At 43.3% G+C, this 56,650-nt stretch overlaps 2 protein-coding genes across 2 annotated transcripts; both read right to left on the reverse strand.

Moving 5' to 3' along the window:
- Nucleotides 1-24,449: 24,449 nt before the first annotated feature.
- On the reverse strand, nucleotides 24,450-26,906 carry NKX2-6 (NK2 homeobox 6). Its single transcript, XM_066589425.1, has 2 exons — nucleotides 26,708-26,906; nucleotides 24,450-24,910 (listed from the first exon to the last, which is right to left on the reverse strand). The coding sequence occupies exons 1-2, from the start codon at nucleotides 26,904-26,906 to the stop codon at nucleotides 24,450-24,452; spliced, it is 660 nt and encodes a 219-aa protein (XP_066445522.1).
- Nucleotides 26,907-41,377: 14,471 nt separating this feature from the next.
- On the reverse strand, nucleotides 41,378-48,047 carry LOC136610183 (zona pellucida sperm-binding protein 3-like). Its single transcript, XM_066589426.1, has 8 exons — nucleotides 47,415-48,047; nucleotides 44,867-44,985; nucleotides 43,323-43,426; nucleotides 43,072-43,249; nucleotides 42,884-43,004; nucleotides 42,640-42,731; nucleotides 42,417-42,541; nucleotides 41,378-41,619 (listed from the first exon to the last, which is right to left on the reverse strand). The coding sequence occupies exons 1-8, from the start codon at nucleotides 48,045-48,047 to the stop codon at nucleotides 41,378-41,380; spliced, it is 1,614 nt and encodes a 537-aa protein (XP_066445523.1).
- Nucleotides 48,048-56,650: the final 8,603 nt, after the last annotated feature.

A 56,650-nucleotide genomic window follows, 5' to 3' on the forward strand; every position in this document is an offset into this window, starting at 1 on the left:
GGACCTGTTGCACAGTATATAGACCCCTATAGCTTATCATAGAGCACCACCTTATATCACTCTAATAACTGACCACTAGTAACTGTCAGTGGGGAAAGTCATTAGCTCAGGTCCTTAATGAGGTTGTACGAAAATTGAGTTTTATCACCTATCTAAAGGGTAGGTGATAAAAGTGTAATCGGTGGGGTTTCAGCGAGACCCCCACCGATCCCGAGAACACGGGTTCCATGCTTCCTCTTCTTGTCACTGCGGTAATTCTTCTCCCACCTGCAATGACATCACATTGTATGGAGCTACAGCCGGGGATGTACAACCGCTGCTCCAATCATTTCAGTGGGGCCAACAGAAATAGCTGAGTACAAAGTATTCTGCTATCTCCGTCAGCCCCAATAAGATGAATGGAGCAGAGGCTGTACATGCACGGCCATAGCACCATTCAAGTCTCGTCCTCTCTGCAAGGGGTGCAGAGATGACGGTGGAAGTAGGACTCACTATTCTTGGAATCAGTGGTGAGACCCCACCGATTAGATTGTTGTCATCTATCCTGCAGTCTTGGTACAACCCATCTAAAGAGGACCTGTCATATGTCTATGTAAGAAGGCTGGCTGCATAGCTTTACAGGTGCGACCCACTGACTCTATTGCTGTCTTTCTTTTCTTCATAGACCCGGCTCCAGGCACTGTAAATCTGTCAAGTGGGCAGTCCCCACCACTTACTGCCAATCGGTGACGTCAGTGGATGGAGGAAACCTGGATCCAAGAAGTGTTCGTATGGATGAACGGGGGTGAGCATGTAGAAAAGAAAAGTGGAGGTAGACTCAGTGGTGCCATGGCTGCCAAGTTATGTAGCCCACCCCACTGGATTAAAGGGGTTGTCCCAGTATGACGAAAAACATTTTAACAGTTGGGCCTAGTGTAAAATAGAAAAAAGAAATCACACTCACTTCTTTTCAGCCCCCGGGACTCAGCTCAGTAGTTCTGGCTCCCGACATGTACGTCCGGGGGAATTCTGGGCGCCATGATGCCAGGAGTTCGGGGTGGTGACGCTGTGAAGAGAAGTGAGTGTAGTCTGGTTTTTATTTTAGGCCCAGCTGTTAGAATTTCTTCTTTTATACTAGGACAACCCCTCTAACAACATGACAGGACCTCTTTAAATGCAATCTAACACATAGTAGGAAGCTGTAGGCTCTCCACTTGTTGGACCAACGTGCATCTGGTATGTCCGACCTCGGAAGGGATCTGTTCAGCATAAAATGAGAAGAATCTCAGAAAACGGATACAGTTAAAACCAATACAGAGCATATGCCGATCTGTGTATAGTGCAAGACCCATGGCTGACACGGTGATAAGATGATGTCACATGACCACATGTTACAACAACCGTATTTACAGATGGCCATAGTGACCAGTAATATCGAACACAGTAAAGAGGTAACCTTACTGCTGGAAACTCTTAAGGGTAGAGACTATGGAGACTATTTGATGGGGTCATAATTGGATGGTCAAATATTTATATAGAGTTGCAAAAACAAAGTAAGTGAACCCTTTGGAATTTCCTGGATACTGAAGACCTGAAGCACCTGTGCAGGCAGGAATGGTTTCCAATTGCTCTTCAATGTTGCGCAAATGTTATGTGCAGCTAAGGACATGTTTAATTAAGGCCTTATTCACAGAACCTATTGTAGCTGCGTCCAAAATTCGCGACCATCTGAAGCATTGGATTCCAATGTATTCATGCCGATGAGCAATTTTTGGGGGCGTAAAAAAATCACGCTGGCAAAATAGAACATCAGCAACTGAAAACAGTGACCAATTTTATATGTCGCGTATAAAGATAGGTTTAGCCCTATCTTTTGACGAGATACGCTGGAAGCTCCCATAGACTCCTATGGGAGCTGAAAAGAAAGGGAGGGGGAGGAAGTTTAGCTGCGTCCAATGCTGGGAATTGAAAGACGCGGCTGAAGATCTGGACTTGATCACGGCTATTCTCCATTTATGCAATTTTTAGCCACGATATGCCCAGCATAAAAACGTGTGAAAGAGGCCTAAGGTAGCTGATGCTAATAGGGGAACTACAGGTTATTAAATCCACGGGCTTTCTAGCTTTTTCTCCCTGCATTGTGGATAAATACTCAGTGTGCTTAATAAAAGTGATGACTGGTACAACTGTTTGTGTGTTATTAGGTTGTTATCTAAGGGCCCTTTTACACGGAGCAACTACTTGTTCGTCATGCATTTACACTGAGCGGTAATAATCATTGAGATTACTGCTGGATGTGGGAATATGAATGATTTATTGGCCCATTTAAAAGGGCCCTAAGTTGCGTTTATAGACAATCAGACCACATTTTATTAGGAATAAATGCAGAACTCCAGGTAGTTTCAGAGGGTTCACTTACTTTTTCTTATCTAACTGTATTAGACCTTAATTTCATTGCAGGTTGAGGGCCTCTTACAATCCTGTATAGTCATGATACACTTGGCTCTAGATTTAAAAGGGGTTTTCAAAAATTAGAAAAAAAGTTTCTGTTTTTTCCAGAAACAGCGCCACTCATGTCCATAGGCCATATCTGGTATTGCAGCATTAAGAATCTCAGATACATTCCGTAGAGAATCGTCCTGCTGTTTTTGTTAAAAAAGCAGAAACTTTTTTGACTACGAGATAAAACTGATGTGTTGGCTTTGAGCTCCTTCTGGCCATGAGCCCCTGGGTACAGTCAGGCCACACACAAAGCCACATGGACATTGTCATCCTCTCTTTTTGGGGCATCAGCCATTGGGGTTCCACGGCCTGGAATCCTACCTCCGGGGTCGGAGCTGGTCTCCTCCACTCTGTATGGGCCAAGATCCGCAGGCAGGCTCTCAAAGAAACCATGATCACAGCAATTGTGTTTGGCCCGGGCCGAGGCAACAAGGGAGGCATGTCTGTTCCACATGGTACTTAACCGGGAACTCATTTATTAAACAGTGTCTCTCTTAATGGACAGTGCAGATAGAACAACCTCAAACAACTTGAAAACAGTCTCTTTCGTAGACATTTCTGCGTGACTGGGTGTCCAGCTTGTCTCTCTGGGCACTTGTTGCTTGATCAAGCATGGGAGCTTGCTCGAACGCAGGAGTTGGGTACCTGTGGTACAGCGGGCTTTCTCAGTCCTGAGATACTTCTCTGGTTCGTTTCGGTGGACCGATACCCCATGGCCGCTTCACAGCTCCAGAGGCATCCAGCACTGACCTCTACAGCGCAATTTTGGAGAGTGCCCACAAACACAGCTTCTAAATACATTGCAACATGATGGCACTGCTGTCACTTTTGCCTTTGGTACCCCCCTCTTAAAGCAACAATAGTCAGATGAACATAAAACACATCAGCTATGAAGAACTGCTCAGGGGCGGTACACTCTGGTACTCAGGGGTGGAGCCTGCTTCTGATTGGTACCTCATTAACCTTTAAAACTACACCACTGATGCATCACAATGAATTGTAGACTCATTAGACTGTCCAGTACAGCAGTATTAAATTATGAGATTGCTAAGAACTCTACAATATATTCAATAAACAGTTCACACCCTTTAATTGGTAATGTACGATCATTTTATACATTCATTTTTGCAACAGTCGTCATTATGAGGACTTGTTATTAGTTAAAGCGCTGCGGAATAAGTTGGCGCTATACAAATAAAGATTATTATTATCAGTTGTGTCCGTTGAAGAATCATGGAGTCTGTCTTACCAGGAGCCATCACACAATAGATTTCCTTCCTGGGACAACACTTCCATATGACATTTTATGACTCTGCAAACAACTTACTAAAAAGTGTCCATATTGGATGCATTGAGCGTGTAACGTTATACTTCCCATACTTATCACCCCGGTGAGGCAGTTTGTGCTGATTTATAGGGCAATTGAAACCATACAGTATTTAGTGAGTCGTCCCAATGTCATGCCCTCTGATCTCCTCTCCTAATTAGTGGGAGTGCTGCGCTGGCCAGAGGGCCGGCTGGGTGGGCTGCGGAGAACGTCTTCTATCTGCTCAACAGTTTAAGGGCTCCTCACCTGCAGGACATATTGTATTGTTTGTTTGGAGAACTGACAACATCTGACCTCTTAGCTCTTGGGAGCAGAAGACCCCCTCCCAAATATACATGGAGTGCTCATGTGTGAGAAGTGTGTCCCAATGCTGGATCTTCACTTCTCCTAACCAAAGCTGTCCATAGATGGGATAACTTTCCCCTGATCCCACCAGCTTCTCCAGTGGTGCAACTGCACAATTTTTGGTGAGCGTTCGCTCTTACAATGAATTAAATAAGTCGTATCATCCTCATTCTTTGGGTTAGTACGATTACATCCGTACCAAATTTATATAGTTTTTTTAAAATGTTTTTATTAACCTTTTATATGCCAATGTTCCAAAATTGGAACAGTGGATTCACACAGCTGCTGCCTTGTTTTGGATTCGAAAGGTAAAACTGTTAATACTATTTCGTGGTACATATGGCTTATTCAGTTTTTTCTTGAATACCAAGAGTGGCCAAGAAAGCGCAGTTCTGTAATTGCATTTTTTTTCTGACTGTATTGGCCTTGCAGGATTAATAATGGGATATTTTAATAACCTGGACTTTTCAAGAGGCAGCGATACCAAATTTTTATTTTATTTTTCTTATTTTTTTGATGAGTTGACTGGGAAAAACGGACACGTGCACAAATCGTTCACTGCGTGAATATGTTGCGCTGAAACATGTGTATTTGCGCATAAGCTTGTCTGAAGCCACTTAAATACGTGCGTATTTGCTGCATAGTTATGCATGGAGAAATCTATGGGACCTTCTTACACTTTTTTTTTTTTGTGCAAAAAATGCCAGAAAGTCCAAATACGCTGTGAATACGCACAGTTTCCATTCGTGAAAATGCTGTGTCTTTCACGGTGTGATACTGCATACTCCCGTGAGAATGAGCCCTAAGGGCGCCTGCAGGCGAGCGTAAGCGCAGAAACGATCACGATATCATGACTTTTGTGCTGTGAAGGTTGTGCTATTGCGCACATATTTGTGCTGTCTGCTGTACTTGCTGCACTGCCGTGGACCGTTCACATCGGCGCTGGACACATCCGCACTGTGATTTAAAAGGCTGTGCAGCCTAAGTAGTTCCCGGTGTTATCATTTGCTCACTTTAGCGGGGTCCGAGTGTTTCCCCCATAGACTCCTATGGTGTCTTTGGTGTGCAAATCCTTATAAAAATAGAGCATGTCGCGTGTTTTTTTTTTGCACGTGCAAAAGTGAGAAAGAACCATTGAAAACAATGGGTTCTATTCTCTGTGCAATGAGCGCACGCCAGTGTGAGGAGCCCTAAATGTAAGTACTCCTTAACGTGCCTATGGGGCTCTATGCTCTATGATGGGTTTTCTCCCCTTACACCTCTTTAGCGGTGTTTTTTTTTTACCTTGGAGGGTGGCTAGGATGCCCGGGTAGGAGGTCATATCTGTGCCGCGACATGTGAGTTGCTGAAGAGAGGTGCGCCAAAGCTCAGAATCCAAGCTGGCATCCGCTCGCTGTGCTGGTGCCGTCCCCTCTGCCAAGCACCAGCTGCATCCTCCATGGAAAATGGAGAGCCACATAAGATGTTTAACAACACCCCCCGGTTTCTTCCTACTCGGTGTCCCGTTCCTCCATTCCTGTCTAATGTTAAAAATACTATTCCATGAAAAACAACATCACCCTGATGGCGGCTTCACACCGCCTTATACGCAACTACATTCGCCACTACAGAGCGTAGTTGCGCGTGAATGGGGGTCTCTGTTTTTTTTCTCAGACTTTTCAAACCTTGCACTAATGTCCTGCCCGACCTTTCCCGCATGTAGTTTATACAACTTGTGGGGAAGATAGGGCAGGTCCTATCTTCTATTGTCCTATCTTTTATTGCCTAACATTATCAGTGATAACCTATACCCTTCTTTACACGGGGAACCTTTTTTCACAGTCTCCAGGTTCCATGGTCCCGCATTGTTCCCCAGGTGTGAGCACGGCAGCTTGGCACTTTTCGGAAGGCCGTGCACACTCCCATTTATCTCTATGCAGAGCCTTGGTTGGACAGATCTTTGGCTAATTGAAAGCACCACTAATAATCATAATAGTAAATGTTGACTGGCAGTGATGTGACTCAGCAGGCTGTCGTTGATGGATGACGGAGGAAGATCAGCCCTACTTTCATGCTACTTACCACCGATGTGGGTAGGGAGGACATTGATGAGGGGTTTTGCTTCTGCAGTTTGTTAGCAGGGGTGGTAGGATCATCACATGAGGGGTAATGAGGGGCTGCACATTGAGCTGATGACTGGGGCAGATACCTACTTGTATACACAGAGGAAAGCTAATTGTTTTTTAATGACCGATGTCTGGCAAGCAATTACTGCAGGTCTCTTGTTTGCTCTTCCCTCTGTGAACAAGCGGCAGATCTGTCCCCTGACAATACTGTCCTACTCAACTGTGACGGCTTCCCAGTGCAGTAAAAGCAAGATGGCTTTGGCTCACAATTCACAGTCATCATTACAAGGCTTGTTAAAAGGTCTGACATGGACTTGCAGGTATACTGCCTTCTAATAGGTGGCGCTGTAGAGATATTGTTTCCTCCTCTCATTTGCATATTTCCCAGAGGAGCATGGGTGGCCTTACAAGTCTCCTTACACCTTCTCAGTGCTCTCCCTATGGAGAAACAATACCTAAAGCAAGATGTGTATTCTACAAGACAGCAAGTACAGCCTGAGGGCTCTTTCCCATGAGCGTATATCGACCCGCCATTTTCACGGTTTCCAATGCATCAGATCACATGGCCATATTCCCGTGACGTAAAAGCGCCCAGATGGCCAATAGTCCTGGAACTATCTTTTTGGCCGGAATACATCAGCCGGTGCATGGGCTCCTGTGGGAGCCCATGACAGCGGCCGGAGAAGGGAGGTGCGAGGGAGTTTAGCAGCGTGACTGCTAAACTCCCTCCCTCTAATTTTCTGCCCTCCGGCTGACTGCAATAGAAGAGGGCAGGGCGGAGCTAAGCTCCTGCCCCTCCTTGCCCCTTGTCCGCAGCCAGCAATGAGAGGAGGTGGGACAGGGCGGCGCTTAGCTCCGCACCTGTCCCAATCCCCCCCTTCCCCCTATTGCCCCCGTCTTCTCCCTGATGGGGAGGAGAGAGGAGGTGAGCTGGTGAGGGGGAAGGAAGGGAAAGGGGCAATGGCATGGTAGCCTCGGCGTATATGCGCCAGGGTCGATGCTGTTTGAATGGGCGCACAAACGTTAGATTTGTGCGCCCGTTCACGAGTTTTTACACCACAGATGTGCGAATGTAGTTGCATAGACATATACCGGTACAATGTAGTAAAACATGAAGATTGGACGTTAGAATTCCTTTATGGAAAAACAAAGTAAAAAATAAATAAAATTAGTGAAGAAGAAACAAATAGTAATTATAAACCTGCAGACGCGATTGTTTCCAAGTATTGTTTAATAACTATAATAATAATCTTTATTTGTATAGCGCCAACTTATTCCGCAGCGCTACATCCAAAAGTAATGATAGATTCCAGAGAATATCGGCAGAGTCCGTCTCCTCATTACTACGTAATAAGGTTAGGATATTATTTAAGAGGATGGCATAAAAAATAACCTAAAACTAAACAAAAAAAAACAAAACCTGAAATAGAAAGGAAATTCTGCACAAAACAGCCTAAAAAATGAAAAAAAAGTTCTGACAGCTGGAAGGCAAAGTGTCACGCTGGAAAATATATCCAGGACCTCGAGGGGTTAAAAAGTCCTTGTATCCCCTTATGTCGTAAATTAAAAAATTTTTTTTTTTGCTAGAGAGCAACTGGAGAACATATGAGGCATGATCCAGTCATGTGACTTTTTGGCTTGATTTCATACACGTCTTTTAATGCATTTTTTGTGGTGTTTTTAGAACTCCTTCACACGGGTGTCAGTTTAACGCTGGGGAGGAGCGTAAAAACGTCTAAAAGAACCAATGATTTCCTATGGGTTCTTTTAGATGAATGATTTCTTGACACCAAAAAAAAAAGTGCAAAAAAAAAAGGCTCGTTTCTGGACACTGATATATCAATACGTCAAAAGATGGGACTTGTCCTATCTTTTAACGACAAACCGCCGGCGGCTGCAATAGACTCCTGTGTGCTTACAGCTGCTATCCGTTCAGATGATTTTGCGCTCAGATAGCTGTGGTGTTTTAGCGCGGCTATCGGAGCGTTAAGCTGACGTTTGTGTGAAGGAGGCCTTAGAGTTACAAAACCCTGCAGCCAAGGTTACTTTAAGGGCTTAACCCTTTCCAATCCAATTTATATCCTGGTTTTCCTAGGGGGCTTACTCTTTTTCTGCCGTTATACAACAGCGCTATCTGCTGGCTGAAGCCAGTACTGCATGAGGTGACACATTGGATGAGACCGTGTCAGAGAACCCCGACGAACGTCTTCCAACATCGGAGCTGTACAGCCTTAAATCATAATGTCTTCAGAGGTCAGACAGTGGATTGGAAAGGGTTAAACGCATAAACGTGTTTTTTGAAAACTACGGCCGCATAACGGGACAAAACGAAACCATTGATTTCACTGTTTAGTTTCCACTATCGGGATTCTGGCGCGTTATCACTTCGCCCAAGAAAAGACGGAAATCTAATTTTCCCGTGGCATGTAATGTAGTGGTCTCTGGCATATGGCACTACAGCTGGTGTGAAACTACAACTCCCAGCATGCCCTAACAACCACAGGTTGGACCAATGTGGATACAAGTGTCGCTGTCGTCCTGCGTTACGGTTCCCTCGGTAAGCGCACCTCTCAGCGTGCTTCCTGCATCTCCACGCCTGATCTCAGATAGTGCTGAGAACGGAATGACAGCCATTACTCGTTGGCTCCGCGCCCGGGACGATGCAGAATGCGTCCGCGCTCTTGTTAAATACATCCAGTATATGTCAGGACAAGTTTGTTTGTTTTGTCCTAGGAGAAGCCGATGTAGCAGTAATGTTATGTACAATATATAGCTATAGTGATGGACTCCGCTCGCCGCCAGCAGCGGGCGCCGTCCTGTCATCTACTCACTCTGCAGATCATCACATTTAGCCCCCTAGTATGGAGCCCTTTAATTCTTTCCTTCGCATACCGCAATGATCATGCAGCGGTTTGTATGATGAACCAGCGGTATTCTTTTTGGTTCTCCTCAAAGTAGAATAATGGGAAAGCCAAAAGTGCCAGATCCAGTGTATCCTGGGCCTAGATGGTGCCAAACGGACCCCACTGACTGCGGAGAATCCACAGCAAATACGCACGAAATCCGCAATGGTGAAACCCGCACCTACATGGTGTGACTTGGGTTGCGGATTTGATTGCGATCTCCTGCGGACTTTAATTTAACAAGCAGTTTGCATAATAATTGTGCCACAGGGCATAATTGTACATCCTGGCAGGGTGGTACTTAGCACAATAGGACGTACAGTTACGCCCTAGGGATAGCGCAAGATCATAAGAGATCCCGCACTATCCGGCAGCAGGAGCCGGCTGTCATTGATACTCGGGCTCCCCCTGCAACAGCGGGGGTGCATTGGGACTGCGACCCCCGCTGTTAACCTGTTCCTTGCCGTGATCTATGTAGATTGCAGGATGAGTAGGGTTCACAGAGGGAGCGTGCAATATAATCGCGAAAGGCCCAAGGGTTACCATGGCAACAGGATGCGAGATTCCGGCATCCTGTATTGCTAGTGCCTATGTTCGTTAATACAAGCAATAAGGCATTGCAGGAGAGAAGTCCTGCAATGCCATATAGCGATCATCTTAAAAAAAAGATAAAAATAATGGACAAAATAGAAAATAGAAAAATGTAAAGAACCCTCTTTTTTCTGCTTTTTCTCATATTAGCATAATTTTTAAATCCCACAATTAAAATCTCACATATGCGGTATCGCCGTATCCATAACGACCTGTACAATAAGTTGAACGCGTAAATTATAATTATATATAAATATAGTTTTTAGCATTTTCCCTCCTAAAAAACACAATAAAAGTGGTCAAAAAAGCTGAATGTACCCCAAAATGGTACCAATAAAAAGCTTGTCTCACAAAAAATAAGCCCTCATAGAGCCCCGTCCATGGAAAAATAAAAAAGTTACAGGACTTTGAATGCAGCGATTTAGAAAAAAAAATGACTTCCAGAAAAAGAGTTTTTATTGCGAAAAAGTGGAAAGACCTAAAAAAATATAAGAATTTTGGTATAGTTGTCACCGTACCGACCCGCAGAAAAAAATGGATCGTGTCATTTATGCTGCGTGATTAATACTGTAAAAAAAAAAAACAATCTATGGCAGAATTGATGCATTTTCTCTCCCTGCTATCATATTTTTTACAATATAGTCTATGTGCCCCAAAATGGCACCAATAAAAACTACAGTTCGCCACGCAAAAAACAAGCCCTTATACGGCCGCGTCGACGGAAAAATAAAAAGGTTATGGCTTTTGAAGAATAGAGATGAAAATCCGCCAAAAACCATTGCGCCCTTAGGGCTTATTTACACGAGCATATATCGGCTGGCATTTTCACAGCCGGCTGATATACGCTTCCATCTAGGCAGTCCTGCTTTCCCTCCCCCCTCACTGACTCTCTGAGTCTCTCCTCCACTCTGGCGTTTGCTAAGGGAGGGGGCGGAGCTAAGCTCTGCTCTGTCCTGCCCACTCCCGTTGCTGGCTATGGACAAGGGAAGGGGGCGGGAGTTTAGCTCCACCCCTGTCCCGCCCAATCTCATTGAAAACCACTCGGAGGGGAGGAGAGAGGCAGAGAGCCGGTGAGGGAGAGGGAAGGCGGGACTGCTCAGAGGGTAGCGTATATCGGACGGTCATTAAAACGGCAGCCCATATACGCTTGTGTAAATAAGCCCAAAATAGGCCATGTCCTTAAGGGGTTCCCACTTGTACTATGCGTTTTTACATTCGCCTGTACGCACTGTATTATCGCATGAATCAATAATTGCCACGATCGATTGCCGATCTTTGGCCGCGTATTTTCAGCCACTCACACTGGCGGCTGCTGCGTATAGGCAAAAAAATACGCAGTAGCGATGAAAACCATGGATCGCTGCAAAATGCTTGGAAAGACCAATAATGGTTAATTAAGGCCGGCTGTCTTATTTTCCCAGGGTTGTACGCCGGTAACTCCCTCCCCTCCCTTGTCTTCCAGCTTCCATTGAAGTCTGTCTATAAGAGCTTCCTGCGTATCCCGGATAAAGATAAGGTAAGACCTATCTGTTGACGCGGCGTATAAAATCAGAGACCCAAAACAGTCGCCGATCTGCTATTTTTCCCAGCGCTATTTTTTTACGCACCCAAAGTTCATTCATCTGAATGGATGCATTAGAACCCAATGCTTCGGATGGTTGCGATTTTTTTGCCTTTTTTTTAATGCGGCTAAATACTTGCGTAAATACGGTCGTGTGAATAAGGTCTAAGGTTGTGATCACGTCTATAACAGTTACGGTCTCCCCATTTGCTGCCTCATTTGGATGGGTTTTAATGGGGATACCAGTAAATTCCTGCTGTAGAGCTCTGTTGGCAATTAGCTCTTCCTTCAGCTCCAATAGTCCTGGAACTATCTTTTTGGCCGGAATACATCAGCCGGTGCATGGGCTCCTGTGGGAGCCAATGACAGCGGCTGGAGAAGGCAGGTGCGAGGGAGTTTAGCAGCATAACTGCTAAACTCCCTCCCTCTAATTTTCTGCCCTCCGGCTGACTGCAATAGAAGAGGGCAGGGCGGAGCTAAGCTCCCGCCCCTCCTTGCCCCTTGTCCGCAGCCAGCAATGAGAGGAGGTGGGACAGGGCGGCGCTTAGCTCCGCACCTGTCCCAATCCCCCCCTTCCCCCTATTGCCCCCGTCTCCTCCCTGATGGGGAGGAGAGAGGAGGTGAGCTGGTGAGGGGGAAGGAAGGGAAAGGGGCAATGGCATTGTAGCCTCGGCGTATATGCGCCAGGGTCGATGCTGTTTGAATGGGCGCACAAACGTTAGATTTGTGCGCCCGTTCACGAGTTTTTACACCACAAATGTGCGAATGTAGTTGCATAGAGATATACCGGTACAATGTAGTAAAACATGAAGATTGGACGTTAGAATTCCTTTATGGAAAAACAAAGTAAAAAATAAATAAAATTAGTGAAGAAGAAACAAATAGTAATTATAAACCTGCAGACGCGATTGTTTCCAAGTATTGTTTAATAACTATAATAATAATCTTTATTTGTATAGCGCCAACTTATTCCGCAGCGCTACATCCAAAAGTAATGATAGATTCCAGGGAATATCGGCAGAGTCCGTCTCCTCATTACTACGTAATAAGGTTAGGATATTATTTAAGAGGATGGCATAAAAAATAACCTAAAACTAAACAAAAAAAAACTAAACCTGAAATAGAAAGGAAATTCTGCACAAAATAGCCTAAAAAATGAAAAAAAGTTCTGACAGCTGGAAGGCAAAGTGTCACGCTGGAAAATATATCCAGGACCTCGAGGGGTTAAAAAGTCCTCGTATCCCCTTATGTCGTAAATTAAAAATTTTTTTTTTGCTAGAGAGCAACTGGAGAACATATGAGGCATGATCCAGTCATGTGACTTTTTGGCTTGATTTCATACACGTCTTTTAATGCATTTTTTGTGGTGTTTTTAGAACTCCTTCACACGGGTGTCAGTTTAACGCTGGGGAGGAGCGTAAAAACGTCTAAAAGAACCAATGATTTCCTATGGGTTCTTTTAGATGAATGATTTCTTGACACCAAAAAAAAAAGTGCAAAAAAAAAAGGCTCGTTTCTGGACACTGATATATCAATACGTCAAAAGATGGGACTTGTCCTATCTTTTAACGACAAACCGCCGGCGGCTGCAATAGACTCCTGTGTGCTTACAGCTGCTATCCGTTCAGATGATTTTGCGCTCAGATAGCTGTGGTGTTTTAGCGCGGCTATCGGAGCGTTAAGCTGACGTTTGTGTGAAGGAGGCCTTAGAGTTACAAAACCCTGCAGCCAAGGTTACTTTAAGGGCTTAACCCTTTCCAATCCAATTTATATCCTGGTTTTCCTAGGGGGCTTACTCTTTTTCTGCCGTTATACAACAGCGCTATCTGCTGGCTGAAGCCAGTACTGCATGAGGTGACACATTGGATGAGACCGTGTCAGAGAACCCCGACGAACGTCTTCCAACATCGGAGCTGTACAGCCTTAAATCATAATGTCTTCAGAGGTCAGACAGTGGATTGGAAAGGGTTAAACGCATAAACGTGTTTTTTGAAAACTACGGCCGCATAACGGGACAAAACGAAACCATTGATTTCACTGTTTAGTTTCCACTATCGGGATTCTGGCGCGTTATCACTTCGCCCAAGAAAAGACGGAAATCTAATTTTCCCGTGGCATGTAATGTAGTGGTCTCTGGCATATGGCACTACAGCTGGTGTGAAACTACAACTCCCAGCATGCCCTAACAACCACAGGTTGGACCAATGTGGATACAAGTGTCGCTGTCGTCCTGCGTTACGGTTCCCTCGGTAAGCGCACCTCTCAGCGTGCTTCCTGCATCTCCACGCCTGATCTCAGATAGTGCTGAGAACGGAATGACAGCCATTACTCGTTGGCTCCGCGCCCGGGACGATGCAGAATGCGTCCGCGCTCTTGTTAAATACATCCAGTATATGTCAGGACAAGTTTGTTTGTTTTGTCCTAGGAGAAGCCGTAATGTCCTAGGTGTAGCAGTAATGTTATGTACAATATATAGCTGTAGTGATGGACTCCGCTCGCCGCCAGCAGCGGGCGCCGTAATGTCATATACTCACTCTGCAGATCATCACATTTAGCCCCCTAGTATGGAGCTCTTTAATTCTTTCCTTCGCATACCACAATGATCATGCAGCGGTTTGTATGATGAACCAGCGGTATTCTTTTTGGTTTTCCTCAAAGTAGAATAATAGGAAAGCCAAAAGTGCCAGATCCAGTGTATCCTGGCCCTAGATGGTGCCAAACGGACCCCACTGACTGCGGAGAATCCACAGCAAATACGCACGAAATCCGCAATGGTGAAACCCGCACCTACATGGTGTGACTTGGGTTGCGGATTTAATTGCGATCTCCTGCGGACTTTAATTTAACAAGCAGTTTGCATAATAATTGTGCCACAGGGCGTAATTGTACATCCTGGCAGGGAGGTACTTAACACAATAGGACGTACAGTTACGCCCTAGGGATAGCGCAAGATCATAAGAGATCCCGCACTATCCGGCAGCGGGAGCCGGCTGTCATTGATACTCGGGCTCCCCCTGCAACAGCGGGGGTGCATTGGGACTGCGACCCCCGCTGTTAACCTGTTCCTTGCGGTGATCTATGTAGATTGCAGGATGAGTAGGGTTCACAGAGGGAGCGTGCAATATAATCGCGAAAGGCCCAAGGGTTACCATGGCAACAGGATGCCAGATTCCGGCATCCTGTATTGCCAGTGCCTATGTTCGTTAATACAAGCGATAAGGCATTGCAGGAGAGAAGTCCTGCAATGCCATATAGCGATCATCTTAAAAAAAGATAAAAATAATGGACAAAATAGAAAATAGAAAAATGTAAAGAACCCTCTTTTTTCTGCTTTTTCTCATATTAGCATAATTTTTAAATCCCACAATTAAAATCTCACATATGTGGTATCGCCGTATCCATAACGACCTGTACAATAAGTTGAACGTGTAAATTATAATTATATATAAATATAGTTTTTTAGCATTTTGCCTCCTAAAAAACACAATAAAAGTGGTCAAAAAAGCTGAATGTACCCCAAAATGGTACCAATAAAAAGCTTGTCTCGCAAAAAATAAGCCCTCATAGAGCCCCGTCCATGGAAAAATAAAAAAGTTACAGGACTTTGAATGCAGCAATTTAGAAAAAAAAATGACTTCCAGAAAAAGAGTTTTTATTGCGAAAAAGTGGAAAGACCTAAAAAAATATAAGAATTTTGGTACAGTTGTCACCGTACCGACCCGCAGAAAAAAATGGATTGTGTCATTTATGCTGCGTGATTAATACTGTAAAAAAAAAAAAAAAAATCTATGGCAGAATTGATGCATTTTCTCTCCCTGCTATCATATTTTTTACAATATAGTCTATGTGCCCCAAAATGGCACCAATAAAAACTACAGTTCGCCACGCAAAAAACAAGCCCTTATACGGCCGCGTCGACGGAAAAATAAAAAGGTTATGGCTTTTGAAGAATAGAGATGAAAATCCGCCAAAAACCATTGCGCCCTTAGGGCTTATTTACACGAGCATATATCGGCTGGCATTTTCACAGCCGGCTGATATACGCTTCCATCTAGGCAGTCCTGCTTTCCCTCCCCCCTCACTGACTCTCTGAGTCTCTCCTCCACTCTGGTGTTTGCTAAGGGAGGGGGCGGAGCTAAGCTCTGCTCTGTCCTGCCCACTCCCGTTGCTGGCTATGGACAAGGGAAGGGGGCGGGAGTTTAGCTCCACCCCTGTCCCGCCCAATCTCATTGAAAACCACTCGGAGGGGAGGAGAGAGGCAGAGAGCCGGTGAGGGAGAGGGAAGGCGGGACTGCTCAGAGGGTAGCGTATATCGGACGGTCATTAAAACGGCAGCCCATATACGCTTGTGTAAATAAGCCCAAAATAGGCCATGTCCTTAAGGGGTTCCCACTTGTACTATGCGTTTTTACATTCGCCTGTACGCACTGTATTATCGCATGAATCAATAATTGCCACGATCGATTGCCGATCTTTGGCCGCGTATTTTCAGCCACTCACACTGGCGGCTGCTGCGTATAGGCAAAAAAATACGCAGTAGCGATGAAAACCATGGATCGCTGCAAAATGCTTGGAAAGACCAATAATGGTTAATTAAGGCCGGCTGTCTTATTTTCCCAGGGTTGTACGCCGGTAACTCCCTCCCCTCCCTTGTCTTCCAGCTTCCATTGAAGTCTGTCTATAAGAGCTTCCTGCGTATCCCGGATAAAGATAAGGTAAGACCTATCTGTTGACGCGGCGTATAAAATCAGAGACCCAAAACAGTCGCCGATCTGCTATTTTTCCCAGCGCTATTTTTTTACGCACCCAAAGTTCATTCATCTGAATGGATGCATTAGAACCCAATGCTTCGGATGGTTGCGATTTTTTTGCCTTTTTTTTAATGCGGCTAAATACTTGCGTAAATACGGTCGTGTGAATAAGGTCTAAGGTTGTGATCACGTCTATAACAGTTACGGTCTCCCCATTTGCTGCCTCATTTGGATGGGTTTTAATGGGGATACCAGTAAATTCCTGCTGTAGAGCTCTGTTGGCAATTAGCTCTTCCTTCAGCTCCACCTAGTGGTAAATTTAGGGATTGCATCTTTATACTTGACACCTCTGGGGGATACATTATAATTTATTTTAAACCGCTATTAACATCTGGAATGCTGTAGACATGATAATGTCACAGGAGGCATTTGGGATACATCGTAAAGAGAAACACTAATGCTTTCCATTACTTTACAGACCCAGTAGGCGGAACCGATTAAAAAATAAACAGTTTCTATCAGTTCCTGTTTGCTTCCATTTACATCCATGTTCAAGGGATCTGCTTTTCTTCTTGTGTTTTTATCCATCTGCGCATGCTTAAAAACTGGTCTCTTAAACAAAAATGGAGTCAAACAGAAGTTCCGTCACTAGGCATCGCTCTTCTCAAGTAACTGCATACTCGTCCAAGAAAATTCAGGGGGGCGGGGAGAGAGATTTCTCTCCCCCCCCGCAACCACCCACCGACGCCCCCACTGAATGTTCTCATATACGCGCAAAGAAAGCAGAGGAAAGACCTTTCGCTGCATATTTGCGCAGTCCTATTCACTACAATGGTTTTTTTTTTTTTTTGGGGGGGGGGGGGGGTTAATATGCACCACAATAGGACATGCTGCGTATTTATACACATGACTAAACATTGTATGAAAAATATGTACATGTGAATAACCTCGTTGAAATCAATGGGGTTTTATTCACTGCTTGTTGCGTGCAGAAAAATATATGCGCATATTACGTGGTGCGTTTACACCCGTGTGAACAAACCCTACTTCATACAGACGGAATGCAGAGTCTAGTCTTCGATGAGCCTGTAGGTATACACCCGTTGTAGTAAATACTGTTGTCCTGCAACCAGAAGCGTAACTTGAGGTTCCTTGGCCCTAATGCAAAACCTGTAACGGGGCCCCCAACTATAATGCTTTATTCATAGTACTGGGCTCTCTATATGGAGAAGAGAGGCCCTATGGGTCCCCTAAGGGTCCTGGGCCCGGGTGCAACCGCATCCCCTGCATCCTCTATAGTTACACCAGTGCCTACAACTTCATGCATTCCCTTGTTCTGGAATGAAATGTTATCTAAGATGCAGCAATGACCGCCGCCACTAGGGGGCTCATGTACTTGTTATCTCCTGCTGCAGATGCATGTCCTTTCTGTGAACAGCAGCGCACTAGCGACACCTACAGGCTGGATCCTAAAAGATCATAGCCTATAGAAAAGGCCTGATGTCAGAAGTGATATTTTTGAATATCACAATTTTTGCATCATTTATAAATCTTTTCTTTTTCTGTTGAGACCTCACTTCCTGTGAGATTCATTTTTGCTTTCCTTGGTGTCATTTTGGGGTACATACAACTTTTTGATCACTGTATACTTTGTTTTTTCTTGTTTTTTCTCCAGTAAGTGGGTGAACAAAAAACTGCAGCTTCACTCTGCTGGATCAATAGAGATGCTGCGCATTTAGAATTCTGAATTGGACTCACTTCTAGCTATATTAATCCATGTGGTGAGCTCCCCCTGGAGGTGACTACGTGTAGCTAGAAATCTATCATTTATCCATTCAGTATAACAGTGCTCCTCCATAAAGATGTATCATGACATTAATTAGTTATTAATGGTTATTATTAATGCTCGCTCTTGGTCACATGGTTTATGATACGTAGATAAAATACATACTGCTTATGTCTTGGTAGAGGGGCCTGGAGCTTCAGCTTTGTCTGTCAGCCCCTGGTGGGCCAGTCCGCTGCTTGTGTCTTGCAGACCATGTAGTATTTCTGATATTTACCCTTTGTTCCCATGAAGGGCTATCCATTACAACTAGCAAACAACTAGCATGACACAGATCTGTGCCTAGCCCCGGGGGCGGCCTGTAATTACCTGTGTTTAGCAGACAAGGCAGCCAAGCAGAGGAAATCATACAATCCAACCAAGAGAAATGATTTTCTTCTTAAAGTGACGGTGCAGCCCTCACTTGTAATACAATGAGATGAGGATCTGACTACAGGCACTGCAAGAACAATTATAGATATGGGGGGAAGGTTTTACTTATCTCACAAAAAATGCATTCAACAGGTTGGACTTCTTCAGTCCTTCAGTGATAGCTGCATGAAAATGGGGAAAATAAATCAATGAAAGGAGACAGTTTTTTTGGAGCCGTTCCAATATGCCCCAAATGTAGATTATTAGTTGTATATTAGCTCACTAACTTATTGTCCATGTGGTGGTCCATTCAACTCCTATGGTGTGTATCCATCCATTTTTAGATAAATAGATATGAGATAGATAGATAGATAGATAGATAGATAGATAGATATGAGATAGATAGATAGATAGATAGATAGATAGACAGATAGATAGATATAAGAGACATAGATAGATATGGCAGAGATAGATAGATAGATATGAGATAGATAGACATATGATATAGATAGATAGATATGAAATAGATAGACATATGATATAGATAGATATGAAATAGATAGATATACGAGATAGATAGATAGATAGATATATGAGATAGATATGAGATAGATAGATAGATAGATATGAGATAGATAGATAGATAGATAGATAGATATGAGATAGATAGATAGATAGATAGATAGATATGCAATGTTCTATCTCATCAAACTTTGGCTTGAGAGGCTCACGTGGACCAACAAACTGACCGGTGCCTAGTACGTAGGACCGGTTCAGTTGCGGTGAGTCCCCCCTTACACCAGTTCCGTTTTCCACTGTATTTCCACATACCATTGGAGCGCCGCTTCTGACCCATATTGTTTTATAGATAGATAAATAGATAGATAGATAGATATACGAGATAGATATGAGATAGATAGATATGAAATAGATAGACATATGATATAGATAGATATGAAATAGATAGATATACGAGATAGATAGATATGAGATGGATAGATATGAGATATAGATAGATATGAGATAGATAGTATAGATGAGCGAGTATACTCGCGAAAGGCAACAGCCGCTACTCACTGCTCCCCCGCGCCGTCACACGAACCTTCTGTCTCGAGCAGGGGAGATACTCGCTAAAGGCAATGCTCGCTCAAGCAATTGCCTTCAGCGAGTATACTCGCTCATCTCTAATAGATAGATAGATAGATATGGGATGGATAGATATGGGATGGATAGATATGGGATGGATAGATATGGGATGGATAGATAGATATGGGATAGATAGATAGATATGGGATGGATAGGGATTAAAGGGACTGAAAACTGTTTAGAGCCCTTATGCACTTTGTTTGCCATTTGATGTGTCAGAGGATGATGTAGAAGGCTGCTATACCGCATTGTATGTGTTTTGTTGGTCTTTATTGTACTCCTATAATTTATTAATATTGTTGTTTATTTATTTCGGGTGCCTCGAGGCTCGGATGGTGACTTACTATAGTGCACACCTCACTGGTTGTGTCTTCTTTAACAATTTTAAATGTTTTTAAAAGTGAATTCTTGATTTTCAATAAACTTTGTATTTGACTCTATATTTTTTGCTGACAGCCATGTTGGTGTGCTATGACACATTACACACACTTTTTTCTTTCTTGCTATATTAAATGTTTTTAGTATGTTCCCTTTAGCACAGACACTTATGTTTTACGTTTTCATCTATGTATTGGGTTTCATCTCATTTCATGCATTTCTCCCTGGTGTGACATTCTCTCTGTGAGGCAGTGCTTTCACATAGGAACGATCATCGGTCAGTGAATGGAGGTGAAGCGAGCCGGGGATCCTTCTGACCCTCCCATCTCCATTCATAGTATACAGGCAATTGTTCATAGCTGAATCACTGCCCGTTTACAAGGACCAATCATCGATCAGTTTTTAGGCATGCATAAGATGAAGGACAAACAAATGATCAATCATGGTTCAGTCTGTGCATGCTATATACTCAACAACAATCGTTCAGAGTTTCACTGATCGCGGGAATATGAATGATTCGTTTGCCCATGCAAAAAGCCCCTAACTCTGTAATCCCTCCTTGTATACCCACATGCTAATCAAGCTTATGCAAAATCCCTTATATTGTTATGAATAATCTATTGTCAATTATTTAAAAGCTATTGGAGAATTTTCTATTTTTTTCCCACTTGTTACATCTGTGGTCACCGCACACAAGTGGTTAGGAGGTCTTCTCTACAGCCCAGTTGGCCATCCCAGCCCTGTGCATTAGCGGATGAGATCACAGCCTCGATGGATGAGGAAGATCATGGGAAGAATGGATGGGGAGCCAGCATGTCTGGAGATTTGTTTACCCTCCTTCCTGTCCGGGTGAAGCCTCTGAGTGGACAGGTACGAAAGTGACCGCTCTGTCTTCTGCTTATCCCCATGTTGTGTTAAAGGCTAATTACTTCCGATCCCTGGACTTGTAAGCTGGAGAAAGAGTGATTGAGAGATAGTGAGCTGCTCAGTAATACTCTAAGTGTTGCAGGAAGATGATAATATGCAACTTATATCCCTCTGCCCTACTCATACAAGCTATACAACCTTGTAATATAGGGATCGCTGCACCTTCAGTACATACATAGCTGAGGTGTAACTGGTACCACAGGGACCTTAATGCAAAATTTGTAACAGACCCCCCAACTAGCTCATGTTATTTATAGTACTGGTTAGTGATGAGCGAACTTCTAAAACATTGGCCAATTCACTAAACTTTTGCAAAAAGTTTGGTACAGTCCGAATTAGTTCGAACTGAACCAGGAGTTCGCCAAAACTTCTAAAACTGGTGTATGCAACCGTGTAAGAGCCATAAACACCCTGTTAGGGCGCCCACCCACTAGCGTTTTTTTTCCCTGCGAAATTCGCAGCATTTTTTTCTCTGCAGGGGTCTATGGGACTTGTAATGTTAAAATCGCGATCGCGCAAAATCGCAATTTACCGCGAAATCGCGATTTTGCGCGATCGCGATTTTAACATTACAAGTCCCAAAGACCCCTGCAGAGAAAAAAATGCTGCGAATTTCGCAGGGAAAAAAAACGCTAGTGGGTGGGCGCCCTTACTCTCAGAGTGTTATACAGGGGTTTATGGCTCTTAGACAGTGTTATGCACAAGTGTTCAGGACAAGTGTTGAACGAACTGAACCAGTGCAACCCTGTTTCGGGTAGAACTTTTCTAAAAGCTTGATTCAGGTTTACGCTAAACCAAACTTTTAGCAAAGTTTGACCCAAAACAGGGTTATACTGGTTCAGTTTGCTTAACACTAGTGCTGGTCATCTTATATGAGAGAAGACCCCTCGTTGAGCCTGATGTCTGCTGTCAGTGGAAAAAAGAATGGAGTATGCTGAACTTTGTCATACCTGATCATACCCTGATGCCCTGGGAGATGGAGAGGTGCCTGGCAGAGGTTTATTCTGTCCTTCCAGGTGAAATAAACCTGCAAACTTGGATTCCCATATTAGTTGTAGCCAGCCAGTAGTGTTATACCATAGCTGGACACAGCTGATGACGTTTTAGCTATATAAGAAATATGTCTGGTCTGACCTTACATTTTTTTCATCTGTTTGTGCCCTTTGAACAGGTATTTATATAATCAGACAAAGAGGATTATTATTCCAGTCTCCCTCTCTTCCCATTGTAGGAGATCTATCTATCTGATATTCATAGCTTTCATATCTATCCAACTACAGATGGAACAAATTATACCTTGATTTTGATAGCACGGCACATAAAGTTATCTTATATTAAACCACAAAGAAGTTACTGTTCTCTGACCCATTGTAAATCAATTCGAAGTGTATAGAGAGAAACAGGGAGAAAGTACTAATTGTGCCTACATAATAATAATAATAATAATCCTTATTTGTATAGCGCCAACTTATTCCGCAGCGCTTTCAGGCATGGATAAATGCAAAACAATACAACAATTACAATATAAGGCCGCCTGCAGACGAGCGGGTCGGATCCGGCAGCGAGAAATCTCGCCGCGCGATCCGACCCGAGAGCCTGCAGGGACGAGCGCGTACTCACCCGCGCCTGGCGGCCCCGGCTCTTTCATGTGCCGGCTGCCGCGCAGCCGGCGCATGCGCAGACCGGAGCCGGCGGCCAGGTGAGTGCGTGCCCCGCAGAAAATTAGAACATGCCGCGGTTTGTTTGCCGCGCGAGATTTCGCGCGGCCAAACCGCGGCCGTCTGCATAGGAGTGCGTATTGTAATGCACTCCTATGCAGACTTTCAGCGGCGGAAATCCCGCGGGAAATCCCGCGGCGGGATTTCCGCTCGTCTGCAGGCGGCCTTAGGTACATTGGGTTAGACACAAATGGGTTGGGGGTGGTACAGGAGGTGCAGGGGGTGGGGAACACAGGCAATAGGAAATTTTATGTACAGATCATTTATCAGAAGGCAAGCAGGGTGGAGCACCATAGTGAGGGGCAAAGCGCTGCGGAATAAGTTGGCGCTATACAAATAAAGATTATTATTATTATTATTATTAAATAAACCACCTTGATGGCATGTAGCAAAGAGTCAATCTAAAGAAAAATATCTATCTATCCATCTCATATCTATCTATCTATCTATCTATCTATCTATCTATCTATTTATCTCATATCTATCTATCTCCTATCTATCTATCATCACATATCTATCTATCTATCTATCTCCTATCTATCTATCTATCTCATATCTATCTATCTATCTATCTATCTATCTATCTATCGCTATCTATCTATCTATCTATCTATCTATCTATCGCTATCTATCTATCTATCTCATATCTATCTATCTCATATCTATCTATCTATCGCTATCTATTTATCTCATCTCTATCAATCTCATATCTATCTATCTCCTATCTATCTATCTATCTATCTATCTCATATCTATCTATCTCCTATCTATCCATCTATCTATCTATCTATCTATCTATCTATCTCCTATCTATCTATCTATCTATCTATCTATCTATCTATCTATCTATCTATCTATCTCTCCTATCTATCTATCTATCTATCTATCTATTTATCTCATATCTATCAATCTCATATCTATCTCCTATCTATCTATCTATCCCTATCTCAATGCAAAATAATAATATAATGTATAATACAGCAATTCTGTTGGAACAGATTTATACACACAGAATACTGTTTGCAACTATAATGTTGCTAAAAATGTACTTATTTGATCCCATTTGTAACTACAGATAATTGCATGGCACATCAATGCAGAAAATGTATTTCTGAATATTAATTTTGATCTTAAATATTTCTAACCCTCAGTTAAATGGAAATAAAAAATGCAATTATTATTAATAATAGACTTCACAAGATTGTTTCTGTAATGTTTTATTTGCCTAAATAATATAACATTACATATATGCTAATCACATTAGATAGACTGATACATACATTGATGTATCAATAAATAACCAATAGACAGTCTGATAGTAATCAATAGAAAGATATTAGACAGATTAATAAATAGCTATTAGATAGGGAGATAGATATAGATAGGCTAATACATGAACAGACGTATCAATAGATAACTGATAGATAGTAAGCAATAAAAAGATATTAGATAGACTGATACATAGATAGATATGAGAGACATAGATAGATAGTTAGATAGATAGATAGATAGATAGATAGATAGATAGATAGATATGAGAGACATAGATCGATAGATAGATAGATAGATAGAAATATAGATAGATATGAGAGACATTGATAGATAGAAATATAGATAGATAGATAGATGAGACATAGATAGATAGATTAGATTACATAGAACTGTCAGGAACTCATATACATCAGCTTTGGTATAATTTGCATCACGTTTATTAATGTGAACAGTTTTCTCAGAAATGTACAAATAATGTGGACACAATACTGTTTCTCCTGCACATGTGTTATATGAGATATTACATATCCTACTGCATTGCTCTAGTTGTAGCTGTTCTTCTAGTTGGCATCAGTGGTTTCCAGTGCATGTATCTGGGTATCCCGGGCAGAGGACGGTGGGCACAACCCCTCTGATGCCCTCAGTTTGGGAAGCTATAAGGTGACATCCTGTGCATGTGCATTCGCCAGGCTCTGATGCCAGACAGGGTGGTCTGCAGATGTCCCTGTTGGGAAGTAGCTCCTGTGATGTTCATGTTAACCACCTGCACTGCTGGGCTGCTCCTGTTGGCATTGTGGCTGATCCAGAGTAATAAGGATTCCCAGTGTATCCACCAAAGCACGCTGGGTAAGGGTAAGAGCTGCTACTGGAATGGAAAGTTTGGGAACCTCTCAGGCAGGGTTTGCCATCCCTGACCAGAACTGGCACTGCTACCCTGCGTGGAGGATGGGGGTGCCCTGCCAGCTCTAGGGAGCGCTCCTGCTTCTGCCTCTTACACTTATATCTCCTGTTCTGGAACCAGATCTTCACCTGGGTGGAGGTGAGCCTCAGCACTGATGCCAGCTGCTCCCTCTCTGGGGCAGACAGGTATTTCTGCTGCTTGAACCTCCTCTCCAGCTCGTACACCTGCACCTGGGAGAACAGCACACGGGGCTTCCTCCTCTGGATCTGCAGGGGCTGCTCTTCTCTCCTGGACTCCAAGCTCCCAGTGCCTGCAGGAAAGTGGGGAAGAAATTCTATCAGTGCTGTATTACAATATCCCTCTGTTTATATATATATATATATATATATATATATATATATACACACACACACAAGCCGTCGTAATAGCCTGGTACCACAGTGAGAGCCACACAACAAGGGGAAGGGGACAAGGGGATAATCTAGAATAAGTAATAATAGCTGTATATACTGTCCAATCTACAATCAAATAACACATCAGCTAACAATAAATCTGCTGTAGGGAAAACACATTTAATATAATAATTGTTATATTTTAACACTAAATATTATATGATTTTAGGCAATATTTAGCTAATAAATAAAACGTCATTACGGTAGTTTTGTCACCGGAATTGTTGTTTTATATTTCATTATACTTTACAATCTAAAAAAGAATACACCATTATTAAATATACTTTATACTATATAGTATACTATAAGCATTACACAGTCTTGTATGATTTTAAAATAAATATGTATTTTTTAAATATATTTTATTATATATATATACAAATCTCTCTCACTGTGTGTGTATATATATATATATATATATATATATATATATATATATATATATATATAGTATATACCCACCCATATATCAGATTACATTTTCCGTTAGAATACAGCATGCAGCAACATGATAAAATTATATTTTATGCTATAATATATTTTGTTTTCATGTTATATGATAGTACATTATAGTCTTTGATGCAATTTATATTATAGATTACTATATTTATATTTTATATATATATATATATATATATATATATATATATATATATATATATATATATATATATATATATATATATATATATATATGATATGTTATTTATATTGTATTTCATGTTATATGTGTTACTACATATGTAACTATTATTCTACATTTTATTATTAATGTGATATTACATTGGATTGGATTATATTGTGTCATGTTACATTACATCATTTATTATTTTATTTTACTTTATGTATATTTCATTTGTTTATTGTATTACATTTTGTTACATAAAATTATGTTGTATCAGATTGTCTTATAATTACGTTATAATATACACTGCAGTATTACATTGGATAATAATGCATGTATCTTTATGTATGTATATATTACACAGCTGCACAATATTACATAATAGTATACAGCAGTTAACAAAACTTTTCTGGCGTTTTAATAAAACCAATAATGTAAAGTTGCTTATTTCCTTGGATACGTCACAATTAGTTTATTTCTTTTACTTCTTGAATATTAAAGAATGACCTCTCTATACAAATCCACCACCTTATGTAAGAAAAGAGAGGTAATAAAGAATTCTGAAGTATATACAGTGTGTGGTGGACGCAGGAAACATCGCTAGTAGCCGGCAAAACGAAAACCCCTGCAGTCTCCGGGGGGGGGAACACTTAATTTTATTTATATGTATGAGTACACACACACACACACACACATATATATATGTGTGTGTGTGTGTATATATATATATATATATATATATATATATATATATATATATATATATATATATATATATATGTATATATATATATATTTATATATATATATATATATATATATATATATATATATATATATGAAATGAAGTGAAACTGTTACACACAGCAGATGCAGCAGAGCTGAACTTGTATTTGTTTTGGCTGCTTTTCAAGCCCCGTTGTTACAATTGTCGCATGACTATAAGCGGCACCAAGTGACATCCCCAGTTTTGGTAGAATCCCCAAGCATGTATAGGACTTCTATCGGTGATCACAGACTGCACACTCACTCTGCTCCTGAGTCTCATCCTCTCTCCCTGGGGAGTCACAGCAGACCCCCATATCCTCACTGTCCTGTGTTGTTGGAGCTGCTGCTGGTTCGGTCTTCAATGAATTTGCCTCCACTTGGCCTCCAGGATGCTGAGAACGATCCAACTTCAAGATGTCTTTGACTGAGAAGGGAGTGGAGGTGACAGGGCAGGGGAGCATGGTTCAGGGCTGGAGAGGTGAGTGTGTCCCCTGACTATAGATCCATCATTGTGGCTGCTGATTCCTTCATTGCACACCTGGGAGGCTGTGGCCCCACATTGGTCTCTTCTGTACATTCAGCCTCCAGCTTAGATCTTCTATATGCCCATTGGCTAATGTCCGATCTCTACACCCCCCCCCCCCCCCCCCCTGCACTGCACACACCTCAGCCCTTCACACATCCACCACATGAAGGGCTCAGCACCTTGCTGGGAGAGAGGTGGCCATTGTCTACTGTGAAGAGTGCAATGCACTTGTATATGGTGAGGATGTACATTAGAGATTACACACAGGAAAGACCACACACCAACATACAGGAGGATTGGAAGTCATCAACTGCATGATGTCTTAAGGCCCTTTTACACTGGACAACCTCTTGGGCGCAAATGGCGGACAGGTCGTCCCAGCAATAATCATTCCTCTGCTTTTATACAGGAATGATCATCACTAGTAAATGGAGGTGAGCGGGATGGAAATCATTCCGGTCCGCCTGCCTCCATTCACAGTAAACAGGCAGATGTTCATAAGTGAATGACTGCCTGTTTACACGGGCCGATTTGTGAGTCAGTTTTATGGATACAGAAACTGAATGATGAACTAGAAGCAAACGAATACCCATTCATTGCGCAGTCATTGCATGCATTTATACTGAAGGATAATAGTTCAGATTCTTGTGCACACTGAACAATTGGGTAGTCTTGATCATCCAGTGGATCATAAGCACACTTCTAGTCAAACTTCCACCACATTTTCAATTTTGCAAATCGTATGACGTCTGTTTACACCCAACGATGCAGCGGCCGACGAATGATGATGGTCTGCTTAAAAGATCCGATCAGCCATAAATTAATGATGTATCGCTGATCGTTCATCTGCTGCACGTGTTTATTCCTAAAAATAATCTTTTTTTACGCACTTATAGATTTTAAAGGACTATTTTGGTCCGTGAAAATAGGACTTGCTGCAGTTTTTTTTTTTTTACACAGACCATTGGTCTGCATAATAAGCATATCTGAAGACACCAACTTAATTCAATAGGTCCTTGTGCTGTCTGTATTGCGTCAGTAAAATACGGGCTGAATATGGACCCATGATACGCCCGTGTGAATGAGCTATTTGGGACCTTTCACACAGGATTAAATGGGCAGCGGAATTTGCTATTGTGCAGAACACTCTGCACCAAAATCCACATGTCCAAGGGCTCCTTCACATAGGCGTCTGCATTTTTGCACATGCCTCAGTGCAACCTATTTACAAGGCTTTTTTGCACACGTATCGGTATATTTTACTGTACTTTTTCGGCTCGCAGGACATGTTCTTTTCCGTACGGTAGACCAACACACCCCGATTTAAATGGCTATTTAGCCAAATGAGACACAGGTGTGCTCTTCTTCCAGCAGAGTTGCGCAGCGTATTGCACTTCTGTGTATGCATTGCGACCGCATTTGCGCACCTCCTGTAAACATTTATGAGGACCCCTGGTGCACAAATGCGCACAAAAATAGAGTAGGTCCTATTTTTTGGAACATGACAGAAATGTGCGTGCAAAATTGGGAAATGTGCACAAACCCATTGACATTAATGGGTTTTATCCTCTGCATATTGCGCACAAATACGCCCGTGTGAAAGAACCCTAATATGCAGATTTTGATACAGATAAGAACATAACTTTGATACTGAAAATAACTTAATGCTGCCAGCAACTCCACATCAAAATCTGCATTTAGGCATACAGATTTTGGTGCAGATTTTCGCAGCAGCAATTTCCGCTGCATGTTTCAAAACAGTCCCATCCTGTGTGATAGGTCCCTAAAATGACCATCCAGCAGCCTAGCAAGTTATTCATTATCATAGATCCAAGAATTAGTGCTTCACTGGCTGAATCACAGCCGTACTGATAGAACCATCCGGAGGCTTCATTCCCATGAGTGCATATACGCCACGTTTTCATGCCCGGGCATATATACTCTACCCTTGTGAAGCATTAAATACACCGGCAGCGTGAAAAATAGAACATATTCGCTGCCGGCGTATATACGCTCAGCCAGAAGATAGTTCTGGAACTATCCTTTGACCAATATACGCCGGCGGGTCCTATAGACTCCTATGGGAACAGGGAAAGAGAAGGGAGGGACGGCATTTTTGCAGCATCCAACACTGCGAAAAGCTTACAGGTGTCTCTATATTGGCATTGGAAGCCCCCGAGGATTTTGGCAGAGCGAGGGTTTTTTCCGGGGTGCGGCGTAGTTTTTTGATAAAAACAGCGCTCGGGGTCGTGTGAATGGATGAGAAAACGCTGGCCGTGATTGTGAAGAAAAGCCCATTCTGGCGCTTATACAGAGCAGGCGTAAAAACACCGTTGCCATATATCTGCTTGTGGGAAAGAGCCCTAACCTTCATGGATTCCTGCAGCCACACCAAAAGCCCCTTATTACTGCTCTCCCCCTTTTTTGTGATTGTTTTATCTCTGCAGCACAACTATTAGACTTTTTTTGCTTTATCACATAGCCCCTTGTAATGTGACAGTCTAGTGAAGAGAGGGGCTCAGCGGCTGGTTGATGGGTAATCCAAAGCTCTGCATCCATTAGAAACCCATTAGAAGGCAGATAAGCACTAAGTGGCTATTAGGGCTCCTTCAGATGAGCGTATGCGCAAATACGCTTACCTGAGTGCAACGTACTTGCGCAGTGGATGAGGCTAGTCTGCGGGTGAGCCTGTATATTTTACTATACGCATTTATGCACGGCATGTTCACATGGCTGTAGGACACCCCCCCCCCCCCCCCGCTCCCAAATTTAAATGGCTATTTAGCCTAATGAGGTCTAACTCTTTAATTTTTTTCACGGAATTGTGCAGTGTTTGACGCATCACCTTGCATATTGTGCACCTTCCATAGACTATGGGGCCCTTTTGTGCGCAAATACACAGAAAGATAGAGCAGGTCCTATTTTTTTTGCTCACACTTGACATCAATGGGTTCTGTTCTCTGCATATTACGTGCACTAATTCTGCATAGCAGCAATGTCTGTAGTTAGCTAATTTAGTGCCCATTCACACCTGCAGTTCCGGATTATTTTCATTGTTAAACTCTGTCCTTCGGAATTAAACAACGAAAATACTGGAGCCACTGGATCCAGCACAGGCCGGACGGGAATGGTGCAGAACAAACCCTATTGACCATAATGAAACTTGGCCGGATCCTGGCCGGCATTTGCCCAGCTGAAATAGCGCAGCATGCAGATTTGTGCTGGAGGCTCCGAATGGAACTGCCAATGCAGGTTTGAGGCCGACCGTATTTATTTATTTTTTATTCAAGCGATCAAATTGAGAATATAAGAAATATTATCCTGTACTCTGGAAACAAAACAGTAATAATAATAATAATACAACAATGTATAACATTTAATATCACCAATCGTGTGAGTAAAGCCTGAAGTCGTTCTCATACACTGAACTGAAACAATATTATTTTATTTGAAGGATAGTGATGATGACATTATACTCATTATTGTTCATTATCAGAACTAGTGTTGTGTTTTCCCTTAAATGTATCCATATTATTTACTTTTTACGTTTATGTCTGGCATTTTATATGTAGCTCATTGTATTTGGATTGAAAGCCCCCATGGACAGGGACATCTGCAGGTCTCAGTGTTTCTTTGTTTTAGTAATTTGTCTTTTTACTCATTTCTTAACTCCAGAATTATAAAGCCTGCAGAATATGTTGGAATGATAACATAAAGATTATTGTCATTATGAGGCGACCTTCAGCTATTTACCTGCGTATATACGTTGGGCCATCTGAATAAATGCATTGGATTCAATGTATTCTATTAGATGGGCGGCGTATATACTGAGGTAAATATCTGAGTATATACTGTCATGTGAAGGCAGACCAAAACTTATATTTAAGATACAGCAGAATAGATAGATAGATATGAGATAGATAGATAGATAGATATGAGATAGATAGATATGAGATAGATAGACACGAGATAGATAGACACGAGATAGATAGATATGAGATAGATAGAGAGATAGATAGATAGATAGAAGACAGATAGATATGAGATAGATAGATAGATAGATATGAGATAGATAGATAGATAGAGAGATAGATAGATAGATATGAGATAGATAGATAGATAGATAGATAGATATGAGATAGATATAGATAGATAGATAGATAGATATGAGACAGATAGAGAGATAGATAGATATGAGATAAGGCGATAGATAGATAGAAAGATAGATATGAGATAGATAGATAAATAGTATGAGATAAGGAGATAGATAGATATGAGATAGATAGATAGATATGAGATAGATAGATAGATATGAGATAGATAGATATGATATATATATATATATATATATATATATATATATATATGAGATAGATAGATAGATAGATAGATAGGAGATAAGGAGATAGATATGAGATAGAGAGATAGATAGATAGATAGATAGATATGAGATAGATATGATGACAGATAGATAGATAGATAGATAATTATAAATGCATTCTAATTTCCTCTGACTTTATAAAATATAAACTACAAATCACTAACATAATACAACATATATAAAATTACAATAGTAATAAATCTGAATACAATACAATAGAGCATTTAGGATCTAGGAGAAAAAAAATCTTTAATAAAATGTAACTTTAAATTAATCATTAGACATTCCTTCTCTTAGCACAAAAATGATATATATATATTTTTATATATAGAGAGATGAGAGCCCTCCCGTGTAATCAATTGCTCATCCTAGTAACCATATGGCATCCCATCTATAGAAGACACTACAAGAAACAGCATGCCTCTCTAGCCTGAACTATAACAGTGCCCATTTTTATACAGTTATATAAGTAATAATTAGTATTATAATGGTGTAGTATGATTATGGTATTATGTATAATTAGGCATGAAGATAACCACCTATCTTGTAAAAATGTATGTAGTGATGCACATCACATGAAGGGAGATTCAGAGACCATTCAAGCAGGGTCTCTTCCTCCTTTGGGCTTCCCCTGATCCTTGTGTTGTGACACATCTTGCTGATCATTAGGGCAGATTGTCCATGTCACACGGTGCGGCTAGATTCTTCACTCATCCTCAGTGATGTCAGTGGCCGAATATCATGCTGTAACCCCCAGGTGAGAAAAGGTGAACCTGCTTCCAATTGTGCATCAGGGCTCCTGGAGCCCATCCATGCAGGACAATGTGTAGGCTGGAGGGATGCTGTGAGGAGTGTTAATGAGGGACACCTTACGACCTCTAATGTGGGCCTTTATCAGCCGGAGCTGCAGCCGCTCATCCTCACAGCTGATAAGAGTCATTAGAGGAGGATAATGTCACTTCTCCTCTTCCTGCTGCTCACAATCCCAGCCAAGTCCCTGGTGGCGCCATCTCTCCATCAGCTGCACAGGGTATAAGGTTTCCTGTCTAGTCTGGTGACACTAGCCTGTGTGTCCTGCAGTGTGTGCATGGGGCTGAATGTGACAATCACTCCCATCATCCCACACATGTTGAAAGTTGGGAATATTATGATTGGGATATAAGAGGACATGGCATTTCATTGAGAAATATACATCAATTATATATGCTGATGTAATAATATAACAAAGCTGAGCTCGTCTTATTCCACAACCCATTGTATGTTCTGTATTAACATAGGACTGAGGGCTTCGTTCTGTTTTATCTAATGCTTCATTTACATGGAATGAGCGCGGAAGTCACTGGACTGCAAGGAAACTCCATCATACCCTATATACCCTATACCCATGCATTCTGTGCGATAATCGTCCCATGTAAATGGCCCTTTAGGTACCTTTCCACCCCAAATTCCACCCCAAAATCCATAGACTATCTGCCGATTTTGATGTAGAATTAAAAATGGCTTAAAACCTGCCTCCAGTTCCGCATTGAAATCCGCAGTTACACCTACAGCTTTTAATGTGAAATTCCATAGCTGCGTCCTATGGCACAATTCCGACCCGCGTGAACACATGCATAGATAGCCTGTTGGCAAAATGTGCCCATCAACAAGCGTTCTTATGATACCTATGTAAGTGGTGCAATGATTTCTGATTTCTGCAACCCTTCAGATCCTCCATAGCCCCTCTTCTAACTGACTGCATGGGACCCGTCAGGCTAGGAGAGGCTGATCCTCTTAACGTGTTAAGTGTTGGTATAGGAAATTAATAGAGACGAGCCGGGGTAAACGTGCTGCCATATCAGAATGCTAAAAGCCCAGCAATCGCTGTGGAAGGAGTCGGCACTTCCACCTGCTGTGCACACATCTGGAGTCTGTAACCGGAGCAGCGTACAGGCTGCCATTGTGTACCGGACAGCTAGTCAGCTTTATGGAGACATGCAGATACAAAGAGCTCATCTGGTCTCCGCTGCTGCTACAAGATTATACATGTCTTAAAAGCTGCTGTGAGGAAATGTATCTCAGTAGGTCACCAAGATCAATGGCCATAAAGTTGTCTTTTAGGCATTGTGGCTTGAACCGTTCTGTAATAGGCAGTTTTAAGAAACATATTTTCTGAAGTCTTTTTTCTTAATCCTGAAGTTTGCTAACATGGTACTTTGTTGCAGTAGGCTTGGAAGAATTATTGGTTTGGTTCTGCACTAACCTTGCTGGGACTCTTCCTGGGGTACGTCCAGGAGTGTACAGTAGCTATAGGGGGACTGGTGCCCAAAAGGACTGGTGCCTGAGGGAACCCAAAGGCCCCTGTGCAACGTAAGAAGACACCAGTATTATAAATGGCACATGGTAGGTGGGGAGAGCTGTTAGAAATTGTGCATTAGGGTCCATGAACTTCCAGTTATGCTGCTTGGTATAGTATGTCTAATAGGTTGGCCCAAAGCAGAGAAATCCAGACCCTTTGGTTGCTCTACATAATGGTCTAAACACTCTATTCTACAGACATAGGCACATAATTATACCTCCCATAGACCCATTGTACCATGGCTTGTCAACCAACATGCCAGGATGGATTGAGGTACCTACGTTAATGCGTCTACATACACAATAGACAAAGGAGTACTGAACCTGCCAATTTTGGTAAGACTGGATGACTCTTCCATGTGTAACGTTGCCTCATGACTGTCTCCCAACAGGGGATTGAAGGATCAGGTACATTAAATTCGGACACCTGATCTTTTTGTTCACTGCTGGAGACGAACCTCTACCAGATGCTCTGCTATCACCATATAAAACACATTAACACTTGGCTGAACGAAGCATTATTGTGTATGGGAGACAATCACCTTTAAGACGTTGCCCACTTAAACATCTCCCTATGCAATGTGTTGCAGGAACAGTCTTTTGGTATGATATGACTTCAAGTCCCAACAAGCCTCAACAGCTGTCGTTATATTTTGTCTATTTCCTACGGTGCACACATTCAATATGAGTAGTACCTAAAGGTTCAGCTGCAAGATTGAGTCTCCATTTCAGTTCCTCACATATCTGAGATACTCCAAGGTCTGCACACTGTTTATTTTATTTCCTGACTGTGAAGTTCAGATCCTTCCCATCTCTCACTATGTCTTTGTTCAGAGACTGACCCACACATGTAGAGTCTGGATACATATCTGTGACTGGCTCCATCTTGTCACGTTCATCAAGAGACAGCATCAGAGACATGAGTTCAGCTTAAGGAAAGTCCAGTCCGACATGAGGTTAGATGGAGAGATCACATTGACACTCATCTTAATCATAGCAGGAAGGCTGGATAATGTCCCATAATCATCAGTTACTGATATCGTCTACTCTAGTTCATATATCCACATTATTATCTCCATGTACTGCCTCCAGTAATCTTCCATACATTTTTCTTCACTTCATAAATGATATGTTCTGTGTGCCCAAAGATGTCATCATAGTTTACTACAAAAGTGAACATATGTTGTAGATAGATGGTGGGTCTTCAAGATAATCTTCTTTGGTGAGCACAAGGTCCCCCAGTATGACCCTGCCTTTGATTCTCAAAGGCCTCACCTGGTCAAAAATGGCATTGTCTAAAGTTGTGCACACACCTTCAATAGCTGTCAGTAGAACTCATGTTCATCAGTCAACTGTTTGTCCCCACTCCCCCATACACATAAATGCTCAGTTGAGGAGACCAAAAGGATCAGACATTGAAATTCAATGTGCCCAATCCTTCTTTTTTTCCAACATTATCTGTCAGGGGGTTCATATACATGCAATAGTCATCTGGTCCCACTGATGGCCCCAGGTTTGGAGGCTTTTCCCTAAAGTGTATAGAGGCCTTAGTCTACATGGCCCATGCTTTATTATTACTATTCCACTTGGAAGTACTGGAATTTTGACTAATAAACCCTGTAATAAGACATGTTATGGGCCATCTACATTCTGAAATGTTGGATCTAAGGACTGGTGCCACCTGGGACATTCTGACCAGACTGTTAGGAGGATTTGGGACCAGTGGATGTATGAGGGCACACTGGGCTCGGGACACCCTCAACAGACCAACAGTAGAGAGGATTGTCTGACAAGTACGCGCAGCTCCAATTGTTTTGTTGTCCGCCATCCAAAGACAGGTGTTACCATCGTTACAGGCATTTGTGTCTCTTGGATGAGTTACAGGTTCTTGGCTGAAGGACATTTGGTCTCACAGTACCTACTACATGTACTGCCTTTGACACCCACTGTCACCTTTATTTGCAGTGGTGTCATGAAGGATAAAACTGGACTGCTATGGAGTGCTACCCGGTTGTCGTCAGTAATGAATCCAGGATTGGTTTGGGCACTGATAACGGTTGTGTTCATGTCTAGAGACCTCGGGGTGAGCGCTTCAATCCTGTCTTTGCTGTGGAGTGGCACACTACCCCCCCCCCACTGCTGGTGTGGTGGTCTGGGGGGCCATCACATACAACAGTTCGTCACCCCTAGTAGTGGTAAAGGACAATGACAACTCAATATGTTCCGGACATCCCGCACCCACATGTGTTCCATGTGTATCAATCATGTATCCAAGCTAGAGGCGGCCCAACAAGGTACTATAGCCTCCATGCCTGCCTGTTTCACATCTTGTATCCAAGCTGAAGCGGTACAACAGGGTACTAGAGCCTCCATGCCGTACATATCACATCTTGTATTCAAGCTAAAGGCCACCCAGCAGGGTACTCAAGCCTTCATGCCTGCCCATATCACATCTTGTATCCAAGCTAGAGGTGGCCCAACAGGGTTCTAGAGCCTCCATGCCTGCCCCTCATCACATCTTGTATCCAAGCTAGGAGTTGTACAACAGGGTTCTAGAGCCTCCATGCCTGCCCCTTATCACATCTTGTATCCAAGCTAGGAGTGGTACAACAGGGTACTAGAGCCTCCCTTCAAGTGTTCATATTTCCCCTCGAAAAATCTTTTTGCTGATATTGTAATCACTTGTTACAACCACACACAGTTATTCAATTCCAACAACTCCTCCTAGGTGCTTGTTTTTTTGTTGACAGTAAGTGTACATGGAAAAAAAATCTATGCAAGCAGTATACGTTTTGCACGTTTAGATCCAAAAGAATCATTTCCCACAAATTAAATATTAAATGTATGCAATTCAATGTATCTCAAAATGTCCCTTCTGAATCCTATAGGGCCAGGTACCCATATGCCCAACCAGCAGGTATATAGACAACTGTAATATATTATTCTAGTTTGACCCATGTTGAACCTCAGCTTCAAGTGGAGATTCAGCCCCATTACTGGAAACGTGGACCCATGCACAAGTTCACATCTTTCTGAATGAGCGCTGAAGAGGTTTGTACATCTCAATGACACAAGATCAATAAAAGAATTGTGCTAGAGGATAAAGCCCCATGATAAATATGCTTTATAAGTGAATGGTGACACAAAGCAATAGGCAATTGTACATTCCTTACATTAATAATGTTGCACAATCCCAGAAATGAATGAAAAGTCAATGGAGCTCTTCAAATTCATGGTCACCAGCTGAGAAATGAACAAGTGTACAAACAAATATACAGATTTCCAACCCGCTTCACAAAAGGGGAATTATTGACTTTTAAGGGTTAGGAGTTGAGTGTTTACTCGCTCTCCTCACTCACATGACACTATCATTACATAATATATAATGCCATTAGGACTTGTCAGGAAATATAAATCCATTATATATCTTGAAAAAAGCTGGTGATAACGGATGTCACTGACATTATGGCACTCATCTTAATTAGCATTCTCATCCATTCGAAAAAAATATGCTGCACCCCTGAAAACCCTCTTAGTATAAATACTCGGAATGACTTCAAAAGCCTATATAGAAGCACCTGTAAGCTTTAAGCTGCGTAGGACGCTGCTAAACTGCCTCCCCTTCTCTAGCTCCCATAGGAGTCTATGGGAGATGCCACATATCGGTTGAACGTTAGAGCTAGAACTATTTTTTACCCATCATATAATTGCCTGCACGCATTTCGGTTGTGTTTGTTCCATTTTTAACGGTGCAACATTTTTATGCGCTGCATATTCGCCCGTCTGAACGAATGCATTGGAAACCAATGCCTCAGATGGTCACATATATTGGCCGAGCGTGAAAATGTGGCCGATATATGCTTGTGTGAATAAGCCATTAGGCAGTTAGGCCTCCTTCACACGGGTGTTTTCAGCCTTGTGCTAAACGCTGTACAACGCTCCCATTGATTTCAATGGGGCTGCTCACACGGCTAAAACCGCTGCTCTGAAAACACTGCGTTTTGAAAGCGTTGCATGTTCTATCTTTGGGCGTTTTCAGCTGAGAGTCTCCCATTGAAATGAATGGGCAGTGTTTTCAGTTGTGCTGAAAAAGCAGCGTTTTTGCAAGTGCCCTTGTGTGAGGGAGGCCTTCTAGGGATTTCGGTGAACCTTTGATTCTGTTCAGACTAATTCAGAGTGAACCACACTTTCAGCAAACTGGCCTGAATTTTTCAAAAGTTCTATCCTCGCTTGCAGTCTTCCCATTTCAAAAGCCATTTTCTATTGTCAGACACATGCGTGTTTGTATTTACAGGATCTATATTAAGTTTTGGGGGTATAAATAGTAGATTGGCTCCAAAGTCCCCTCCAAAATCAGGTGGTTTCCTGCTGGACCTTTGAGACCCATTGTGCAGGACCCAGGCCATATATGGCTATTACCATAAAGTCATAGCTCCCTCCCTACAGTGAATGCTTCACTCTGTCACCAGACAAGTAATGACACAAGCTGTAGGACAAGCAGGTAGCAATTCTAGATTCAATTAGGAGGCTGTCATAATCAATGCATATACTTTTCTTCAGACAGTACATCAGGTGTTTGAGTCAAAAGCCCCCCCCCAGTTTGAACCTGATGCTTTCTACATCGGTTTATGTACCATTATCTAATCTCAATGCAAAGATACAAAACCAAGCTTGCTACAGATACTTTAGAACCAGACTGTTGCAGAAAGTTTCTGCTCTGTATGAAATTTCTGAAGCTGCCACATGGCTTGTCCTGCTATAGCCTGTCTTAAGCTGGTCATAGTGGCTTGGTGAGGGAACTAAACCCTAATGCAGGTTGAAAACATCAGGGACTCTGATCTAGCCAAACCAGAAATTCATAAAACCCCCTAAAATCCAATATTGCTGACTGTCTAAGAGCAGGGTAGTGGTTGTCTTGACGCATGGCGGCTCTGTGGTTAGCACTGTTGCCTTGCAGTTCTGAGTGCTAGGTCTGAACCCAAGCAAGCAAAATATCTGCATGAACTTTGTAAATCCTCATGCAACTGCTGCCAGATATGACCCTATAACCCCAGAGCCGCTGATGACATTGCCAACCACCAAGCTTTGTCTAAATTACACCATTTAAAGGCCTTGTAAATTCTAGTTTGCCTTCATGAACTTTCACTATCGTTTGATTAGAACCAAACCCATTGATGAAATTGGCTGAACTTTTTTCAGAAGTTTGCCAAGCTCCAAGGCAGGCTATGCACTGAGTTCTTAGGACATTAGTCCTCTGGAGAGCGGGTCTTTCCAAGAAACTCCAGACATATTCTGCCAAGGGTGCATGTGTTTACTAGAGCCCACAACATGCTGCCAGACACCTGGCAGTTTCTAGCCAAGGAGCATGGACTTGTCAAAGCCCAGCATGCCTGACCACCACATGACTTTAGATGTCCAAGCAGTCCAGCTGCCATTTGTCTAATTGTGGACATCTTTTCCCATATACCTGTGCAATCTCTTTTATTTATAATGTATTTCCTGCATGCTGCTGGAAATGGGTTGTTATGCCCTTGTACCTCTAACAAGAGTGTGGCTTTTTGGTGTCATTTTTTGACTTGCTCCATTAGTGTAAAGCCCTTTTACATGCCAGTTTTTTGTGCAAGTCACTTATTGAGCCACACAATTGAGACCTGATCAGTGTTAATACATGCAGCAAGAGCTTGAGCAGCATTAAGTAACCGGTCAAATCCTAGGGCTTCCCAATTGTCATGAACGACCATTTAAAAAAAAAAAAAGTTAGTTAGCCTGCTGCTTCGTTTGGTTTAAACAGGCAGTTGTTGATCTGTAAATGACTGCCTGTTTATGACTGACCGGGTGAGAACGATCCCAGACCCGCTCTGCCTCCAATCACTGAGCGATGATGGCTCCTGTGCTTTTATCACAGGAGCCATCATGGCTAGACGCCCAACAACCGTCCAACGTAACAGGGGCTTTGGTATAAGGATGCGCCAGACAACGGGGCCTGCAGGCCATCAGTAACACAAGCCTGCTAGTAATAGATGGATGATTTTTGCTCTAGACTACACAGCAAATGTAACAAGGGAGCTGCAGGTAAAAGTGCTATGGTTCCATTCACACCTGCGTTAGGCTTTAAGTCACAATTCAGTTTCTCTATCCTGTTTGAGCACAGAGGTCAACACAAAGTTCTATGCAGCAAAAGTTTTGAAAACCAAACAGAAGCAGCCTGCCATTTGTTCTGGAAAACCTAATGGAACATGGAGCAGTTTTGAAGGCCCATGTACATTTCCACCTCTGGTTTTTGTAGCATACAAAAAAAAAAAAAGTGAACAGAACTAGTTGTGACTGAGAAGCTAATGCAAGTGTGAATGGGCCTTTATTCTCTACTTTAGTGCAAGAACTGGATTTGTCCAACACCATATCTTCATATTAACCCCTTCATGACATGGCCTATTTTGGGCTTAAGGACGCAACAATTTTTTGGCGAATTTTCTTCTCCGTTTACCAAAAGCCATAACTATATTTTTCCGTTGATGCGGCTGTGTAAAAGCTGTTTTTTTGCGTGGTGAACTGTAGTTTTACTGGTGTCGTTTTTGGGTACATTAACTATATTGTAAAACTTATTTAATGATAGCAGGGAGAGAAAACACATCAATTCTGCCATAGATTTTTTTTATTTTTTTACAGCGTTAATCATGCAGCATAAATGACATTCCATTTTTTTCTGCGGACCGATACCAAAATTCTTATTTAGGTTTTTCCGCAATAACCCTTTTTTGGAAATCTTTTTTTCTAAATCGCTGCATTCAAAGTCCTGTAACTTTATTTTTTGATGTACGGAGCTCTGTGAGGGCTTATTTTTTGCAAGACTAGCTGTAGTTTTTACTGGTACCATTTTGGGGTACATATGGCTTTTTTGATCACTTTTATTGCGTTTTTAGTGAGGCAAAATGCTAAAAATTAGCATTTTGCCTCAGTTTAGCGTTTTTGCGGTTTTCCCGTGCACAGTCAAAAGCATGTGCATCTTGTTGCGTCGTTACGGACGCGACAATACCAAATATGTGGGGTTTTATTTTTTATGCTAATCTGAGAAAAAAAAAAAGCATAAAAATGGTTTGCATTTTTTTAAATTCATTTTTAATTTTTTTTACAACATTTGTGTCCCCCTGGGGGACTTTGACCACTGCCCTGATGATTGCTGTCTAAGGCATGGCAGAGCTACTGCCCTGCCATGCCTTATCGCTTATACAGCGATCTCAGGCACTGGTAACCTGTTACCATGGCGACAGGCCGGGCTCTCGCGATAACATCGTGAGAGCTGGCTGGAGACAGGAAGTGCGCTCCCTCTGAACTCTTTCCCTGCCGCGATCTACTTAGATCGTGGCAGGGAAGGGGTTAACAGCAGTGGGGCGCATCTCCGATGCCCCCCCGCTGTTGCAGTGGGACGCCAGCTGTGACTGACAGCCGGCTCCCGCTGCGGGATCATATGTGATCCCATGCTATCACTGGGACATAAGTTTACACCCTGTTGCGGGAATGAGTTCATGAATGGTACATGCCCATAGATGCTGCATTATATTCAACAGGAATTGGTTTTACTAGATGACTAGTCCTACATAGAATGCAGTGAACACGTATGAAAATGCTCCTGCCCCAATGTAGAGGTTTATTGCGCAGTTCAAAACACAGATGAGAATTAACAAGTTTTTTTATACAGATTCTTTATTGTGAAATCTTCCCAGAAGACATTTTCCAGCCATAGTAAGAGCAACAGCAACAACCACTGCAGTGGCAGAACCAATGGCCACCAGCACCCACAGCTGTAGAGGTTCAGCTCCCATGGTCTTTTTGGAAGCTTGGGAGGTTCCTGCTCCAGAGACCTGGTTAGGCTTAGCTCCAGTCACCAGAAGAGGACCCAATGTGGCCAAGTTGTGTTTCTCCAGATGAGAACCTGTCAGAAGAAACAATGGTGAGTGGTAGACCATTAAATATTTACAGCAACTCCAGTTCTTTACAATTGTTGCAAGATGTACGTTTACACTAGCAGATTCTCGTTTGAACAAGCAAGTGATGTCACTGCTACCTTGTTCACCCCCCCCTTGTCTAAATGGTCTGGAGAATTAGTCACTTCTTGTTCAGCGTTTCACTTGGAATGTGAAACACTCAGTGGGGAGAGGTTAAGTGCACGAGCCAATGATATTTAATTCTGCTGGAACTAGACAGATAAGAGTTGCTCGATTACCTAGTTTATTTGTAAGCCAACAAATGGCAATCATTCACTTTTGTAAGTTTGAACGATTACAGCCAATCACAGCATAAACATGCTCTAACACATTTTGCTTCATGCGTTAGGGACCACAGGTCTAGACTATGCAATGTTATGATAGACATTAGACTTGAATACTAGTACTAGATTTTAGTTAGTGCCCAGGCTAAGGTATATGAAAAAGAAAAACTGCAGTGCAAGTTCACTTACTTAGGCTGCCTGTCCATGGGCATAGCGATATCCCCATGCTAGATCTCTGCTGCAAAAGCCGCTGCCTGGGAGCAGGTGAGAGCTGACAGGCTCACCACTGAGAATTGCAGCATGCCACAATTTAGATCCCACGAGCGGATAATTGCTATGATTCTCCACTCGTGGACGCTGGCCTTGCGCTTTCCATAGCAATGCTATGGAAAGCTTCAGAAAGTGTGAGTCGCCAGCAAGTTACTACCGGCAAGTCATCGCCCGTGGACAGAAACCCTTACCAACATCTCTCTTCCCAAATCCTCTTGGCCTCTGATGGGAAGCCATTCTCTGGCCTGCAGCAGTGGCACAGTTTCTGGTGGAGCAGCATTGGCAGATCCCACTTGGGCCTTCTACAGGTGACCAGCTAGAAGAGATTAGAGTCAGCCAAATGTTCCAAAGAATGATTATCCAACATGGTTAGTTTAGACCCAAGATATATTCATCCAGTTGTATGGGACTTACCTGCTGGATGGCTTGTTGTAGGAGCAAGCCTTGTTCATTGGATCAGGGGTTTGGTTGATGGCAGCAGCTCTCAAAGAGCAGGTGATGTAGATCTAGGACAAGACATTTACCAAAAAGGGGTCTCTTAAACATCTTGTTTTGCAACAGCTGAAAGTGGTGCCAAGTAAATGTACTTGCAGCCTTCATGAGTGCGCTTTCCTACCACAGGGAAGCTTATGAAAAATATGGTGTAAGGAGCCCTCACCGTAGAGAAAGCACTATCAGTGAACCTGAAGGCATCAATCATGAAGCGAAGCTTGTCTGCTTGAGATCTTGGAGCAACAAAGACTGAAGAGGAGTCATCTTGCATTCCATCCATCAAGCACCTATGGAGCAGATTAGTTGTTAGTAGGCTGCTTGAAGCCTTGTACAGCATTGATGGTGGCAACTCACCCATTGTTAGAGATGATCTCATAACGAGGATTGGAGTTCATGTCTGGAGTAAGGGTGGCCACACAGCTATCAACAAACAGGATCATTGGGACATGGTTCTGAGTGTCCAGAGAGGCTTCAATGTAGAACAGGTCACCAAGTTGGAAGACCACTGATGAACTGGGAGCACTCCAGTCCGCTGAAGAGGAAATACTGGAGTATTAGCATAGGCCAAAAGACTGAACACATTACTGTAGAGCTGGAAAGCTTACCAGTCATGAGACGCAAAGAGAAGGCCAGGCGCTCTTCTGCAGTCACTGTGGTGCTGAATGGAATCCATGTTGGCTTAATAGCATTGCTGCTCACATTGCCATGTCTAGACAAGAAAGACTGGGCATGAGTACAAGGAAAGCAAGACAGAAGGGGTTGTCAGGAGGCAATATGTCACTGGATGCATCTTAAAATGGATACTTACCACCACTGAGTAGTGTAGCAGAACCTCAGTTATTAAAGAGCATTAGGTAAAATTTGACATTAGATTTCAATGTGCCCAAGCCCTTGAGTTCTCCCACTTAGCCTACAGCCATCTTCTACTGACCTCTCCAAAATTGACAAGTGATTCACCTGGTCAACATTAGTCATTTCCAATATTAAAGCCCCTTGTAGTAATAGATCTTACCACAGCTGGATTTGAGAAGGTTTTTTTTAAATAAGAGTTTAGTTTCCAACTTAAGGACCAGACACTAGATATTTTACTGCTTTTTTCCTCCAGCCATCAAAATCATCTTTGCTGTGTTTTTTGTGACATAAAGGACTAATTTTTTTCTTTGATTTGGGGTAAAAAGCAAAAATGTTTCTATAGTTTATTTTAGTGTTATACTAATTATAAGAGTACAGGAATGCATTTCATGTTTTGATACACTTTGTATATAGTTTTGGATTATAGAATGTTTAGTAGCTAATAGGATTTCTTGGGCACCAAATTAGACCCTTTCCCCAGAACATACAAGCAGCTACATGATGCAGCTGAGCTGCAGTAACACATTGTTCAGTTACTTGCCATGCTTCAATATGTACTGGGGAGGGTATCACCACTCCTTGGAGTAGAACACCTAGGTGAACGAGGACCCTTAAGGCCATACATGGTCCTCTGGGAGATCTACGCAAATAAGGAAGATGGAACAGTACTTCTGCAGCGCCACCTATTGGATGGCAGCATTCCTGCAAATCAATGGCCAACCCTTTATAACAGTGATTGGGAATTGAAAACCCAAGCCAGAACCCACACACAGGCAGCTGTTTTGGGGTGTTTGCCCCTCGGTGTGCACTAGGAATCAGCCTTGGCTAGAGAGGCCTGTGATGTGGGTCAAGAGGGGTAGCATCACTCAAGGAGTGAGGTGTACTAACATGCCAAGCCTTACACGTAGAAATGAGCAAGCACCCAAATGCTCGCGTCCACGTTATTCGAGTCAAGCTTTTTGTAAAATTTGAGAGCTCTACTTGAGTAACGAACCCCATTCACTTCAATGGAAGACTCGAGCGTTTTTGTATGAGGGTGGCTGGGTGCTGAGCTTTTTTTTTGGGTTTGTGTGTTCCTCCTCCCCAAAAATTTGCTGTTGACACATGCGCTGTGTCGTGGCAGGGAGGGGGTCAAAACAGGCACATCACAGCAGGGAGGAACCAAAAACTGGGGCCGAACACTGTGATGCTCTTTCGCGTAACGAGCGCCATCAAGTATTCTAATACTTGAACAAGCATCAAGCTTGGTAGAGTACGTTCGCTCAACTCTACTTACAAGCTTTCTGTATTGTCTTACCTTGGGTAGAAGCACTGGATGGGAACCACAGCAGAGTTGGTCCTGATAATGGGCACATTCCTGGAGGAAGTGGGGCTGTAGCTTAATTGGGAGTTATAGATCAGCCAGTCAGGAGTCATCTGGAAGAAGTTCACAAGATTAGTCAACTGATTTATACTGAGGGGAACAGGAATATAGTTTCTAGGAGCTTCATGCTAGATTCAGATGTTTTCTAATCCCCCCCAAAAATTGAATCTATACTTGGGTTAGGTCATCAATAGCTGATCAAAATTGTCAGTTTCTCTCATTTTTAGCTGGGGAAGGAAAGGGGGGGGGGGGGGGGGCAGCCTCTAACCAGGTTCTTGATGTCTAAAACACAGGCATCTTAGACACTACAGCCATGTAGGTTTGAGTCTAAAAGGCTACGGCAATACAGAAAAGCTAAGCTATGCCAAGTGGGGCTCAGAGACAGATGGATCTGCCAGATCCTCCACACCCAGATCACTTAGGCTCCTTCTACATGAAGCAATACATTGTCACACAAGGCAACAATGACAGATCAGTTGCGACTAATGAAGACTTCTTTGCCTGCACATTCACTGTGCAGGGAACGAATGACTAGATGATCGCTGTTTACATGCACCAATGTAGGAGTGAACAAGTGATTTTTATGCCTGTATTATTGGTTTGTACTACAATATGCTATTGGGGTCCAAGTTCATTTCCCATTCACTTGTTGGTCACCGTTACACTGAACGAGTGGTCAAAGTCACACAAGCCGATGTTTTTTTTGGTTTATTAAATCATTCCATGTAAGCCTTTTGACTGACAGGTCTAGCTTAGTATGAAGAAACCCTAGAAGGGCCCACCCTTGTGAAAAGAACCACGTATGGCTGTAGTACCCAGGCCGTCCTGAGTTCATGCTGCCTGTGGTTTGGGCAGCATGAACCTAGCGACAGGTTCTCAACAGTAAATATGTAGCATAGAGTATCTTGGTATTTGATACATGTGCACCATGGCACTTATGTCCCTGGCAGACCTGAGAAAACCTCCCATATATATCTACATACAGTTTTCACTTCGTGGCTACAGATAGGTCGCATGTTTAGTTCCTTGGGCAAAAATCATTAATTGGGTTAATGGGATGCATGACAATGGCAAACCCACTCAGATGTCTAGCCAGCCACAGGCAACTGCATACATTTTTTCCTGACAAGTGCTGGGCTGCAGATGTCACCTGGTCATTGTCAGGAAGACGAGCACTAGCAGTTAGGAGCCATTCTAGTGCCTTACCAGTCCAAGTCATTGGAATGCATCAAGTTCCCCAAATATATAAAAACGTCACAGAAGGGGAAATTTAAAATTAAAACAATCACTGAAAATGGCCATATACTTACTGAGGGCATATAGCTGCATCCTCATCATGTAGGTAGCAGACTACCAAATGAGGGAGCTAATTACACTGATGAAACAGCCACTCACAGCCCCTTAACCCTTTTCAACCCACTCTGATGTCTTCAGACAGACATTCTGATTGAAGGCTGTACAGCTTCAATGTTGGAAGATGACCAGCAGGGTATTCTTACTGTATATTGCCGGCCGCTCTGTTGTCGGGGCCTCTCCAGCATGTCACATACTGCAGTACTGGCTCTAGCCAGCAGATGGCATAACTGTATAATGGCAGAAAGAGAAAGCCCCCTAGGAAACCCTGAATCCAAAATTGGATTGCAAAGGGTAAATATAGAGGGGGTAGCTGCTTGGTGTATACTCCCACACAGAGTGAATACAAAGTGGCAGACCTTCTGATACATGTAGTGTACCATGCAGACCAGCAACCTATTAATGACTTCATAATGGTTCAGCAGGTTGCCCTGCACTTTAAAAAGTGAAGCCCGTTGGTACTGCCATCCTGGGCTCCTCCTGGCGTTTTAAAGCCACACTGCATGTGAATAGCCAAGATCCAAGTAATGCCTGGCATTTATTATCTAAGATATATCAGCTCACTAACCGCCTCAAGGTTCCTTGCGGTGTAGTGGGTCCCTATACTATAAATATGTCACAGAAGGGGGAAATATAAAAAAAAACAAACAAAAAAAAAACCAGAAAGTGGCCATTACTTACTGACTAAGGAGGGCAAATAGTTGCATCCTCCCATCATATGCAGGTAGCAGACTACCAAGTGTAACTAGCTCCCTCATTTGGTAGTCTGCTACCTGCATATAATAAGAGGATGCAACTATTTGCCCTCTTTAGTCAGTAATGGCCATTTTCTGTGATTGTTCACATATATAAGAAGGTGCACAGAGAACCAGAGAGATTCAGCTCTGCTGCATCATTTCCAGGAATTAAGAGGGGGCACAGTAGTAATCATTATGAATATATCTAAAACCTTACAGAAGTAGAACTTCTATACATAGAGACCACTCTAGGCAACCCTAAGATATACATAAAATGTTATAAAGCAAAAGTTAAAGATCAGTCCCGTTCTACACCCCAGTAGGGTTATAAAGCAAAAGGCTACAGACTGGAAAGAGGAAAAAAAAGTCTCTGCAGGTTATTCAGCACTCACCTCTAAGCTGTTGCCACATTCTTGAAGGCCATTATCAAAGACCACCACCGTATCTGTAGTCTGAGGTCCAGATCTGCAGGTGCCCAGGCTCAGGTCTGTAGGCTTCACCAGCTTCCCATTCCCATAGAAGTCTCTCTCCACACTCACCACCATCCTGTCCTCACCACACTGCACACCGACAGGGGAGTACTGAGGTTGGGCAAGCTGTCTGGGCTGAGGACCTGCAAGAGACCTGGAGCCCCATCCAAACCCAGGCTGAGCACCTCTCTGAGGCCCCAAACCAGACCGGGAGTTTCCTCTAGAACCAACTCCAAACAATGGCTGTCCAAGGCCTCTAGAAGATCCCAATCCAGGCTGAGAATTCCTCTGCCAAGTATCAGACTGGCGCCGGGGTCTGACCAAGGCACTGGTAAAGCCTTGGCCAAAGAGCAGAACCACTAATAGCCAACTCAACCTGTATACTAGCTCCATCCTGGCTGAAGAACAAGTCATACAAGGAGAAGCTGTAGGGATCTGAGCTTTATACCCCACCATCATCTCTCCACCTGAGACCTCATTATACTCAGCTGACACCTTCCCCACCTGATGGGGATAAAGCAATGAGGCGGAGTTCATACCAGGATTTGTTTCCATCACTTTGGGTTAAGTCAAGGGCTACAAGGTGACTTTTTTCATGCAATCCCACACTCTCATTGAAGTCAATGAGGTCATGATGCAAAGTTGCCCTAGTTAAGGGTGCGTTCACACGAGCGCATAAACGGCGCGTTTTTGTGCCCAATCGTATAAACGTGACCATCTGAGGCATTGGTTTCCAATGTATTCGTTCGCACGGGCGATTTTACGGCGCGTAAAAACGGCAACCCGAAAAATAAACGGAACATATGCGACCGAAATACGCGCCAACGCATATTCGATGGCCGAAAAGATAGTTTGCAAAGTAGGAACAAACGATAATACGCTTTCTAGCTCTGGTCATGATCGCCGAAAAATGTTCTTTCCGGCGATTAAACGCTGCGCACGTGCGAACGTAAATACGCCTACGCTCGTGTGACCGCGCCCTAAAGCTTTGTGGAAATGTCATGACTTTTTCCATGATTTTCCAAGACTGCTTCCAAACCACAGTTTTGGGTTGCGTTTTTTAAAGAAAAATCAAAATTTCTGATGTGACTTCCATGTGATGCAAGGCCGTTTTTACATTAAAAAAAACTTGCATCCATGGAGAAATTGCCGCAGCAGAGGATCGCAGAGTTCTCCCTTTGCTTTTAGCCAGATAGAACATACCGCAATATGTTTCCTACAGAGCATTGCGGTGCTATGCGGGATTATATTTGTGTGAGATTTGTGCGTTTCAAAACGCACAAATCTCGCACAATTTAGTTGGCCATGTAAAACCGTCCTTATGTGCCATTCACACCGGGCAGTTCGGTTGCAATGAAAACCGCACCAAAAAGTGCATTGGTGAAACCATGTGTGTTTTTATTATGTTTGTAGTAAAATGTGGCAATAAACGCATGCAGTTTTGCAAATGCACTTTTTGCAGCGGTTTTTATTGCAACCAAACTGCTCGGTGTGAATGGAGCCTCCGGTATATTTATAGTAGACGCTTTCATTGCAGTTTTTGGTGCATTTTTTTTTTAAATCGCAGGAAAAATGCCTCACGTTAATATATTCTTAGACACATTCGGTCAAAAATTGGACATTAATGGATCAGTCATCATTATGAGGTATAGAGGCGCAAAGCGTCATATTGTGGCTAATAGTCGCCTGAGTCGTTCATACTGGAACACGGGGGCATTTATGATGCCAAAAGGGGTGATAAAAACTAGAATATTTTGATGCAAGCCGAGCCGAGCCGATATACGTCGTCCTCATCTGCAGGGGGGGGGGGGGGGGGGTGGAAGAGCCAGGAGCAGGAACTGAGCTCCCGCCCCCTCTCTGCCTCCTCTCCACCCCTCTGCATTATTTGCAATGAAAGGAGGTGGGGTGGGGGCGGGGCTAATTCTCCCCACTTAGCCCCGCCCCCGTCCCACCTCTTTTCCTGGCTCTTCCATCCTCCCCCCCCCCCCCCCCCCCGCAGATGAGGACGACGTATATCGGCTCGGCGTGAAAACCGAGCCGATATACGTTCGTGGGAATGCAGCCTTAGGCTAACTTCACACGGGCAAGTGCAATATGGGGCTGTGAATCCCGCCCCCATATCGCGTTCCCCATCATGTGAAATCCCCAAAGATGCGAGCGTTGTCATGTCAAAACAGCCTCACATCACTTTGGTAAAGAAGCGATCCCCCGCCGCGGCTGTTTTCAATGGGAGATCTCGCATCGCGTGCACCTAGCCCATGGTGCGATACTGACGGCGGCACCATTGGGGACAATGGGCGCTGTGATGCGAGAGCACGCCCAAAGACAGAACATGCCGCAATGTGTTTTCTGCATTACATCGCATCGCGTACGTGTGTGACCCTGTCCAAAAGAATGGGGTTCATATTTGTGCATCTTGCAACGCGCAAATCCCGCATGATTTTGACACCTGTGTGGAGGCAGCCTGAGGGCATATTCAGATGACCGTATATCAGCTGGGTTTTCACACCCAGCCGATATACGGTGTCCTTGTCTGCAGAGGGGGGAGGATGGAAGAGCCAGGAGCAGGAACTGAGCTCCCGCCCCTCGCCACTATTTGCAAAGGAAGGAGGTGGGCTGGGGGCGGAGCTAAATCTCACTGCTGAGCTCCGCCCCTGTCCCACCCTCCCATTGCAAATAGTGGCGAGGGGTGGGAGCTCAGAGCACCGCTCCCGGCTCTTCCAGGCTCCCCCCCCCCCTGCAGAGAGACGCCGTACATCGGCCGGCGTGAAAACCGAGCTGATATACGGTCGTCTGAATAAGCCCTTAGGGCCACTTGACACAAGCATATGCAAATTTTCACACACCTCAGCGCTATGGTTTTGCAGAACAAACAATGCTTTTTTGCGCACGCACTGGCGTATCTTACTGTACTTTTTTTCGCCCATGTTCATTTTTTCCCAACAAGAAAGACGAACTGCTTGAAATGACGAATTAGTTCCAGATGTGCCATTTTTCCAGTGGAATAATGCAGTGTGTCAGGCATCTAGTTGCGTATCGCACGTGCATTTCAGCACCTCCCATTGACTTCTATGGGGTCCCTTGGTGCGTAAATGTGTAGAAAATAGAGCATTATGTGGTTTTCTTTTGTGCGACCGAAATGCAGCCTAAAATACGTGCCTGTCAATGAACCCATTGAAATCTTTGCAAATTGCCCTCATAAATTTTGCTCGCGCTAATATGCCCGTATGAAGGAGCCCTTATTTACATTTAGGCTGGCTCCTGCCACTTTTGGAAGAAGTGGGTTTGCCCCCCACTCCCAACAAATTTATGCATAATTTATGCCAGAAATCTGCTCTGACTCCCGGCTGCCATAGATGACTGTGTAGGTGCCTGACATGTATGAAGGAGTGTGAGGGGATCAGATTGGCCGTAGAATTTTGGGTGACGGAATCACAGAAGTTCCACAACATTTAGCGCTCCTTCACACGGACGTATTTTTCATCAGTATTTTGTGAGCCAAAACCAGAAGTGGACCATAGAGATAAAGTGTGTATGGGGGGGGGGGAGTTTCGCACGGCTTCCGTATTTTGAACCGGCTCCTGGTTTTCGCTCACAAAATGCTGATGAAAAATATGTCCCTGTGAAGGAGCGCTAAATGTTGTGGAATTTCTGTGATTCCCTCACCCAAAATTCTACGGCCAATCTGAGCCCTTACAGTACAAACCATCTGAAGGTCATTTAAAAAATCTCCTTTGTGTGGTGCGGAAAATTTTCGCAACAAATCCGCATTTTTGAAAAATACTGTTAGTTCTATGTCTTCAGCATGTCTATTTATACTGTTGGTTTTCAACCCTTTTCAAATCCGCAGCATTTCGCCAATTAAAACCGAGGCCCGCATAAGGGTAACTTCACATGTGGCAAAATCGCTGTGGGCATTCCGCAACAGAATGCTTGCGGCAATTACCCTGAAGAGCCATGGCGGCCAAATCTGTAAATTAATGGTGAAGATTTGGTTGAATTTAAAATTGCGGATGAGCTGCGGAGTTTAACTCTTGTATTTCATGGTTTGAATTCCACATTATATATAGACACGCTGGGGGCATGGCCTGGCAATGGCGCGGAACAGGCGTGGCTAGACAGAGCGCCGCTTTACCTACAGATACATCTTTTGGTGGACCTTTCCAGAGCAACCTTGGTGAAATGACGAGCTTTACTTCCTATGCTGGATATCTTATGGGAGAGAGGGATCCCATACACATGGGGGTTTCGGTTCCATCTACAAGCACACCATGGGGGTAGCTCTTTCCTTATACGTGAACCACTGGATGTCCTACAATTTCTGACTGCGCTCCGACTTTCTTTGGTTTCTATTTTGGTTGGCCTTCAGGCATCCCACCCTAACATAGCACTGTTGAATATTCCCATCCATTGCCTCCATGGTCACGATCTCGGAGATCTGTGCCTCATCCAGCCTCAATGGAAAGGTGCAATTTAATTAGTTCTTTGTTTGCTAATATTACCGATGGCTTATATAACATCATTGGGTCAACAGTCTCTATAAAATATAATATGACTTCTGACCATTTTGTGCTGGGTCTGTGGACTCTTCTAGGACATTATAGCAGAGTCCTATAGTGCCACTTTTTCATTAGTATTGGGGCTCCTTATTGTTAATTGCCTATTATGTCTACTTATATAATATGTAACTGGGGCAATATGTTTGTGCTGGTCTATTGACCTTTTTGAATAATAATTATTTTATGAGAGGTTCCAATTAATTTGTCTACCTTTTACTAATTTTACTCTAGTGCCTAGAATAACATAGGGTTCATTACTTTGGTGGTCTCTTTGGAATATCATGACTTCCACCATTTTGTGCGGTGTCATGGGACTCTCTTATGCTGTTGTTTCGTGGTCCTCGTTTCACACTTTCACCCGCATTGGGGTTCCTCAATGGTACTTGGATACTATGTTCTCTTATGTAATATACCACAGCTCTCTCGGAAGATCTTTGGCCGGAGCTTGTTTGTGGGAGGTCCGTTCATCTTTTTGACACTAATTAATCATATTTCTGTATTTGCTGTTTGTGCCACCTAGCCTATGGTATACTTTTGTATATTTCGGTCGGGACCTGAGGGCTTGTTTCTTTGGTCCTTAAAAGATACCCCCATAGATAGGAACTCATGATGGTTGACAGGACAATAATGTACTAGTTTTAGCGCTTTATCTCCCTTATCTAGATCTATAGGGACCTTTTGTACTACAAAATGTATCCTCTTTAGAGATGAGCGAGCACACTCGTTCGAGCATTAGGGTGTTCGAGATGCTCGTTACTCGAGACGAGCACCACGCGGTACTCGAGTCAATTCCATTTCCTTCCCTGCATGTTTAGCACCATTTTTAGGCCAATAGACATGCAGGGAAGGCATTACCACTTCCTCCTGTTACGTGCCAGCCCTATCCCACCCCCCTGCAGTGAGTGGCTGGTGAGATCAAGTGACCGCTGAGTAGTTAAAGCGGTCCCGCCCGCAGCTCGCCTCAGACACACACTGGGAGAGTATAGGGAAAGTGTTCGTGTAGGATCCTGTCTACAAGAACCCCAACAGTCCTTCTTAGGGCCGCATCTGACCGTATGCATAACTGTGTGGCTGGCTGGAAGCAGTTTTGCACAATTTTTTTTTTATCTCGGGCTGTGCAGGCTATTAAATCTATAGCGTTCTAAGTCTGCAGTCTGTAATACAGAGTATAGGGAAAGTGCTGCTGAGATAGGGACAGTGGTAGTGTAGGATCCTGTCTACAAGAACCCCAAAGGTCCTTCTTAGGGCTACCTCTGACCGTGTGCATTTTACAGGGTGTCTGGTGGGAGTTGTAGTGCATCACTATTGCACAGCTAGCCCTTTTTGCAGCCTTCCGTATATTTTTTTTCTGGCTGGAGTTAGCGTTACAATACCGCTCTCAGCGTCAAAGTGTACGCCAATAATTCCATAATTTTTTACACCGGTCTGTGTCTGCAGTGAACTTAACGCACAGCGTACGGCCACAGCCACTGATAGAGGGAAAGTCATATACACACTATACAGCCTGTATTCCTTTTTTTAAAAAGGAAACCTCCTTCGGGCTACCTCTGACCGTCTGCATTTTACAGGGTGTCTGGTGGGAGTTGTAGTGCATCCCTATTGCACAGCTAGGCCTGTTTGCAGCCTTCTGTCTAATTTTTTTCTGGCTGGACTTAGCGTTACAATACCGCTCTCAGCGTCAAAGTGTAAGCCAATAATTCCATAATTTTTTACACCGGTCTGTGTCTGCAGTGAACTTAACGCACAGCGTACGGCCACAGCCACTGATAGAGGGAAAGTCATATACACACTATACAGCCTGTATTCCTTTTTTTAAAAAGGAAACCTCCTTCGGGCTACCTCTGACCGTCTGCATTTTACAGGGTGTCTGGTGGGAGTTGTAGTGCATCCCTATTGCACAGCTAGGCCTGTTTGCAGCCTTCTGTCTAATTTTTTTCTGGCTGGACTTAGCGTTACAATACCGCTCTCAGCGTCAAAGTGTAAGCCAATAATTCCATAATTATTTATACCGGTTTGTGGCTGCAGTGAATTTAACACAGCGTACGGCCACAGCCACTGATAGAGGGAAAGTGATATTCACACTATACAGCCTGTATTTAAAAAAAAATATAAAAACTCCTTTGTTGGGCTACCTCTGACAGTCTGCATTTTACAGGGTGTCTGGTGGAAGTTGTAGTGCATCACTATTGCACAGCTAGGCCTGTTTGCAGCCTTCCATCTAATTTGTTTCTGGCTGGAGTTAGCGTTCCAATACCGCTCCTTGTATTGGCTTATAGGAAGTGTATGTGTGGGGGGCGGGGGAAACTGTAGTGTCCCAGAATGTTTATTCCTGGCCCCTCCATAAATGTTATTTCTTGTGTAGATGCGCTGTGCGAATAGTCTAGTCTTGTGTATAGCACAGCTGCAGCAAGTGAGAGGTTAATGCCTGCATGAGACTGGGAGTTGTCTGCAAATGTATCAATTTATGTCCTCTCACGTGGTATGCTAGAGATTAAAGGGGTTGTCCCGCGGCAGCAAGTGGGTCTATACACTTCTGTATGGCCATATTAATGCACTTTGTAATGTACATTGTGCATTAATTATGAGCCATACAGAAGTTATAAAAAGTTTTTCACTTACCTGCTCCGCTGCTGGCGTCCTCGTCTCCATGGTTGCCGTCTAATTTTCGCCGTCTAAAATGGCCTAATGGCCAAATTAGACGCGCTTGCGCAGTCCAGGTCTTCTTCTGTTCTCAATGGGGCTCCGTGTAGCTCCGCCCTGTCACGTGCCGATTCCAGCCAATCAGGAGGCTGGAATCGGCAATGGACCGCACAGAAGAGCTGCGGTCCACAGAGGTAGAGGATCCCGGCGGCCATCTTCAACCGGTAAGTATTGAAGTCACCGGGGATTCAGGTAAGCGCTGTGCTGTTTTTTTTCAGTTCCTGCATCGGGGTTGTCTCGCACCGAACGGGGGGGGGGGGGGGGGGGGGGGTTTGAAAAAAAAAAAACCCCCGTTTCGGCGCGGGACAACCCCTTTAAGTATGAGCGATATGGGAGTGGTAGAGATTGTCCATCGTCAATGGTCAGGGGTTGAGGGCTGGCCGAATGGGGGTACCTTCAACTCTCATGTGGTGGTGATTGAGGAAGAGAAGAGGTATCCTGGAGGACTCCAATGCCAGGAACCAAATGAGTGAGGAGAAAGAACAGGTGGAGAGCATGAGAAAAGAAGGCCAAGACCACTATGCAGAGGTAGTGTTTCAAGAGTGTCTGTGGAGCGCCCCTACCCCTATCCTCTGGAGTGTTCCCCTTGCAGGAGTGGTACCTGACAGAATGCAGGCCTGCAGGACCAGTGTCATCCCACAGTTTCCTCCCTGACCTCCAACCTTCTGTTCTTACCCACACTAGTGTGTTCCTGATGTGTGACATTGAAGTTTCCAAGTAAAGTTTTGCCAGGCCCTAAGGTACTTTAACCTTACATTGTGCACAAAATTCTCTTTATTACCGCTGAGGGTCATACCGGTCGCTAATAGGAAATGTGGCACCACATTTGACAAAGATGTATTCCTGTTCCATCTATATTGGCCATCCAGAAGAGGCAGAGCGCTGCTCTCGCTGAGGCTACTCGGGTCCCTCCGGGAGGGTGCCCGTTAGTGCTACCATGACAAGTGACCACTCCACCCTCCCAGCTCCTCAGTGTATGCACTGTGTCCTGAGTTACCCTCTGGGACACTGCAGCTAACATGACACAGCAATAAGCCATGATTTCACCTCAACCACCAGCTGGAGTTTGTAAAGCTCATGCAGCAGATATGCTAAAAGCTACGAGCGAACACTTCTCATTAAGCTGCTGAAGTTTTAAGTCACAAACAGCTAATATGCAAAAGTAATGTAGCAGAGCTGTGTGTAACATGCATGTTGCAAAGGTGGGTGGTACATTGCGCCACCAGAAACACTGGTGCCAATTTCCTAATTACCGTTTTCACAGGGGCAGAATTACACCCTTCAGACTAGAAGTATTTAAAAAGAAAAAAAAAAAAACAAACCACAACACAGAAACATACATAGTTGTCAGATAGCCACTTGTCTATGAGTTAATGTAAAACCTACAACTAGACTGTTTTATTTGAATTGGTTCTAGTTGTACCTTTGTAGAAAAGTGTTATGCTCTTTTGTGGGGTAAGATCAGTCCCTCAAAATCAACGCAATATTTCTCCATCATACTATAAGTTTAAGAATTATATGTACTGGTCCTACACATTTCTCTGGAGGTCACAGACCATCAGCGACCTCAATATACCCCAAGAATTGCTTATGCTTATTTAGATGCAGGTGCCAGTCAGTATGCAAGATGAGCTGTGATTTCTCACATCAATTAAGATCAAATTCCATCAGTCCCACAGAAATTGAAAATTAACGGAAGATTAACACAATAGCATCTTCCAGAAAATTCTAGGGAAGAACATGGGTTTCTAAGATATATGTAGGCCTTCCCTGGATACCATAGGGAAGTGAAGGCTGCACAGGAAGCAATGCGGATCACCCTAGTCCATTTAGCACCAGTCTGACAGCTTTTCCCCCCCTAGATGCATCCTAGGACTCCCATAGTTCAACAAGTTTTAG

This window comes from Eleutherodactylus coqui, chromosome 2 (genome assembly GCF_035609145.1).
Source record: "Eleutherodactylus coqui strain aEleCoq1 chromosome 2, aEleCoq1.hap1, whole genome shotgun sequence".
Classification (NCBI taxonomy): Eukaryota; Metazoa; Chordata; class Amphibia; order Anura; family Eleutherodactylidae; genus Eleutherodactylus; species Eleutherodactylus coqui.

Coding starts and splice junctions, on each gene's coding strand:
- NKX2-6 (XM_066589425.1), bottom strand. CDS start 26,906: ATGCTCCCCTGCCCTGTCACCTCCACTCCCTTCTCAGTCAAAGACATC. Junction 24,911..26,707: donor GGATGAGACTCAGGAGCAGA/GTGAGTGTGCAG, acceptor ACTTTCCTGCAG/GCACTGGGAGCTTGGAGTCC.
- LOC136610183 (XM_066589426.1), bottom strand. CDS start 48,047: ATGGAAACAAATCCTGGTATGAACTCCGCCTCATTGCTTTATCCCCAT. Junction 43,427..44,866: donor ATCCAGTGCTTCTACCCAAG/GTAAGACAATAC, acceptor TTTCTTGTCTAG/ACATGGCAATGTGAGCAGCA. Junction 42,542..42,639: donor TACAACAAGCCATCCAGCAG/GTAAGTCCCATA, acceptor AATCTCTTCTAG/CTGGTCACCTGTAGAAGGCC.